This window comes from Sorex araneus, chromosome 6 (genome assembly GCF_027595985.1).
Source record: "Sorex araneus isolate mSorAra2 chromosome 6, mSorAra2.pri, whole genome shotgun sequence".
NCBI lineage: Eukaryota > Metazoa > Chordata > Mammalia > Eulipotyphla > Soricidae > Sorex > Sorex araneus.
Window position 1 is genome coordinate 104,748,633 of NC_073307.1, and position 72,089 is coordinate 104,820,721.

The 72,089-nt window shown below is 36.7% G+C and overlaps 5 protein-coding genes and 1 pseudogene across 7 annotated transcripts; 1 reads left to right on the forward strand and 5 right to left on the reverse strand.

The window, feature by feature from the left end:
* Positions 1-14,976: 14,976 nt before the first annotated feature.
* On the reverse strand, positions 14,977-15,930 carry LOC101541552 (olfactory receptor 52P1-like). Its single transcript, XM_004618345.2, has one exon. It carries the CDS (start codon positions 15,928-15,930, stop codon positions 14,977-14,979), a length of 954 nt encoding a protein of 317 aa, XP_004618402.2.
* Positions 15,931-21,409: 5,479 nt separating this feature from the next.
* On the forward strand, positions 21,410-21,455 carry LOC129406376 (U6atac minor spliceosomal RNA; annotated as a pseudogene).
* A 4,531-nt stretch (positions 21,456-25,986) lies between these two features.
* Positions 25,987-26,946, reverse strand: LOC101541814 (olfactory receptor 52A1-like). Its single transcript, XM_004618346.2, has one exon. The coding sequence runs from the start codon at positions 26,944-26,946 to the stop codon at positions 25,987-25,989; it is 960 nt and encodes a 319-aa protein (XP_004618403.2).
* Positions 26,947-35,311: 8,365 nt separating this feature from the next.
* On the reverse strand, positions 35,312-36,268 carry LOC101542077 (olfactory receptor 52A5-like). Its single transcript, XM_004618347.1, has one exon. It carries the CDS (start codon positions 36,266-36,268, stop codon positions 35,312-35,314), a length of 957 nt encoding a protein of 318 aa, XP_004618404.1.
* A 9,370-nt stretch (positions 36,269-45,638) lies between these two features.
* LOC101555584 (olfactory receptor 52A1) lies at positions 45,639-46,577 on the reverse strand. The gene has a single exon (XM_004618239.2). The coding sequence runs from the start codon at positions 46,575-46,577 to the stop codon at positions 45,639-45,641; it is 939 nt and encodes a 312-aa protein (XP_004618296.2).
* A 13,050-nt stretch (positions 46,578-59,627) lies between these two features.
* Positions 59,628-65,181, reverse strand: LOC101542350 (olfactory receptor 52Z1P-like). Of its 3 annotated transcripts, none has more exons than XM_055143386.1 (2): positions 65,173-65,181; positions 59,628-60,569 (listed from the first exon to the last, which is right to left on the reverse strand). In XM_055143386.1, the coding sequence occupies exons 1-2, from the start codon at positions 65,179-65,181 to the stop codon at positions 59,628-59,630; spliced, it is 951 nt and encodes a 316-aa protein (XP_054999361.1). The 3 variants fall into 3 exon arrangements, with proteins under 3 accessions (XP_054999361.1, XP_054999362.1, XP_004618405.2); XM_055143387.1 differs by lacking the exon at positions 65,173-65,181 and adding an exon at positions 63,130-63,145 and having other exon boundaries at positions 59,628-60,538; XM_004618348.2 differs by lacking the exon at positions 65,173-65,181 and adding an exon at positions 63,042-63,062.
* Positions 65,182-72,089: the final 6,908 nt, after the last annotated feature.

Sequence of the window (72,089 nt, forward strand, 5' to 3'; positions counted from 1 at the left end):
TGGGGATGGGCACTTTTGTTAATGGAATTTATAGCATCAATATCTTAAGGAAAGTCAGAAAAATCACAGGGAGAGAATTTAAAGGCAAGAGAAAGAACATAATTGAGCGCAATTATGGAATAAGTATTCACTTTCATATATTCCTGCTTTAGGAAAATAAAGTAGAGTCTGTAAAAATTACAACTAACAATACTTCCAAGAAGGTTTATTATATATTTTGAAATATATATGCATAAATTCCTATAAATCAATCTGTGACTTCAGAGTTCATATGTTATAGATGACTACTTTAGAATTATTACAGTCTCTATCATCATTTAGCATCTCTGATGAATATGTTTATATCTATGTTATAATCTTAGGACTTCAGGTAACATGTAGTTAAAGAAGCAAGGATATTGTATGATTAATAAAGAAATACCCAATATATTATGCTTTGAAATGATTTGAGAGAAGGATATGAATTAGTAGCATATAGAAGTGGCAAAAAGTGTAAACTAAGATAACACCAATCTCAATTTAAAGATTTCTGTGAGCACAGAGGAATTGAAAATTAGATGTGCATCTTAATAAATGGCTGTATAAATAGCAGTACTCCAATATTAAAATATATACATATATTTATATATCACCCAGCTCAGTCAACATCTTGATTTCAAATATGCAATACCATAAGTATAGAGTTTTGTCAAATAAAATAAAAAGAATAAAATTCGGTTTGATGAAGAGATAAATGACAAGAAATATTGGTAGTCTGTTATCAGTAACTAACACTGTGACAGGAAAGAATGCTTCATGTGTGAAATTATTCAATAGATAATTTTATACGTAACTGTTGGAATAAGAGATTATGGTCACCAAACATGGGAAAAAGGTAAATATAATAGTAGGTGAAGTTGGAGTTTTAAACAGTATTTTCATAAAATCATATAATTGATTTATCTATATCAATTATTTTACAAGATTATAAACTAAATTTTAGTTGTTTAATATTCTGTGAAGTAGATATTATACAAGGAATACAAATGGTTTATATGGAATCACAAAATAAATTCTGAATATTTTGTCAAATATTTATCAAGAATAAAGTTCTAGGATACAATAAATGTTCACCACTCTGGGAATCATCTTTTGTTTAGATCTTAAGTCATTCTCAGAAGAAAACTTCTTCATTTAGTATTGAGTCTTCTACCATGTGGTTATATACCAACTCTTTTCTGTTACAACGGATAGAAAATACTAAATAGATGTTCAGCAATTTTGTAAATTCAAAAATGAGCAGATGATGAGATGCTTCTCATCTTCTCACCTAAGAGATAAATAAGAATCAGTACATAATATTGATTAATGAAATGTGCCTAAATGAGCAAGATTTTGAAAAATATTTTTTATGCTTGTATATCCATGTCCCTGCATTTGTAGGGAGGAGGGAAGAAAGAAGAAAAATCATGAATAGGGGCTGGAGAGATAGCACAGCGGGTAGGGCGTTTGCCTTGCACACGGCCGACCCGGGTTCAAATCCCAGCATCCCATATGGTCCCCTGAGCACACCCAGGGGTAATTCCTGAGTGCAAAGCCAGGAGTAACCCCTGTGCATCGCCAGGTGTGACCCAAAAAGCAAAAAAAAAAAAAAAATCAGGAATAAAGTCAATTCAAAATGTCAATAAACAGTTATTGTCTATAATATATCCAGGAAACACAGGAGAAACAAACTGATAAAAGAATTGTTTACTACTGACCTGGCATTTATTAATACTCTGGATTATGCAGTAAGTACCTACGCAAATTCTTACAACAGAGAATAACGTCTTAAAGTGAACTAACTTTTTTTAACAGAAAATACCAGGGTCAGTTACACACAAGACAATCTAAATTTTACATACATTTACATTTTATGTATTATATACTGTATTATGTAATGAGAATGTATGTCATGAAATTCAACAATGTAGTAATTTTTACAGAAAAGTTCACCCACTAATAGCTTCTAGATAAATGTTCAGCATACAATGAAGTTAAATTAGAGAAATGACCAAAAATAATTATTTTTAAAAAGATATATTTTTATAATAGAACATGGTCAAATTTACATTAGAAAAATAATAACTGGATGCACAAGTCAATGCAATCAATTTAAGGGTCAATCCCTCAAGTGTGAAAATTTTAATTTTAAACACTTAGATTTTGTTTCCATTTCTTAAAATTAAGTTTCTTTCTTTTTATGCACACCCTTTCATAGAAAGTTATCTAAAAAGATAACGAATAAAAGATAGTGAAATTGACTGAATTCTATGTTAATATTGTGCCAAACTTCAATACGTAAAAGAGATTTAAATTAAAAAATAGCCCCCACGCCCTGTGCCCGCCCGCGGTAGCGGGACAGCTCGGAGCACCCCAGCCCCTCCGGGCAGGTCCCAGTCATTCGCCCACCGCGCCTGAGCGATCCCTCCCGTGTCCAAACAAGTTAGGGTCATGTCCTCTCGTTTGGGGTCGTGGCCTCAAAAGTGGGCGTGGCCTCTTTCAGGAGCACAGGCCGCTAACGCAGCCGCAGATTTTTTTTTTTACAATTCCATGCATTGTCCTTTGGCTACAACTGATAGAACCCATTCCTCCGAAGAACTCCCTGACTATCTTAGTTACTATGTGTTAATACTCAACTAATCTAGCCTATCCTAACTTCACGAAAACTGTCAATGAACATATCAACTTGCACAGAAAAGTCCTTTGGCAAAAAAGCATAGCCAAAAATCTTCAGTCAAGGTCCCTCCCAAGCTAATGAGAGCTCCAGATAGTAAACCCCATAACAACATGAAGAAACAGAGAAAATCCCCACCACTAGGAGAGAGCCAAGAAAATATCTCACTAACCTCAGCAGCGACCTCCCAGGAATACACCCTCCTCTCAGATAAAGAATTCAGAGAGGAAATTGTGAGGATGGTTCACGAACTCAAAGAAACTATGGAACGAACATCCAATAAATTAAGGGAGGATATAGATGTAGCATTGGAACGCTCCACCAAGATAATCCAGGAAGAAATGAGAGCAGAAATTTCAAAGCTACGAACAGAAGTCACACAACTAAAAGAATCAGTAGATGAAATGAAAAACTCCATAAGGAGCCCTCAATAGTAGAATGACTACAGCCGAAGACAGAATCAGTGAGCTTGAAGATGAGCTGCACAAAGCATATAGGCAACAACAAATAATGGCAAAAGACCTCAAAATGGCTCTGGAGCAAGTTAGAGTCCTAGGGGATAACCTCAGGAGAAACAACATAAGAATCATGGGAGTGCCGGAACCACACGGAACCAATCCCAATGAAAAAAACACCATTAAAGACATCATTGCTAAAAAATCCCCAGAGCTAGAGAATTCGGACATCCAGATACAAGGAGTCCGAAGGGTGCCAGCTAAAAGGGACCCAAATAGAAAATCCCCAAGGCATATCATAGTCAGAATGATGGATGCCGTGGATAGAGACACAATACTGCAAGCAGCAAGATTAAAGAAGGAGATCATATACAAAGGCGCACCCCTTAGATTCACAGCAGACCTAGCAGAAGAAACCCTCCAAGCCCGAAGACAATGGTGAGATATAGTGAAAAAACTTCATGAAATGAATGCCTCACCGAGAATACTCTACCCGGCTAAACTCTCAGTTAAACTTGAAGGAACCATACACTATTTCGTGGACAAGCAACAGCTCAGGAACTTCATAGACTCAAGACCAAACTTAAAAGAAGGACTCAAAGGGCTACTATAAGACAAGGAAAAAGACCTATAAGAACAACAAACCCTACAGAAAAATGGCACAAAATCCCACGACAATAATTTCTCTTAATGTTAACGGGCTAAATGCACCAATCAAGAGGCACAGAGTGGCAAAATGGATTCGGAAACTTAACCCAACTTTCTGCTGCCTACAAGAAACACATCTGAATAGCCAGAACAAACACAGACTAAAAATCAAAGGATAGAAAACAATCCTGCAAGCAAACAGCCCCCTCAAAAAAAAAAAAGCGGGGGTGGCCATACTAGTATCCGATAGCATTGATTTCAGGCTGAAAAAGATCAAAAGGGACAGCAAAGGTCATTTTATATTCATCAAGGGATATGTACAACAGGAAGAAATCACACTCCTAAATGTATACGCACCTAATGAACGACGAACTAAATACTTAAAAGAACTCCTAACAGAATTTAAGGAGTACATAACTAGAACCACGATAGTAGTTGGAGATTTCAACACTGCCTTATCACCTCTGGATAGATCGACAAGAACAACACTCAGCAAGGAAACGATGGCCCGGAACGAAGAAATGGAGGAGACAGGGCTAATAGACCTATACAGGGCTATACACCCCAAAAAGAAAGAATACACATTCTTTTCCAGCGCACACAGAACGTTTTCCAAAATACACCATGTTCTGGGCCACAAATTATACCTTAATAGAATTGGGAAGATAGAAATTGTATCAACTATCTTCTCAGACCATGATGCACTGAAGATGGAAGTTAATCACGCACAGACGCGGAGAACCAAATTAAACACTTGGAAATTAAACAACTCACTATTGAACAATGAGTGGGTCATGGAGGAAATCAAGGAAGAAATCAAGAGATACCTCGAAACAAATGAGAATGAAGACACAAGCTACCAGAACCTATGGGACGCAGCTAAAGCTGTGTTAAGGGGAAAATTTATAGCTATGCAAGCCTTCCTCAGAAAGGAAGAAAGGGCCTATATAGATAGCTTGACTTCGCAGCTCAAGATCTTAGAAGAGGACCAGCAAAAGGAACCCAAACCAGATCGAAGGAAAGAAATAATAAAACTTTGAGCAGAAATTAACGATATGGAAACCCGAAAAACAATCCGTAAGATCAATGAAACAAAGAGCTGGTTCTTCGAGAAAATAAATAAGATTGATAAACCGCTAGCAAGACTCACAAAGAAAGAAAGAGAGAAAACCCTAATAAACCGAATCAGAAATGAAAAGGGGGACATCACAACAGAAACCAAGGAGATTCAAAGGATCATCAGAGACTACTTTGAAAGTCTGTATGCCATGAAACAAGAGGACCTAAAAGAAATGGATGAATTCCTTGACTCCTACAATCTCCCAAGACTGAGCCAAGAAGACGTGAAATACCTGAATAGGCCCATAAATATCAAGGAAATCGAAATTGTAATCAAAAGTCTCCCCAAAAACAAAAGCCCAGGTCCAGACGGATTCACTGGCGAATTCTTCCAAACATTTAAAGAAGACTTGTTGTCAGTTCTCCTCAAGCTTTTCCAGGAAATCAAAAAGACAGGAACCCTTCCGAACAGTTTCTACGAGGCACATATCTCCCTAATACCAAAAGCAAACAAAGACACCACTAACAAAGAAAACTATAGACCAATATCCTTGATGAACACCCATGTGAAGATCCTCAACAAAATACTAGCAAATAGAATCCAACAACTCATCAAAAAGATCATACACCATGACCAAGTGGGATTCATCCCAGGGATGCAAGGATGGTTTAACATTCGGAAATCAATCAACATAATACATCACATCAACAAAAGTAAAGATAAAAACCATATGATCATATCCATAGATGCAGAAAAAGCATTTGACAAAATCCAACACCCATTCATGATAAAAACTCTCACCAAAATGGGTTTTGGAGGAACTTTTCTGAAGATAGTCAAAGCCATCTACCATGAACCTATGGCAAGCATTATCATCAATGGAGAAAAACTAAGGGCTTTTCCTCTAAGATCAGGGACAAGACAAGGATGTCCACTCTCACCACTTCTCTTTAATATAGTACTGGAAGTATTAGCAATAGCCATCAGGCAAGAAAAAGATATTAAGGGGATTCAGATTGGAAAGGAAGAAATCAAGCTCTCACGATTCGCAGACGATATGATACTATACCTAGAGAAACCTAAAAGCTCTAGTAAGAAAATCTTAGAAACAATTTACCTATACAGTAAAGCCGCAGGCTATAAAATCAATACCCAAAAATCCATGGCCTTTCTATATGCAAACAATGAGACACAGAAAAGGGACATGAAAAAAGTAATCCCGTTCACAATTGTGCCCCAGAAAATCAAATACCTTGGAATCAGCTTAACTAAAGAAGTAAAGGACCTCTACAAAGAAAACTATAAAACGCTACTCCATGAAATAAAAGAGGACATGAGGAAATGGAAACATATCCCCTGCTCATGGTTAGGGAGAATCAACATTGTCAAAATGGCAATACTCCCCAAAGCATTATACAGATTTAACGCAATCCCTATAGGGATACCCATGGCATTCTTCAAAGAAACGGAGCAAGCAATCCTGAAATTTATATGAACAATAAACGCCCACGGATAGCTAAAACAATTCTTGGGAAAAAGATGATGAGAGGCATCACCCTCCCCAACCTTAAACTCTACTACAAAGCGGTAACAATTAAAACAGCATGGTACTGGAACAAAAGCAGAACTGCAGACCAATGGAACAGGGTGGAATATGCCCACACACAATATCAAATGTATAATCATCTAATCTTTGATAAAGGTGCAAGAGATGTGAAGTGGAGCAAGGAAAGCCTCTTTAACAAATGGTGCTGGCACAACTGAACAATCACATGCAAAACAATGGGCTTAGAATTCAACCTGACACCATGCACAAAAGTCAGATCAAAATGGATTAAAGACCTCAACATCAGACCACAAACCATAAGGTACATTGAAGACAAGGTCGGCAAAACCCTCCAGGATATTGAAGATAAAGGTATCTTCAAAGATGACACGGAACTAAGCAATCTAGTAAAAACAGAGATCAACAAATGGGACTACATTAAACTAAAAAGCTTCTGCACCGCAAAAGATACAGCGACCAGAATACAAAGACTATCTACAGAATGGGAAAGGATATTTACACAATACCCATCGGATAAGGGGTTGAAAAGCACTGGTTGAACTCTACAAGAAGAAAACATCCAACCCCATCAAAAAATGGGGCGAAGAAATGAACAGAAACTTTACCAAGGAAGAGATACCAATGGCCAAAAGGCACATGAAAAAGTGCTCTACATCACTAATCGTCAGAGAGATGCAGATCAAAACAACCATGAGATACCACCTCACACCACAGAGGCTAGCACACATCCAAAAGAACAAAAGCAACCGCTGTTGGAGAGGATGTGGGGAGAAAGGGACCCTTCTACACTGCTGGTGGGAATGTCAGCTAGTTCAGCCCTTTTGGAAAACAATATGGATGATTCTCAAAAAACTAGAGGTTGAGCTCCCATTTGACCCAGCAATACCACTGCTGGGAATTTATCCCAGAAAAGCCAAAAAGTATAGTCGAAGTGACATCTGCACTTATATGTTCATCGCAGCACTGTTTACAATAGCCAGAATCTGGAAAAAACCCGAGTGTCCTAGAACAGATGACTGGTTGAAGAAACTCTGGTACATCTATACAATGGAATACTACGCAGCTGTTAGAAAGAATGAGGTCATGACGTTTGCATATAAGTGGATCAGCATGGAAAGTATTATGCTAAGTGAAATGAGTCAGAAAGAGAGACAGACATTGAATGATTGCACTCATCTGTGGACTATAGAATAATAGACTATAAGACTAACACCCAAGAATAGTAGAAATAAGTACCAGGAGGTTGGCTCCATGGCTTGGAGGCTGGTCTCTCATTCTGGGCAACTCAGAGAAGGGAACACCAAGTAAAATGTGGTTGGAGGTCATGTGGGGGAAAGATGATGCGGGCCGAATATAGACTAGAGACTGAACACAATGGCCACTCAACACCTTTATTGCAAACCACAACACCTAATCAGAGAGAGAGAGAACAAAAGGGAATACCCTGCCATAGTGGCAGTGTGGGGTGGTGGGAGACGGGACTGGGGAGGGGGGGAGGGATGTTGGGTTTACTGATGGTGGAGAATAGGCACTGGTGAAGGGATGGGTTATCAAACTTTGTAAGGGAGAAACATGAGCACAAAATGTATAAATCTGTAACTGTACCCTCACGTTGACTCACTAATTAAAACTAAACTATTAATTAAAAAAAATAAAGATTTAAAAAATAAATAAATAAATAAATAAAAAATAAATTATACAACTCCTTTATAAGGTGAATTGTGGAAGAGAGATATAGGTTTAAGGACTGAGCTCAAATTTTGCATACATATTTTAAAATTCTTTGCTGAATTATTACTAATTAAGCATAAATTAGAGATTGTTATTTCAAATTTATTCATCAAAATATATTGTAATGTCTTTTCCTCCCCCAAAACATATCACACAGCAAAGTTTATCTTTATTTGTATTTATTTATAATAGACTAATAGAATTCTATCTTTTAATGGTTTTCATTTATTTGTTTCAGGGGCCATACCGGACAATGCTCAGGGTTACCCCTAGCTCTGTCCTCTGGAATCACTCCTGGTTGTGCTATGGGGGACTATACAGGGTGCTGGAAATCCAAGCTGGGTCAGTCCCATGCAAGGCAAATGCACTACCCACTGTAGTAGACCCTTACAATAGACTTTTTGGCATAAAATTAATTCATTGTAGAGAAATTTTATTGGGCAAAATTAGCAAAGTGGAATGATTAATAGTAAACTTTGTTTAATGATAAAGTCTTACATATACATAAAATAATTGTACTTGCTACACTTTAATAAATAAAGCTCAATAAAATAAATAAGCAGCACTGTAGAACTGTCATCCTGTTGTTCTTCGATACGCTCAAAAAAGCACCAGGTATGTCTCCATTGTGATACTTGTTGTTACTGTTTTTGGCATATTGAACAATTATTCCAAATAAAATTTTATGCATATATATGTGCATTGTATACTATATGTCTAATATTATTAAGGCTTATAGTTCTCTTAAAAATGTTTTCCTCTGTAAATAATGTTTAAATAATTACCATACATGGTTTTATATGCAGGATATGTGCATTAGTGTTTAATTTGGACTTTATGTCCAAATGTGTTTTGCTATGAATATATGTTTGTACTTGGGTTAGGGAATGATGCATCTTGTAGAAATGAAGTTGGTGGGTTCCCACACATGGCTTACATAAAACAGGCAGAGAGGAGAGAAACGGTCACTTTCTTCTGATCTGCCTCTGTCACCCCAGACCAGCTGGGAAGGTTAAGACTGATAGTCTGGAAAGTCAATTAAATCCTAGGCCTTACCCAAAATTTATAGGTTCATGTCCTTCTTGGAGCAGGGAATTTCAGGAGTAGGTGAGCAGTGAAGTAAAACAGATTTTATTTGATGACTTAGAAGGAAAAGGATGAAGACAAAGAGAGAAAGAGTAAAATTCTTAATGTAGAACTTGGGCTTCTCCAGAGGTGGTGAGGACTCCTATACATATCCTGGCATTTGATGTGGAAGTATGAAAGTATACATCTCAAGAGAAAATGTGGGTTACACATATGGTCAGGCACCACATGTGTGTGGTCACGTGGTACAAGCAGCAGAAGGGCTCAAGCAGTATGTTGCCCGCATCTGCTCTCTTGAGGTGTGTACTTTGATGCTTCAGTATCTAATGCTGGGATGTGTACTGAGGCTCTCTTCACATTGGTGAAGCTTGTATTCTCCCATGAGCATGTTACTCTCACTTTCTCTCCTTCCTTCCCCTTCCTAACATCTTTCAAATAAAATCTGTTTTAATTCACTGCTCTTCTATTCCTGAAATTCCTCTCTGAGAGAAAGACACATCTGGAGAATGTGATTCTCTGTCTCTCTCTGCCTCATATAAGCCACCTGAGGGGGCCAACCGACTTCAGATACATGTATAAACATTTTAAATACAGTTGTTTTCCAGAAATAAAAACAGTTAAAATATAAAACTCCTTACATATATGTCTATAAATATCCCCACTGGTTTATTAATTGATTATAACCCATCTGTGCTATAGTTTTCAATGTCCACATAAATAACAGGGAATTTCTCAAGATACTAAATTTGTTTCATGGAGTAGTTAATTATAAAATACACTGATATTATACAAACTATAGGCATTATGCATATTGTTTAGAAATTTTTGTGTATAGGTGAAAGTGCAGATTCAAATATTATGTATGTGTCTTGCTTATGTAATGGGTAGAGTAATAAAATATCAAATGTTAAATTAAATCACTGCTGGCCATTACTCTAGCAGAATTTCTAAATAAATTACAAACAAAATTTTGACAGCATTTTTCTTCCTCACCTTGTCCAATAATAATAGCTAAGTTCCATATAAAGTGCTAATTATTCCTCTGTAAGTCAGAAAGTGACAGAGACAGTACAATGGGTAAGGCGTTTGTTTCGTACTAGGCCAACCCGGGTTCTATCCTCAACACTGCATATAGTTCCCACAGCCAGCCAGCAATGATTTCAGAGATCAGAGCTGAAAGTAAGCTCTGAACACAGTAGTATGTACTCTATTTTTCTTCCCCTGACCCCCCAAAAATGTAGATACTTCTACTATGAGATATTATGCATACTTGGACACATCAAACACATTTGTCAAGCATATAGAGTGAAAAAAATCATACCTAAAAACATATGCTGAATTTTAATAAAATACTCTTAAAAGATAACTTCTTTATACTTATTGCACAATTGACTTTGTGTGAGCCTTCTGTTAATAGGTCATTCCTATTGTTGAACAGTATACTTATTTATCAAGTACAAAAGAAGTAGTTTAGAACAATATATCTTATATCCCTTCAATGTGCTTATTCCTAAATAAGCGTAAGTATTCCAACTTTAAGTATGATATAGTAAAGTAGGCAGATAGGGAAGGTCCACTCCCCAGGCAATGGTAGTAAATTTCCTAGGAAGTAATAGCTCTGAAGGTGTGAAAGCCAACCTTACAGCAAATAGAAACTAAGGCCAGCTAAGACCCTCACCTTGCGGCAGCAGTGGACCCTGAGGAGATTGGTCACCTAGCCATGAAGGCAATTCCTCAAATACACTCGGACCTCTCCATTAATCTGAATAACTTTAGTGATTCAGCCTAGAGAAGACTTCAGAACTTTCCAGACCCAAACATCCTGAGAGAATACTTTATAAAAGCCACCTTGAACAAAGGAAGGGTGCACAAATACTGCCCAAGCCCAGGTGCTGCTTATGTCTACATGGCTGAGTCATGTAGTGCCTGAGCACTTGTGTTGTACACATCTCTCCTCTTAAGTTGTGTACTTTCATGCTTTTATGCCTAATGCTGCGATGTGTGTAGGGCCTCTCTCCTCCCTGTTAGAAACCCGGGTTCTTTCTTGAGCACTTTACTCTCCACTCTCTCCCAATTTCTCTTCCTCCTTCCCTTCAAACCCTCCAAAAAATCTGTTTTACGTCATTGCTTGTCTACTTCTGAAATTCTTTTCTGAGAGGTGAGACAACAACCCAGTAACCCAGGTGGCAGAGGCTGATCAGGAGAAAGTGACTATCTTTCTCCTCCCCACTTCACATAAGTCACCGTGGGGCCCACCAACATTAGACAACACTCATTATTTTTTACCTAGGATCAGCAATTTCTACCAGCAACTTTCTTCACCATTCAAAAACGAAACTATGGGGCTGGAAAGATAGTATAGTGGGTAAGGTGCTTGACCCCCATGTTGATGTCGGTGGGTGACTTATGTGAAGCGGGGAGGAGAAAAGACGGTCGCTTTCTTCCCAGCTGCCTCTGCTATCCGGGACCCAGGGTTACCGGGTTCTTGTCTCTCCTTGAAGAAAGGAATTTCAGGAGTTAACAAGCAGTGAAATAAAAAGAATTTATTTGGAGGGTTTTTAAGGTGTGGAGGGAGAGAGAGTGAGAGAGAGTAAGGCACTCAAGAAAGAACACGGGCTTCTCCAGGGGCGGAGAGAACCTCTACACACACCCTAGCATTAGAAATGAACGCGTGAAAGTACACATCTCAAGAGGGGAGATACGGGTGACACCTGTGTTCAGGTGCCACATATACTTGCCCACATGGGCACAAGCAGCTCATGGGCTCTGGAAGCAAACCCTTACTTTGTTCAAGGTGGCTTTTATAGGGCTTCTCCAACCTGCCCCGCGTGGGGCTTCTTCCTAGGTAAATGTCCATTGCCAAGGAGGTTACCAGGAAGGTTGGGAGTGGTGATGGTCTTCTTTGGACTGAATTATTCAGATTGAGGGAGAGATTTGAGGGAATTCGAGGAATTTCCTTCATGGGGAGGGGTCCAATCTCCTCAGGGTCCGCTGCACGACGTATTGTCTGTATCCACAAAGTGGATCAGCTTTGGAAATTTCCCCCAAGAACTTTTGCTGACCTGTTTAATTGTCCAGGGCCTTTCTCTCTCTACCTGCCTGTTTGATCTCCGGCATCCCATGTGATCCCAGAGCACTACCAGGAGTGATTCCTGTGTACAGAGATAGGAATAACCTCTGACCATTGCTAGGTATGGCCAAAAAGCAAACAAAAAATGAAAATACCTTCTCTTCGGTGCTTGTGAAGCATAAAATAAATAGAGTTCATTGAAATAAATTTAGAGAGATGAGATGGGAGAGAAAAAGAGATATATATTCTAGAGAGAACATGGGCTTCTCGAGAATGGGAAAAATTTGGAATAGCTTGGGGAGGTTATATATAATTCCTCCAAATGGTCTTGGCCTGGAGTTCCCTGCACACAGGAAACTTTTTGTCTTTGTCAGAGGGAATTCCTCATGTCACCTGATGGGATTTCATAATTCACAATCTCTTTTAAATTTCTTACAGCTTCTCCCTTTCTGAGTTTACCATTCCTGGGGGTCTGGGGGACAGAGGGGGCACAATTTCTCCATCTCTAAAGAGTTCAATATTTGCATCTCAAAAGGATTTCCTTTCATGCTTTTGGGCTACTTCAGGGTTAGGTAAGTCAAAATTTTTTTTCATTCTCAGAAGCTCATTATCAGCACCCCTTCAATGCCTGTAACATATAGCCCCAAGATTTTAGTCTCTATATAATTAAGAGATACAGGAGTGAATTTCCATCTTCTATATTCATCCATGGGCTGGAGCGATAGCACAGCAGGTAGGGTATTCGCCTTTCATGCGGCTGACCCATGTTCTATTCCTCCACCCCTCTCGAAGAGCCTGGCAAGCTACTGAGTGAATTGCGCCCTCATGGCAGAGCCTGGCAAGCTACCCATGACGTATTGGATATGCCAAACACAGTAACAATAAGTCTCACAATGAGAGAGGTTACTGCTGCCCGCTCAAACAAATCGATGAGCAACGGAATGACAGTGACAGTGATTTTCATCCATGTTGACAAAAGAATGCAGATCCTGACTCTGTAGCGGTGTGAAATCTCACATGTGATACCTGAGCACATGTGTCACCCACATCTCATCTCTTAAGATGTGTACTTTCATGCTTTCATGTCTAATGCTGGGATGTGTGTAGGGGCTCTCTCTGCCCTTGGAAAAGTCCGGGTTTTCCCTTGAGCACATTATTTTTCATTCTCTCCCACTTTCTCTCCCTCATTCCCTTCAAAACCTTCAAATAAAAATTGTTTAATTTCACTGCTCATCTACTCCTGAAATTCCTTTCTGTGAGGCGAGACAAGAACCCAGTAACCCTGGGTCCCCATGGCAGAGGTGGATGGGGAGAAAGTGACCGTGTTTCTCCTCCTCACTTCCCATGAGCCACCAGTGGGACCCACCAACGTCAATGCTATAATCTGAATAGCAAAAAAAAAGAAAAGTGTATTTTGAATAGACCCTTTAAAGATATGCTCGGAGTGGTTTCATGTGTTTATAAAGTATGTTTAGATATTGATATAAGAAATGTACTAGTAAATTATTTTCAGTTTTGAATGAGGTGGTCGTAGGTTTAGTGTTCACAAAAAGTTAAAGGAACTACATGTGGATAAGTACATTTTCAGATCCCAGTTTTACTCCGTCTGGCAAACCAAGTTATAATGTCTTCAGACTTCTTACATTGGACATTTCTTTAGTTAAAAAAAAAAAAAGAAAAAGCAATTAACCTATGGAGTTTTAACAAAGTGCTCCAACTAATTTATGAGTTTTAAGCAGTTTGGTAGATAATCTGACAATCTATCATGGTTTTTAAAAGATGGACAGGTTTAGGGGAATTAAAATTAAAATGTTTAGAAAAATATGTTCCCATAGTTATAATATGAAAATGAGATGTATTACTTCTATCTAGGTAGAGAATATTGATTCACATGGCGTACACATTCTGAAAGTCAGAATCTCTTTGTTGAAACTCTACATTGCTATTTTCTAGTAAGTTTCTTTATGCTATGAGTAGAGTCTTTTATCAGTAAGCTTCAAAATTGGTGCAACGACCTGTTTAATACATTTTTAATACTTACTAATGAAGTAAATACTTATATAGTGCCTAATACACAACCAAACATGAGCATACATTGATCAGTACTTAAATATGGAACCATGTATTACTGTTATGTAAAATAGTAAAAAATAATTACTCCTGTTGAGAACATAATTTTCACTTTTATTTTAAATAAATAAATATTTTAAACAAATAAGTATATTAAAAAATGTTTATAATTAATAAGCAATGAATAACTTGAAAGTGCAGTTTTTATTCAAGAGTTTTTAATCAGGCTAACAGCTCAAATTGCAAAATTAAAATCACAAATTGTATGGTCCTATGTATTAATAAATTTAAAATTGCTACACCAATGATGCTTTGATTTGTGAATGCTGCAAAATATTATAAACATATTTTATATGTCTAAATCATTTTAAAAGTATGTAAAATCTGTAGCTAATATTTACTGAAAGCCTGACATGAAAAAAGGGGAAATATTTAAAAATGAAAATAGAGGGGGAGGAATCCAAATATGAAATATCCCGACTAAAGGCATTGAGATCACAACTGAGTCGAGAAATAGCCTGCTCGAAATAAAGTCACAACTACTGTTAACGCACCATGACTTCTGGAAATAGCATAGGTTTGGATTTATGTGATTTAGTTTTTAGACTGTTTCTTGTTTGGGAAAATGAGACCAATCACTCGGTCACGAATCTGCTTAGTCTTCACACCATACACCAAGGGGTTCACTGTAGGAGGCACTAGAAGATACGAACTAGCAAAAAGTATATGGACACTTGCCGGCACCTTCTTACCAAAGCGATGGGTTAGAAAACTAAATAGCGCAGGTGTATAAGAGACAAGAATAGTGCAGACATGAGCAGCACAGGTGCCCAGGGCCTTAGAGCGAGCATTCTGAGAAGACAGTCGAAAGACAGCCTGGAGGATTTTGATATACGACATGGCTATGAGAGCTAGATCCAAGATCATCACTGAAAGAGCCACAGCAATTCCGTATGCTCTATTTATGAGTGTGTTGGCACTGGCCAACTTCACCACAGCCATGTGCTCACAATAGGCATGATTGATGATATCTTTAGAATAATATGGTAACCTTTTAATTAGAATAGGACAAGGCAAAACCATAAGTACAGCTCTGATTGCACCAACCAGACCCATCTTAATAACTACTGGCGTGGTCAAGATGGTCGCATATCGTAGTGGAATACAAATAGCCACATAACGGTCAAAGGCCATAGCTACCAAGAGAGCTGATTCGATTATGCAAAATGTGTGGATGAAATACATCTGTGCTAAGCAGATATCAAAGTCAAACCTATGAGCATCAAACCAGAAGATGCCAAGCATCTTGGGAGCTGTGGAAGAGACCAGAGCCATGTCATTCATTGCTAGCATGCAAAGGAAGAAATACATTGGCTGGTGGAGGCTTGGCTCTAGTTTGATAGTTATGATGATTACACTGTTTCCCAACAGGGCTAGGACAAACAGGAGGCAGACAGGGATGCCAATCCAGCAGTGAAAATCTTGTAAACCTGGAATACCAACTAGGAAGAAAGATGAGATGTAGTGATGTGTGATATTGTCTGCCATGTTAAAATTGCAAAGAACCCATATTCAGATGCAAAGTATCTGCTCAAATGCTCTGTGGAAGGAAATCAGAATAACAAAATTATTTGTTTATGGCCCTATTCATGGAGTGGGGGGGAAGGAGGTGTGTGTGTGTGGCGGGGGCGGGGGGGGGAGAGAATTAAGATACACCATTTGATAGCTTACCTGAGGGTTAAATATTTATAAATCACCAGTAAGCCAGTTCATCATTAATAGTTCAACATTTTTTCCTGCAAATAGGAAGATCAAATTAATTTTAGATATTTCTTTCTTTAGGATTTTATTTCATTGTATTCTGTAATTTTTAACTGCAATCATTCAATTGCAAATACAATAATCATTATTATTGTGTTAAACTAGTTTTGGAAGCTAGATCTTAGGGGGAAAATGTTCAATTATCTTTTCAATAAATTGAAAGTATAAAGGGAGACATGGGCATTAGCATGTACACTCATTATTGACAAGAATTTCAAAATGCAGTAATTATTTTATAATACCCTTGCCCACAAATAAGATAACTCAACAGTTAGTAATTCAGAACATTTCCTAACTCTAAGACGTAAGAACATAGTTTATAAAAATAAAAGATTCTGTATCTCTTATCAAAAGAAAATCTGTATCTTCTTAATAAGATTTTTAGAATAACATAGTTGTATAACAGAAAGAGTAGAATATTTTACTTCTTCATACTGTCAAATAATTTAGAGTTCTCTCAAAAAAAGAGGCATGTCAATTTTAAAGAGTTCCAGTGCACTCTGCAAATCCATGACTTCCAGTTAGAAACTCAGTCCTTACTCAGGTTGACATTCATTCACTAATGATACCAGAGAGAAAAAGGAAGTATGATTCAGCCCTTTTGTTCTCATCAACAAGACTATCTTCTTAAGACTTCTATGGCCGCATCCTTTAGTTTCAATAACTCATTTTTACCCTTATTTCTGCCATCCACTCTCTAATATCATAATTCTGGAATATGCATTTGATCACTGTGTAATTGTAACCCAAACATGAAAACTTGTAACTATCCCGCAGTGATTTAATAAAATTTAAAAAATTTAAAAAAATCTCTGTTATCTTCCAGAATCTTGTTTTCTGATCCTGAACCCTATAAAGTGAAAACTCACTATATAGTGAAATTTATTTTTATATTTATTACTTCCTTATTTTTTATCTAAGTAATAGCTCTTTGGGGAAAATATTCTGGCTCCGCATTCTACTATTAACTATTAAAAAATTGTCTCTAATATCATTAAATATTTCAGAAAAAAATACAAAGGAACAAAGGTTTATATAACTTAAGAGGCAAGAACTTAATAAACCCACAAATGTTAAATATTCAGATATTAAATACATTTAAGGTAATAAGTAAACTTTTATTTATTGATGAACAATACTTGTTTTCTACTGGGAAACATGGATTTGTTTTAAACAAGTAAAGTTTTATAACTGCTTCTGCAAAAATCAAACAGAAAACAGCCTAACCCCAAGGAAAAAATATTATACACACATTTACATAAAATTTAACTAGGACACATTATTTACTATTACAAATAAATATAATTGTTCCTGGCAATATATGCCAATATTTAAAACCATCTTTTATGTTTTAATAAATTTACTTAAAATAATATAGTTTTTTATACCAAGAAAAAAGTGAAGGAAATTACATAGAAAATACCTAAGTCCTGATCTGCTGTTAGACAGTTAAGACAAGTAAAACATCTCTGTTATCTTCTCCCAGGCTAATTTCTTTGAAATTTCTTTGAAAGAAATTTCGAAGAAATTTATTTTTTAAGATAATTTTTTTAACATTTCCTGCAGAAAATATTCTGTCATAATAGTGGGAATACTTGCCCCGTCTGCCCCGATATCCTTTTAGTACTTTTATTTCTTCTGACATCCAGAACTTTAATATTTGGATTTCTGTCAGTCAGCAACATCCAGTATCTGGATTCTGTCATTTCAGAATAGAGGACTATATAGGGACATCATGGCAGTCTTTAGCCTTTAGACTAAAATCATGGCAGTCTTTAATCTTTTTAAAATAATGTATTATATATTTAACTCTAAGGTTTTGTAACACCACAAAGAAAATTAAATAAAATTTTCCATTCTTATCTATCTGATTGTTATCTTTCTTGCAAACAACACCAATCACCCAGTTATTAAGTTCTGTCAGAATTAATCTGGCCACACCAATTTATAGATCTATTTCAAGCATTCATTTCTTTTATAGTCCTTACCGTATGCTTTCTGTGCGCTCATGTTAACGCCAATCTTCGTCAGACTGCAAGCAGTCAAAGAGTACAGCTAAATAATAGCAAATTCTTACTAGATTCCGAAGCCTCGATGTTTCTGTAGACCCTGAATATTCTTTTGGTCATATCTTGTTTTTAAGGTTCCTGACCCACAAAAAAAATCTATTTATCAACAATTAATTTCTACCATAGAACTGTTTCAACAGGCTTAGAATGTATTCTTTCAAAATTGTCCACTAGTATAAACTTCCAGTGTTTTTCCATAGAGTAAAATAGACCCAATACGATTATTATACATAATCTTATGGCAATGATTTTATTTAGTTCTTCATTTTCAGCAGCCAAATAATATTATTCAAATATACAACATAGCTCATGAGTATGCAGCATCATTTATGCATAAAAATTGTCCCTTATTTTTCTTTTCTCCTACTTTATCTTGAAATTCTATCTCATAACCCATAATATATGTTAGACAATATAAACGGTAAATATTCTTTCTAAAATCCTCAAATGATAATTTACCAGTATAGTATCTGGGCTAATATGTGTATATTAGAATAGATGGAAATTTTGACAGTAGAGCAACAGAACTCTGTGGTTAAATTAGTAGTTAAGGGTCACATTTTATGGCCTTTTTCAGTACTCAGGAGGCCTCTCTGGATCACTGAGTTTTCCTTAGAGACATGAAATCAAGGGAATGAGGACTAGGTCAGAAGTAAACACAGAAGAGCAATAGTGTCCCTCTGGAACAGCTTTAAAAACTTTGCAAATACTTCAGAACTTATATATGGATGGTACTCATACATTTTCTTCTGTGGAGAGGACTATCTCAGAATGTTCTGTCAAATGAGATCTTGGAACAAGAAACTAATCAAATATGTACTTTTCTGAATAATTTGTGAAAAGACTAACAAGAGCAAATTAGTTTAGTGTGGGCAAAATATCTGAAAATTTAGAGAAGAAAAGTGATAATTATAATTCTAGAATCACTGTATCACTGTTATCCTGCTACTCGTTGATTTGCTCTAGTGGGCACCAATAATGTCTTCATTGTGAGACTTGTTGTTCATCTATGTCTTGGCAAAAGAATAGGGGTGCATATTTTCCATATATGTAATCCCTTTAATGATTCATCCTTCTATGAATCACAAGCATTCACACATTTTTGTGTTCTCCAGAATTCTGAAATGTTCTTTAGAGTTCAAAATTGTTGTCCCCTTTAACTTATTTGATATCTGTGTGCAATAAGTTACCACATTTCTTTACTTCCCCACGTTCCTTTTGATTTTAATTTTTCATATTTTTTAACCTATTAAGTGGTTATAAATCATATCTAGTATTATTGTCCTTTTCTATCTTACTAAAGAGCTTTGAACATGTCTTCTATATTGTGGCATGCTTTTCCTCACTTTTCTCTTCTTATAATTTTATCTGCTCAGTATCCTACTTGAAGTTATGTATTTTTCTTGTGGACTTGTAAACATTTATATTTTCTTACCTAAATAATATCATACTGAAAAAACTTTCTTCCACATAATCTGTCATTGTTCTTTGGTATGTTTATTTCTATAGCCAGCCATTATTTGATTTAAAGTTAAAAATGTGTTCGAAATTTCCCTCCACACACTTGTTTCATGACTATCTTTCTGACTTACATTTTACTGTTTCTAATTTTATCCTTTTGATATTTTATTTAAGGTTTACCACTCTTTAGAGATCTACTTTTATTTTGTTATATTATTAAAATTAATTTGTTTTATTAGAGCCAAAATATGCATGTGAATATTTTTCACTAAACTGTTGTGTCAGCTTAAACATAATTAACTTTGTTTGTATGAATAATTTTTTTCTGGGATCAGAGTAATAATATAATGAGTAAGGTCCTTGCCTTGCATATGGTCAACCCAGGTTCAATCCCTAGTACTTAGGGCCCTCTGAGTACTCCCAGGAGTGATCTTAGTGCAGAACTGGAGTACTACTGAATGCCAACAGGTGGCGACATAAATGGTTCTGAAAAGTATCATGCTGAGCGAAGTTAATCAGAGGGGAGAGACAGACATAGAACGATCTCTCCATATGTGGGACACACAGAAACAAAGTAAGAGTATAACAAATGCCCCAAGGCAGCAGGAACTTAAAACTGGTTTTTATTAGGATGCATGCCAAAGAGAAAAAGGTGGAGGATAACTGGGAGGTTGGGGAACACTGAGACAATGATGGAGGAAAGCAGATAATCTGGTGGAGAGTGTGGTGCTGACATATTTTATGCATAACCCCCATCACTAACAGTATTATAAAAAAATCCACAGCACGTAAATAATATAAAAAATTAAAAAGAATACTTGTCAAAGTGGGAGTAGAGGGGGTGTTATGAGTGCAGGAGGATGCTAGTATTGGATAGTCCCCAAACTTTCCCTTTATGGTCACAGAAATCTGTATGGGTTTTGTATCGTGTATGCCTGAGAATAAGGTTTAAGAAGAAACTGAGGAGATCAGAAAGATAGTACAGCAGGTAAGGAACTATACATAGCTGACTTGGTTTCAACCCAAGGCATCTTGCATAGTCCGTTGAGTCTACGAGGAGTGATTCTTGAACAGAGATCTAGGAGTAAGCCCTGATTGGGGCTGGAGTGATAGCACAGCGGGTAGAGCATTTGCCTTGCTTGTGGCCAACCCTGGTTCAAATCCCAGCATCCCATATGGTCCCCTGAGCACCGCCAGGAGTAATTCCTGAGTGTAGAGCCAGGAGTAACCCTGTGCATTGCCAGTTGTGATCCAAAAAGAAAAAAAAACTCTTCATTTTACCTCTTTCTAAATATATGCATTGAAAACTATTTATTGATATAAATTCTACTGTTTGATCTATAAATATGTAAGGAAATTTTCTTGTTGGGAATTAGAGATTACATCTTAGTAAAGTATATATATATTTATCAAGATACCAATATTATCTGTTACCACTGTCATCCCATTGCTTATCTATTTGCTCGAGTGGGCATCAGTAATGTCTCCATTGTGAGACTTGTTACTGTTTTTGTCATATCAAATATGCCATGGGTAGCTTGTCAGGCTCTGTCGTGTGGGCGGAATACTCTCAGTAGCTTGCCAGGCTCTCTGAGAGGGATGGAGGAATCGAACCAGGGTCAGCTGCGTGCAAGGCAAACTCCCTACACGCTGTGTTATCGCTCCAGCCCATCTGTGTGTTGTGTGAAAGGAGAGAAGGTTAGCACTCCCCTTAACAAGGATCTGTTAACAATATGGTTAAATACATGGCAAGACAAACTAACATAGAGAAACTCATACTTCCACAGTTGATAATAAGCTGGGAAAATCTACCTCTTTAGAGTTGCCCAGGATTGAAATAACACAAATGTTCTTCAATAGGTAAATCACATCTGTGTTTTCAATAATTTGCTATTTTTAACTTATTATAAATATAATTATAAACTTTTTATACATATTTAAATACATTTCATGAGTTGTCACAAAAGAGATAAAACTGATTTAGGAACTTGATGCTACATTATTCTTGAGAATAGTTATTTTATAATCAGGTCACTATTTATGATTTCTTCAAAACTTGACTACTTCTTTATAACTAATTTATTTTTTAATTAGTGAATCACCATGAGGTACAGTTACAGATTTACACATGTTCATGCTTGTGAGTTTCCCTCATACAATGTTCGAGAACCCATCCCTCCACCATTGTCCATTCTCCACCAACAATGAACCCAGTGTCTCTCCCACCCCCCAATCCCATCACCCCCCACCCTACCCTGCCTCTATGGCAGGATATTCCATTTTATTCTCCCTCTCCTTTTGGGTGCTGTGGTTTTCAATAGGGGTATTAAGTGGCCATTGTGTTCAGTCTCTAGTCTACTTTCAGCACGCTTCTCCCTTCCCACGTGAGATCTCCAATCACATTTTACTTGTTGTTCCCTTCTCTATCTGAGCTGCCTTTTCCCCCAGCATGTGAGGCCAGCTTCCAAGCCATGGACCCAACCTCCTGGTACTTATTTCTATTATTCTTGGGTGTTAGTGTCCTACTCTGTTGTTTTATATTCCACAGATGAGTGCAATATTTCTATGTCTATTCCTCTCTTTCTGACTCATTTCACTTAGCATGATACTTTCCATGTTGATCCACTTATATGCCAAGTTCATAACTTCATCTTTTCTAACAGTTGCAAAGTATTCCGTTGTATAGATGTACCAAAGTTTCTTTTAACCAGTCATCTGTTCTTGGGCACTCGGGTTTTTTCCAGATTCTACTTATTGTAAACAGTGCTGCGATGAACATAGAAATGCAGATGTCATTTCTACTACAACTTTTTGCCTCTCCAGGATATATTCCCAGGAGTGGTATTGCTGGGTCACATGGGAGCTCAATTTCTGATTTTTTGAGAAGCATCCATATTGTTTTCCAAGGGTGTTGAACTCCCACCAGCAGTATAGATTTCTCCCCACATCTTCTCCAACATCATTTGCTTTTGTTTTTTTGGATGTGTGTTAGTCTCTGTGGTGTGAGGTGATAACTCATGGTTGCAAAACTTGACTTCTAATATACAAGTAAGGTTTATAAAAGAATCAAATAACAAATCTGCATTTCCTCTCAGTTCTTTACCAAAGTTTCACCTTATTTTAAATAGTCTCTAACTAAGATTAGGCTATAGAAACTTGATTTATATATTTGTCATTGAGTCACTTTTTACATTATCTCATATAAAATCTGTGTGTACTAATATGTTTCAAATGTATGTCATATTAAAAAATAATCAGAGGCCATAAAGATGATAGAGGTATAAAGATACTTGCATTGCATGAACCCAAACAAAGCTATCCCCAGCACCGTATACAGTCCCCTGAGCACTGCCAGGAGTAATACCTGAACGTGGAGTCAAAAGCAAGCCAGGAACAAAGCCAGATGTGAACCTCCTCAATAAAAGGTCATGCAACCTAGAGCATATAACTAATTTTAACTATTCATGTACTCAATAAATGGAATTGCCAAAAAGTTCAGATATTAAAAATACAAAAACCACAGGGTGGAGAGTTAGTACGAGGTTTAAGTCACTTCCCTTGCATGTGGCAAACCCCAGTTTGATTCCTGGTGCCACATATGGTCCTACAAATACTATCAGAAATAATCCCTGGGCACTCTAAGGTGCAGTCAAAAGCACTTCTTACCCTGAAAATCACATATACATACAGACCAAAACCTCACTAGCTCTAATAAGAAATGTAAATTAAACCATATTAATCGTAAGCACTGTCAAACTTCAATCAAAAGTTGAAACATCAAGTAAAGAAATATAAAGTTATTAATTATTAAATAACAAAACAGTAAGATTTATTATGTATAAAAATAAACATTGATATAGATACTAGTAATCACAAGTATGTGTCAACAAGATGTAAACACCAGAGTGGGTCATGAAAATCCTTAACTTTGTATTTTTATTTACTTTGGTTTAGAGTCAAACCCAGCAGTTCTCAGGGCTTATTCATGGCTCTGTGATCAAGATTCTCTCCTAACAGTGCTTGGGGGAACATATGTAGTAGAGGGAATTTGAACCCTGTGCAAGATATCCCTGCAATATCTCTTTGGCTGCAATATCTCTCTGGCTCAATCCCTGAAATATCTCTTTGGCTCAATCACTTGCATTTCTAAATGCACTTTATTGTGCTATAATTATATAATTAGACAAAATAAAAAGAAATAGCAATATTTCTTCTTGAGCACAAATTAATTAGAATTTTCAGTATTAAAATGATTATAATGACCAGAATAACCTCTACTGAGTCCTTTGGAGTTACCAAGCTCCATATTAGAAAATTGGATAAATATTGGGTAAAAGATAAATATATATACACTTTATTAAGCTGTCATCTCTAATTCCCAATGAGATATATTTCCTTCATACTTATATATCAAGCAGCAGAATTTGTAACAATAAATAGTTTCCAATGCATATATTTTGGAAAAGGCAAAATGAAGTTTTGAATCAAGCTCATTTGGACTCAAGAAGTTAAGTATTTAATAAACTTCATAGATTGTTTTCTAAGAAATTGGATTTTTTAATCAAATATACTTGAAAATATTTTAGTTTTTATTATAGGATTGCAAAATGAAATTTATTGGAAAATGTTGCCATTAATATATATGTAAATTATAATTATCTTTGTTTAATATTTAAAAGAAAAAGAGCTTGGAGAAAGACTCAGTATCTTGGATATTTAATCTATATTTCCCACAAGAATTGATCATAGTCAGGCAGTCTGGAACCACCAGTGAAGCAAAAACACAGCCACACGTGTACAACCTATCTAATAAGATTCCCTGCCTTGGGACTATCTTTCTAGGTTTCTTAGATTCTCTCATTTTAAATAGAAAAATCATTGACTTTTGAATTAGGAAAATAATTTCAGAATAACATTGCCTATAATATGTCTAAAACGTCCCTTCACATTAATAAAAAGCACACAGAATACCAGAGCATATCTTAAATTTTTCCTTAAGTGAAAAACTTAAGTGAAGAACAAGATTAATTTTAAAATTAGTAGTATCAGATGCCCTAAATTCCTAATTTTATTGGAACAAATATATTTTTATGTAATGAGAATCAACAATTCGATTATAAAACGAATGAGTTAATATACACAGACTTAAAAAAAAGAATTTATAGATATTTATTTCAGACAAGGACTGGAGCGATAGCACAGGGGGTAGGGCGTTTGCCTTGCACATGTCCAACCTGGGTTTGATTCCTCCATTCCTTTTGAAGAGCCCAGCAAGCTACCGGGTATCTCGCCCACACGGCAGAGTCTGGCAAGCTACTGAGAGTATTCCACCCACATGGCAGAGACTGGCAAGCTATCTGTGTCATATTCATATGCCAAAAACAGTAACAACAAGTCTCATAGTGGAGACGTTACTGGTACCCGCTCGAGCAAACAGATGAACAACAGGACAACAGTGCTACAGACAGTGCTATTTCAGACAAAGTTAACATTGAATTTGGTGAGAATGAGATATTCAAGGGATTATTTGATGAGATAAAGTACTGGAGAAATAATGCAGAGGAAGTTGCACTGAAAATGGTGTTCTAAGTACAAAATAAGTAACATACATTTTAAGTTCCTCTGTGATCCTTTAAGTTCCATTTGTAGATCATTTGTCAAATCACCTACCATATTTCACCAAATAATCATTGTGACCACATAATCATAACACCCTGTTTTTAAATGAAACCTGTGTGGTTTTAAATTAGTTTCAGCCTACATTTTGGGGGGTAAAAATTTTTAAAAGGATGGGCCAGAGAGAATTACAGGGTAAATCAACTGTTTTGTATGCAACTGACCCCCTTTGATTTCCTGAGTACTTGTAGGAATGATCACCTAGCAAAGAGCAGAAAGTAAGCCCTGAGCAGCACAGAGTATGACCCCAAACAAACAAACAAAAATGCACATAAGATATGTTATAATCATGCAGTGAGACGAAGTAAGTTTTGTCTCTGGTAATGAAGAAAGTCATAGATTTGACTCTTCCTAGAGTCAATTATTAGTCTTTTAACACATTGTCTAATCTTCTATTTCTTTCAATTTCATCTAATTTTCTTACATCTTCAGGGAAATAACAAATAATTTTTAACATACTTATTATACATTTATGATTTAAGATAAAAAAATAATAATACATGAACCATTGATTGTATTTCTAAATCATACTAGTTGAATAGATGAGGCACTAAATCCTTAGGAAACACATCTCCACTTAATGTCCAGTTTTTTCTTTGAAACAGAACATTTTTATCACTTTATCTCGGATGTGCTTGGTTTTTACCCCATAAACAAAGGGGTTGAGAAAAGGGGGAACCAATAAGTAAAGATTGGACAAGGTGATATGGACATATGATGGGATATGAGATCCAGATCTGTGAGTAAAAAATGAGAAAAAAGCAAGGAGATAGAATTGGAAAAAGACACATATGTGGGGAATACATGTATTAAAGGCTTTAAGGCGTGCCTCTTTCTGGGGCAAATGGAAAACAGTTACAAATATTTGTATATAAGATAGGGTTATCAAAATGAAGTCCAGACCACCAACAGTAAAAGCTCCAAGAAGACCATAAAACTTATTGATGTAAACATCTTCAGCGGCAAGCTTCACAAGGGCCATATGTTCACAGTATGTGTGAGAAATTAACTTGCTCCGGTAAAGTTTCAGGCGACACTTTATAAGCAATAGGCATGGGATTACAAGAATAGCTGGTCTTAATGTCATCGCAACTCCAATATTAGTAACTAACTGTCGAGTAAATATGGTAGCATGTCTCAGAGGATAGCAGATTGCTATATAGCGGTCCAGAGCCATGGCCAGAAGAACTCCTGATTCAATACCCTGAAATGTATGGATAAGCCACATCTGAAAAAGGCAAATATCAAAGTAGATATCTGGTAAATGAAACCAAAAAATTCCAAGCATCTTAGGGACAATGCTCGTGCTCAGTGCTATGTCTGTTGCTCCCAACATGGCCAGAAACATATACATCGGCTCATGAAGGCTGGGTTCAGATTTGATAATGATCAAAAGTAGAGAATTTCCCATCAAAGCAATCATGTACATAACACAGAATGGAATCCCAATCCAGCACTGTACAGATTCCAAGCCAGGGATCCCAATGAAGGTTAGCACAGAAGGCATGAAGAACGCAGTTCCATTTATAATAGTCATGGTTGGTCAGAGGTCAAGGGGACAAAGTCTATCAGACAGATGCTCAATAATTATGTAGTATATTTTCATCAAATTACAAAATATCAAATGATAGAAATAGAAGATTAACTATTCTCTATTTGTTATTTTTTTAAAAGTAAATGAAACAGTATCAATATGGAGATTCACAGAGAGTTTCACAAATACATGTTGCAGAAAAGTCATCCACCTATACTCAATGATATCCACAATGTGAAAACTGAGTATTTGAATGCCAGGTCTATGGCGGATGTAACATGATTTGGTTGCATGTTGGTATTCTTCCTTCTCCATGCCATCTCTTTCTTCTATTAATCTGCATGTGAAAATACAGGATGGGGTGGGAGTGGAACAATATTTTGAGAAAGTAAAAACAAAACTATTATATTCTAAATCTTTTTTTCCTCTCTTCTCAACATTCCTTCTCCTCTTTTTCTTCTATTATTTTTTGGTGCCTGGAATTAAATCCAGGGCCACACATATATAAGCCAAAGGCTTTATGTCCAAACTCTAATTCCTGCTCTATTTTCCATTCTTTCTATAATAGTAGGGCTATTGCTATAGAAGATATAAATAATTCTTTAATAATTTATTGACTGAAGCTCCTTTTGTATTGTGTATTTACCAATATAAATTATTGCATTATAAATTCACTAATAGAAATTGTTTTCTTAATCTAGAGTTTCCTTTCCATCAATAAATATTCAATTATGACATTGACAAAGAACTCAAATTTTATATTACATAATGACAATTGCATAGATTTGCATTTTCCCATGGAAATATGATCCCTAAAGCATCTTATATGTAACTCTTTTATTAAGGAAGCAGGCGAAGTTCCACACACAGTCCCTTTCCCACACAATATAGAATAGTACAGTTTAAAAACATAAGTTAAGAAGTAAAGAGGAAAACATTGCATACTTTAAGAAAAAGGAAATTAAATGGTTTTACTATTAGAGCAATGAGAAAGATAGTAAAGTTATTAGAGTTAAGTGAGTGGAATTGAAAGTTTAGGCTTCCGAAGAATGACATTTCTGACAGTGATAATATGTGGATAGAAATTATGTCTACTTACTGATGGAGGGATGTAGAGCTTAGGGGTTTTATCCTTAACAAAACATGAGGCAAGATAAATATGAGAGAGTTGGTCTCTTTGAGAGTTGTCCACATAATTCCGTGGAGGATAACTGACAAATACAGAGGTACATTCAGGTGGTGGTACCTTGGGGTGCACCAAAGACAGAAAGAGAAGACCCCAAAAGAAGCTTCTCATTGCAATGCAAAGGATGTTGCTAGGAACAGTTGATACTTTTGAGAAACTGAATTCCAGCAACAAAATGTAGTTCAGTTGTAAGTCTGATGAGATAATGCATCAACAATTAGTTTTTTTAAAATTAAGAACAGATATGTTGTTTATTTGATTTATTCTCTATATCTAAATTAAGTGAATCCGCTTTTAAATGCTATCTTAAGCATTTCAAGACATTTCTTCATGACTCAAGTTATCACCTCAAAATATTCTTCTTCATTCTCAATGGCCCCAACAATGCTAATTTGTATTAATAAATGTTATATATGAATTGTTTTGGAATCCGTTTTACCAAATCATCTCCCCCAAACAGAAGTTTTCAGTGTAGTTTTCTGGCAACTGACCACAAGTATATGCATATGTTTTCTTTCTATCTAATCTGTACAATCTCCCATTTTCAGGAAGACCATCTGATACTGAATCGTAACTTTTTCCTGTAACCTTTTGAGATGCATACGTTTTTCTATGTAATAGTACAAATTTCAATCACTCATTATCCTCTTTCCTTCAAGTGAAACATCTGCAAATCTATTCATCGTAGGTTCCTGCTAATTTTCCTTACTTTCCCAGTATTTCTAAGCAGATTCTCTAATCTAGCATTACTGTCCCTGAATTAGATCTCTTAGAACCGCAAGAGTGGATTCTATCAATGTCCAAGCATATTTATATTCTTTACCTTCAACTTTTGGATCTTTTAGTTCACATTAATGAAATGGAATTGTGGTTTTGCTTCAGTATATATAATTTCATCTCTTTATGCATTCTGAACCATCTACTTACTCAGTATCTGGAAGTAGAAATCAGAAGGAACCAGTACAGAAGACAGTTGCTCTTTCTTTGCTGTTCCCAGCTGTGGAAGATTTGTTTTCTAACATATTTCCCTTGGTGTTTTAAGTTCAACAGTAGGTTCCTTAGAAATCCCAAGAGATATTTTGTACTCTTTAGGGAAAAGTATTAGATATGGATAGAACCAGCTGAACAGTCATTATCTCTTAATTACTCAGTTCTGGGAATATTATTCATCTCTTAACTCAGTAGAGGACAACATTAAAACACTTTTCTAGGGAAACTATGCTGTTGATTTTTCCACAGTCCCATTGATTGGGTTTTTCTTGTTCTCATAATCTGAGAGGGAAATAGAACTCAAAATTCAGGTAAACATGTTATTGAACTCTATCAACAGAAAAAAATACTGAGCTTTATCTCATTATTTTTAGGAAAGAAAATTTGAGTAAAAATGGAAAATTATGTGTCTGTTAATAAGAAAAAAATTATTGTTTAGGTAACATGTAGAGTATTGTTAATGTTTATGATTTTGATGTACAAAGTAACTGCAATTTCACCATCACCAAAATGCCCAATACCCTACACTATTGTCCTCATTACTCTTCTAGTTTGACTCTTCCTTTCCACCAACCCTTCTTCCAAGTTCTGTTTAGTATTGCAAACCTGAGTTCAAGAATCTGTCATTCCTTAATGCTATCTATCCCAATGTCTTGTTTCTCTATATAACACAGATAAGGAAGAAGGAAGATCATCAGTATATCTCTTCCCACTGACCTTAATTTTTCTTAACAACATGCCCTCCAGATGCATCCAAATTGTTGCAAAACCCAGGGTTTTATATTTTCTTTTTTCTTTTTTTTTTTGCTTTTTAGGTCACACCCGGTGATGCACAGGGGTTACTCCTGGCTTTACACTCGGGAATTACTCCCAGCGGTGCTCAGGGGACCATATGGGATGCTGGGAATCGAACCCGGGTCGGCCGCGTGCAAGGCAAACGCCCTACCCGCTGTGCTATTGCTCCAGCCCCAAGGGGTTTTATATTTTCATATAATTGCATAATACTCCATGGTTTATAATTAACATAATGTCCTTATCTATTCATCTCTTGGCAATACCTGGTCAATCTCACTGGCAGTTCAATGCAAGGATCTAAAGATGCTGCTTGGGCATCACTGTCCGTGGGGAACACCAGTGCCACCATGATGTTGGCTGGGGCCTCCAGGACTATATTTGACTTGCTCAGGATGCTCTTAGATGCTAGTGATTGAATCCAGATAGGGACATGGAAGGCTTGATTCCCAAGCTTTAAACTTTATTCTTAAATGGTTTTTTAAAAGTGTTCCATATTTTTATGAATATAACTCTTTTGAGGATGGTGATGTCTTTTTTCAAACATTTATTATGCATCATTAGCTTCCTAAAGTATTGAAATTGTTTATCCAGTAAAATGTATTTTTTTTCTATTCTTGGGCTGGAGCTATAGCACAGCAGGTAGGTCATCTGCCTTGTTGCAGCTGACCCAGGTTCAATTCCTCCGTCCCTCTCGGAGAGCCCAGCAAGCTACTGAGAGTATCCCATTCTCATGGCAGAGGCTGGCAAGCCACTAGTGGTGTATTCTATATGCCAAAAACAGTAACAAGAACTCTCACAACGAAGACATTACTGGTGCCTGCTCCTAAGCAAATCGATGAACAATGGGATGATAGTGCTACAGTGCTTTCTATTCTTAAGATTTTATTATATTCTTTAAATAATCTGGGTTAACATGTCATGAAAAATACAACATTATAACTCAAAATTAATTCTTCATGTTTTATTTAAAAAATTCTCTTCCTGCAGAGTGATATAACAGTAAGTAGGACTCTTGCCTTGCATGTGACCAACCAGGGTTCAATCCCCATCACCCTATTTGATGCCCCTAGCCCACCAGAAGTGATACCTCAATGCAGAGACAGGAGTCATCACTGAGCATCACCAGGTGTGGCACAAAACAAAACACACCCAAGTTATGCTCAACCTCTAGTTTTTTAATAATATGACAATTTACGTTTTTTTTTGTGTTGAAATATTGAATCGGGTTATTTCTTCATTGGAAAATTATGTTTCCAAAATTCAGGAAAACATATATGTCCTGCATACACAGAAATTTATGTTATTTTCTTGTTTTCTCATTTTTTTATTTTATTGGGAGGGTTCACATGTATGGGTGCTTCTGCATTAATTCTAGTATAGATCAGTGGGGTTGCTCCCAGTAGTGCTTAGTGCAACATGTAGTTTAGGGAATTGAACCCTGAATTTCCATAAACAAAGCATTTGCTCCAGCCTTTTTGGCGATCCCCTATACTTTAGTTACCCTTAAAAATACTTTTGCTGAGGCCAGAGGGATAGTACAGTGGGTGGGTCACCTTGAATGTGTTCACCTAGGATTCACTACCTGGCACCTCGTATTGTCTCTTTAGTGTCACCTGAGTACTGCCAAGAGTGATCCTTGAGTGTAGCAGAGCCAAGAGTAAATCTTAATATTCACCAAGTACAGCCCAAAAATGAAAATTAAATATTGATTCTAATTCTTAGAGGCATATGTAATCCTATTTAATAAATTACATTATTTATGTTGTTTTGAACCATATTCAGTGACACTTAGCTCTGTGCTCACAAATCACTCCTGGCAGTGCTTAGGGGACCATGTGTGGTCCTACTGAATGAATCTGTCTCAGTCACATGGAAGACAATGGTATTACTCACAATACTATCTCTCTGGCCTATTTGATGAATTATTGGTAAAAATATGAGTTTCATTGTTAATGATGGAGCATCCATAAGAAAGCAAATTTATATGGGCAGATGAAAAGAAAAGAACAGAATGAACAAAATCTGAATTCCTGGTTTAAGGACATCAGTTTTTTATTTCCTCATTGTGTGGACTGTCAATACTTCACTTTGGGTTTATGTAGCCACATCATCATTCATTCAAATCTTTGTTTACTCTCTTTGTTTACTGTAGTAAGATTGGAATTAATGACGTCAAAAGCAGAAAATCTTAGCACTTTCAGAGATGTAGCTTTTAAATTGCATTAGCTAGACATCAGCAGAAAAATGTTTAAATTGCGCATTATTCAGGTTTTAAACAGTCTCAGGGAGAGGCCAATGTTATAAACATATGTGCAAAGAATATGGCAGTGAAATTCTTAATTCAATTAAATTTACTGATTTATTCAACCAATTCTGGAACTTAAAATATCACATTTATTAAAATATAAATTGAGAAAATCACAAGGAAATTCAAGATTTCAAAAACACATTTTAATACCACATCAAATTTTATTTCTCCAAAGGTGTATCCATGAATGTGTTTAAATTATCTTTTATTAATTTCAGTGCATTTATTCCCATGATAATTCTTCTGTTTCAGTTTCTTTGATTTATATATTATTTTGTGTTAACATTATTAATAATTTACATTATTTTATTTTCATCACTATTTAGAGAAATTATCAAGAAAAATTTCCTCCTTGGGGCTGGAGCAATAGCACAGTGGGTAGGGCGTTTGCCTTGCACGCAGCCAACCCAGGTTCGATTCCCAGCATCTCATATGGTCCCCTGAACACTGCCAAAAGTAATTCCTGACTACAAAAGTCAGGAGTAAACCCTGTGCATCGCCAGGTGTGACCCAAAAAGCAAAAAAAAAAAAAAAAAAGAAAGAAAAGAAAAGTTTCTTCTGCCGGTTCCTTTTCCAGCAGAGGAACTCAGAGCTCCTGCAGCCAAAGACTTCCAGAGGACTACCAGAGCCTAGCCACAACCATGCTCAAGGCCCCTCTCCACATGTTCGGACGAGCCTCATGCATGAAGGAACCAGCAGAGGAACCCAGGTGTGTGGGACCCGGGGCTGAGACCTCGGAGCCTGCTCGTGTTGGCACTGGGCCTCTTCTGCCCAGATTCCCTATTTTCCAGTAGCTAAGCAGTCAGTCACACCCAGGGACAGCCCCTGGTGCCTTGTAATCTTATCAATGGCCAACATACAGAGACTTAAAGCCAATGGGGCTGGAGAGATAGCACAGCGGGTAGGGTAGGGCGTTTGCCTTGCACACGGCCGACCCGGGTTCAAATCCCAGCATCCCATATGGTCCCCTGAGCACCGCCATGGGAAATTCCTGAGTGCAGAGCCAGGAGTAACCCCTGTGCATCGCCAGGTGTGACCCAAAAAAAAAAAAAAAGCCAAGCTCCCAGAAGCATCTTATAGCCTAGTTCTTCCTCTGGGACAACCTGGCAAGCTACGGAGAGTTTCTTGCACACATGGGAGAGCCTCAAAAACTCCCCATGGCGTATTCATATGCCAAAACCAGTAACAATGATGGGTCCCATTCCCCTGACCTGTAAGAGCCTCCAATGCGGCACCATTGGAAAGGACAAGTAAAGAGACGCTTCTAAAATCTTAGGGCTAGGACGATTACTGAGACCACTAGACGTTATTGAGGCCACTAGAGAAATTCAACAATCAACGGGATGATGATGATGATGATGATGATGATGATGATGATAATGATAATGATGATGATGATCAAGAAATGGAAAGCAACATTGAATTTGTCAAAATATAGATTCACAAGTATTACTAAAGAAAAGAGATAGTCAAAATCATAGCTATAAAATGAATCAGGGCTTAGAATTTGACGGGTGACATATTCCTTAGAGATTATGTAGAAGTAAATATCAGTTTCTGTCATTTTCATTTGTATGTAGATTTTAGAGTTGCTGTGGTTAATTTAAAACAAAATAAAAAAAGAACTGGAACAATCTGAAATCTCAAGATAAGCAATTTATTCTTATGTAAGGACAAAATCATATTTTCAAATTATTTGTGAATTTTGACACATTATTTACTTATTATCACTTATGTTAGGTTATAGCTCTAAACATTTTAGGTTTAACATTGGTTTGTCCTTTTTTTTCTATCCTTTCTCCTCTGTGCAAGGAGCTTACCTTTAAAGAGTAACAGCCATCACAATGTTCCCAAAGCACTCCCATTGCCAATTCTACAGTACTCATCTATAACTTCTCCTTTGTACTCTACTTCCTTACCTGTTAATTGATCATTTCTCCTAATCAGAACCTGTGACTTACAAAGTCAATTTCTTCAGAGATCTCTGGATTTTGTATCTGTAAGTGAAATATTGATTTTCTCTTTCCCTCTTATGTCCTTTGCATAGTTTATCTCAGAGCAATGTTCTTTTTGTACAGACACAGGTAGACAGTAAATACTATGCTTTTAGAACTTGGGAGTTCATTGGCTACAATATTTACCCCTGGGTATAGATCATGTAAGTCTCTGTTACCCTTAGTTCCTAGCATCCCCAAAGCAGAGTCCCAACAAAGGGATTGGATGGACCCAGAGCAAGCTGTAAGCTACCCTACCATCAAAAGAAGAAGGCCAAGTGCCATAAAGCTTATAATAAGTTAAGAGTACAATCATGGACAAATTCTGTCATGACCCAAAAAGAAGTAACTGGAATAGGACCCTTCTGAGGTTAGGAAGGATTAATCTGGCCTGAGGACTGTAGTCTGGGATCTAAAATGAGATGTCCTCAGGAAAGCCATCCTATAAGCTTTTATCCTTTACCGTGCCCATACAAAATGACTAGAGATATTCAGAAGTACATTTAAGGTGACCATTTAAATGTATATGGACTAAGGAAAAAAGAAATTCGCACTTCGATGAAATTCTGCCATTACACAGATCTCCTACCAGGATGAGATCTTTGCTTAGACGAGCTTCCCTGGAAGGAAGGGCTCTACATATAGTGATTGTGCTATCACACCTGTGTGTAATTGGTACCCCCAACCATTGGTGATTGTTCCATATAATTAGGCTGTGAGAAAGGGGGAGAAGGAGACAGGAGTATGAAACATGGAGAGACTAGCATGAGAAACAGTAGGATATAAGAATGAGGGGCAGGGAAAAACTGGAATGGGGCACACAGTGAAATGAGAATAGGCCTGGAGGGAGAATTAGAATAAACAGCAACTGAACACTATGAACAAGCTTAGCAGTCCTTTTTACTTCATACGTCTGTGACAGTGGCAGGCCAGGTTGGGGAAGCAACTCTTGGCCACCGAATGCACATGAAGAGAACCCACCACACAAAACTTGTGAACACACATAATATATATTTAATTATTTTCAAATTCAGGTAAGCAATTTACAAAATTCATGCAGCTACTCTAAAACCAACTATTTAGCAGCAAAAGAAGCTACTTCTGATCAAGATTTCTCGCAGAAAGCAATTTTACAACATGATCCCGAATTTGTTTGGTCTTCACTCCATAGACAATAGGGTTAAGAGAAGGTGGGGCTAACAGGTAAAGGTTTGACAAGAGAATGTGAACATATGGTGGTATGTGAGAACCAAACCTATGAGTGAAGAAAGAAAAGAAGGCTAGGAGGTAGAATTGGAGGAATACACATATGTGGGCAATGCATGTATTAAAGGCCTTCAATCTTGCCTCTCTCTGAGGCAGCTGGAAGACTGTGATAAAGATGAGAACATAAGACAAGGTAATAAAGATTATGTCAAACCCTAAGATGGCGAAGGCTACAAAGAGACCATATATCTTGTTGATTCGGATATCTTCAACTGCCAACTTCACAAGGGCCATATGCTCACAGTAAGAATGGGAGATGACTGTAGTTCGGTAGAGCTTAAGTCGGCATTTGATAAGCATGATGGATGGTATTGTAAGAAAGGCAGCCCTCAGTATCACTCCAACTCCAATTTGAATCAAAAGTTGTTGGGAGAACACAGTGGCATGTCTCAAGGGGTAACAGATGGCTATATAACGATCCAGGGCCATTGCCAGTAAGACACCTGATTCAACGGCCTGGAATGAATGAATAAGCCACATTTGTAGCAGACAGGCATCAAAAGAAATCTTGGATAAGTGAAACCAGAAAATGCCTAACATTTTAGGAAGAATACAGGTGCTAAGTGCAATGTCTGTGGCCCCCAACAGGGCCAAAAAAACATACATGGGTTTATGGAGGCTCCTTTCATACCTGATTATAGCTAAAAGTGCAGAATTCCCAGTCACAGCAATGAGATACATGACACAGAATGGAATCCCAATCCAGTGCTGAATTGACTCCAGGCCTGGGATCCCGATGAGAGTTAGGACTGAAGGCATGAAGACAGAGACATTTGAGATGATCATAATGTTTTGATCAGTAATAGCAAGGAATGGTCTTTTGTTTCATCTTCTGCTTCATCAAGACTTTGTGAGTTAAAAACAAAAAAAAATCAGCTTTAGCAAAATATACTTCAATAAGATAAGTGCAAAATATTTTATGTTTCTCACTCTATTTTGTCTCTTATTTTCCTTTTCTCATAACTATTAATAGGTCAAATATAATTTCCAATATATCTGTATGATCCGAATTCTATTAACCAAATTAAATATACTAGAAGCTTAAGTCTATCCTGTGACTATAGAATCTAATTTATATCTTCAGTTTGTACTTATTAATCATCAATAGTGTCTGTGAACAGACAGTTGGAATTTGCAGGTGGTTATAAGCAGAATAAACGTTTTACATTCATCTGCACACATAAAGTAGCACAGTGCTGGTAGAACTCTCAGCAGGATAGAAATCACAAGACAGGTTAGAGCAGAACATTCTTGTATTTAGTGTTGGAGTTAACTTGATAATTCATATTATTTTCCTCATAGCCCATTCTTCCTGGAACTGAACTTCAGAACCCTTAATCTAACTTTTCAGACCTGCATTTTTTACAAGACTCATCCATGCCTCTGGTACTTTTCTTGCCCTGTGAGAAAATTAATTAATTAATTAAAAAATGTTGAGTATTGCCTTAACACAGTATTTCCTTCTATGTGCATGTGGCTCCATTTAGTTTGAATACACAATCCATTTCTTCTCCATTTCTTTCCTCAGCAAAGATCATTATTATGTCTCAGTTTGAAGAGTTTTTACATGACACTGGTGTGTCAATGTAGATAATATTCTCTTTAGCTTTAGTCTTGCACATAATCTAGTCATGAAAAATTATGCTTAAAGTTACTTGTTTTTAATATAACTAGATACATCCTCCTCAGGATTCTGCAATTCCTTGATTATGTCACAAAATTTCTACCATTTCCATTGTCTCTTACAAGTGGCTTTTGTATTATTTCCATGGGAAGGAATTATTTACTTGCTGATGGCCCAAAACGGTCATTCATCTCTTGCTCCTGAATACATCAATATTCTACTCTATGAAAAATATCATTATATTCATCACATTTTAAAACTTTTCTAGAATTAATTAAGCAAAATGTAAGACATGAAATCAGAGAAATTACTAAGCTTCTAAAAATAAAAATCATAACCACATAACCTCCTTAGTTTTTATCTTTGATTTCTTTTGGTTTTGTTGTTTTGGGCTCCATAGATCAGTGTGTAGGGATATTCCTGACTTTAAAACTCAGAAGAATATTGGCAGTGCTCAGGAACCACATGGGGTGTTAAGTAAAAATTCCAATAGGCCAGTGAAAGGTAAGGCTTTACCAGATTTACTATTGTGATGGCCCCATCCATAATTCTTTAAATGATTGACTTCTTAGGTATTTGTTTCTTGGATATGGCTAGTTATGTATAATCTTCCTAAATACAATGGAAGAATTATTTATTGTTTATGTTTCTATCAGATGATTCCATTTTGAGCATGTATTTCTTTCCTGAAACCCATTATTTAGGAACTCTTTTATTTAGCTGGTATAGAGTATACCAAACTAGATCTTTTTCACATCAAAATATTCCTCTCCTATGCACAAATTAAAATTCCTGTCTTAATAATTTTAATCAAATAATCATTAATTAAATTCCCACATGAACCAATTATTTTAAAGAAATTGTATAACAAAGATATACACATTTATCTGAGTTTTATATATATATCTAATATATTGACTTTTTGATATCAAAAAAGCATCAGTTATTTATTTTATACCGTATGATTTGAAATATAAGTAATTTTGAGCGCATTAATTTCATGTCCTAGTCTTATTTCTGCATGTTATTTGTAGTACTATATCTGATTATTTTAATAAGACTCAAGATTTTTCCAATACATTTATTTTTTGTTTCAAATTATATAATTGCATTAATACATAAAAATAAACTATTTATGACCTCTGACATATTATAATTAGTTAGCCAAACATTGTGTGTGTGCTTGTGTTTGTGTGAGAGAGTGAGAGAGAGAGAGAGAGAGAGAGAGAGAAAGGGAGAGAGAGAGAACCAAAGTGGATTGTGTAAGTTCTATTTAAAATTTATATAAAATTTTAATTTTCACTTATTCTGATTTTTAAAAAGAAAGTACTTTACAACTTCATAGTTTATCATATAGATAAAAGATGTTTAATGGTGTTACATTTATGATATGGGCTCAGAAGGCAATATCATGCCATCTATAAATTTCTTACAATGTTTTATTTCTACAATAGTTGTACTGTGTTAACAGAATATAAAATTGGAAGTTTAATCGTGTTACATGAGTAATATTTTACCCTGTGAATCCTTGGATAAAAATAAAGTTCTAATTAAATAGAAATTGTAAAAAATCAGAATCAATGGACCAATGAGAACAGTAAGATAGGAATAAAAAAGATAATCATATATCCAGTCTAAAAGACAACATATGATGTGATTAAAGCAGCTACTCTCCCAATAGTCTTACATTTCTACTTCATAATAGTCACTGTATCACTGTATCACTGTCATCCCATTGATCTGCGATTTGCTCACCGGATGCCAGTTACTTTTCCCTTCATCCTAGCCCTGAGATTTTAGAAGCCTCTCTTTACTCATTCTTCCTAGCAGTGCTGCATTGGAGGCTCTTTCAGGGTAAGGGGAATGAGACCAATCATTGTTACTGTATTTGGCATATCGAATAATAATATTATGATTCATAATATTTGCAAGATTTTTTAAAGCTCTGTCTCAGTCTCAGTCATATTAGATAAAATAAATTTTGTGTTTTGCAAAAATTCTGTATATTTTTAGACCTTCTGCTTTGTTTTGTTGTTCAATTTTTTATTCAATTTTAGGGAAAATGATTTACAACAGTGTGAATAGTAAGGTTTCAGTCATAAAACATTCCAGCACCACACAATTCACTAGAGTGTCCTCCTGCCTCCACCATTTTCCCAGAGTCCCTCTGCATCCTATCCCCTGTCTCCTCCCCTGCTGTAGTTAGCTTCCTACTGAGACCAGTTCTTAGTTTTCTTTGCCTCTGGACACTTGCTTTTTTTTGCTTATGTTTCTTTATATCAGATATATGTGTATATATAAAAGATGATTCTGTATCTGTCTCTCTTCTAGCTTCACTCACAATGCTACTTCCCAGATCCATTCATAAAGACATGGCAAATTGTATTATTTATCTTCTCTTCTAGCCTAATAGTTAGTATTTCATTGCATACATGTACCATAGTTTCTTTGTCCTAGGAGGTTTAGAAGCATACCTAATTTATACATATTACATGTTAGTGGTTCTCTTTTGTCATGACAACAGAAGAACCTCTCAGTCATTGCCAAAAGTTTCTTGAATGTGTGAGAAGAATCATGTAAATCCTCGTGTATAACCATGGCAACGTTTTACACTGGGGGGAAAAAGTAAATTGAGTATGCACTAGAGGCTCTGGATCTTTAATCAAAATTCAAAGGAAAATAGACTATTGAATGGAATTTTATTTAGTATGTATTTGTCAGATAAGGAAGAAAAACATTCCAAATGAAATAGTTTACACAAAATGGCTTCATCATAAAATATATGCTATAGCAATTTAGGTCAATATATTGATTTTAATGGAATCAATAAATACATTGGTCTCAAAATCAATAAATACATTCATTTTAGTGGAAGGTGTACTTTGATTTTTTTGTGCTTTCTTTGTGGGTGGGGGAGATGGGGACACATCAACCTTGGTCAGGGCTTACAACTGGCTCTGCATTCAGGCATCACTCGTGGCTGCTCAGGGGATCATACAGGCATGGCAGTCACCCTTCGCTCTGTATTATTACTCTGGTTCTCAAAGGGAAGTGTATTAAATGTGCAATTGATATTTTAAAGAAGGTCAATCTAAATGGTCAAGTGAAACACTTTTTAGCTTTTGAAAATACAATCTGCTACCAATATGATTAATGCCTTCAAGAAATTAAACCTTTAATTTAGAAGGTTATTTTGGAGGATCTAAAGAAGATAATATGAACTTCAGGGGAAATGTCAAAGAAAAACAAGGAAGCAGAATCTGAGACATTGTTTTAGAGGCTAAAGGTATGAGTAATAGCACCTAATCACGAAAGACAAAATGAAAGCAACTTTGTATATATGGATATGTGTATGACTAGGAGACTCAAGAAAAATACTCTAACACGAATCCCTGAGTTGAATTACAAATTTAACAACAGCAGCCACAACAAAACCAACAAAATTCCAGTAGGAGTATTATGGTAAGAAAAAAAAATTTAGAACAGAGAGGACATAAAGGTCATGGGGAGAGTTAGGGTATGGTTATTATATGCAGTAATTATAGACCAATATTATAAACTTAAACAAAATTGTAACCATATTACTTAAACTACAATAAGAATTTAACTATACAAAAATAAACTTTCTAAATAAATGTGTAAAACAGAAAAAGAAGATAGGAGCTGAATAGATAGCACAGCGGGTAGGGAGTTTGCCTTGCACACAGCCGACCCAAGTTCGATTCCCAGCATCCCATATGGTCCCCTGAACACTGCCGGGAGTAATTCCTGAGTGCATGAGCCAGGAGTAACCCCTGTGCATCACTAGGTGTGACCCAAAGAGAAAAAAAAAAAAGAAAAAGAAGATAAATTTTTAGATCAAACATTCATGGTCCTGTTTATAATATAAAACTTGAACTAGGAGTGTTACTTACAACATGAATTCAGGCCAAGGTGACTTTTTAGAATCTGAAAGATTTAATGAGGGTAGGAATCTAAATCAACAGTTCCTGCTACTTCCTCAGGAGTCTCTGCCCTTTATGAGGTGTCTTTCACCCATCTCTCTTTACCTCAAGATTTGAATGTGAAAGGCCTTCCTCTTCTCTTTAATAAAAATAAATGTGTTTTGGACCATACCAGGCACTGCTCAGGGTTTACACCTGCCTCTTCACTCAAAAAATACTACACGTGATGTTTGGGGGACCATAGGAGATGTCAGAGATGAAAATGGAATCTGCAGCTTCCAAAGAAAACACTCTACCTATTGTCCTACTGCTCTGGCTCAAAGAACTGCTTATGAGATATCATAGCATAGTGCAGGGCAGTATCAACTGTCAGATGTCTTCATATTGAGTCACAAGCTACCTCTTTTTTGTTTTAAATCTCACAGTTGCTCTAAATCAATTTTTGAGTGACATAAATGGGATATTATTCATTATCTTTAATGCACATAATCTGAAGTCAGTCAAAAGAGTTTAAACCCACACTTGTGTTTGTTTGTTTTTTCAAAGATTTTCTTTTTTTTAATAAGCAAAAGTTATTTAAGAATATGTGAATCATTTAAAAATGAATGATGCATACCAAATAATTTATTATAACTGTGTTATAATTACATTGGCACCTTTCATTTCTTACTTCTGCTATTGTAATGTGTCTGTTACATAACAAATAATTTTTTAGATGGAATTACTTTCTTTATTTTAGAAATGAAATCGAGATGGTTATCCTGCTCATGGATATGGAAAACAGTAAGAGGTGAATATCTGGTAAACAGTTAAACCCACACTTAGCTTGTGTGCTCTTTAACCAGGTCTTGATCTTCTAAATGTCTCTATTTCTTTGATGCTAAAACATTGTCAGTGCAAAGAAACATGAGGTGACTAAAGTTTGGTAATGTAACCATGTGAAATACATTTTTTAAAGGTTTCCTGATGAGAAATACCAGTTATTTTTCTATAGAGTCGTATCCTTATCTTCCTATGAAAAAAAATTGTAATAAAATATAAGAATCTAACTTAGATAAAATATTTTCTCAGAATAACTTGCAGGGCATCATTTCCTCTGAATCTTTTCCATTCTGAAGGAGGATGATTTCCTTACCATTGAATAAATTAGTTTCCCATGCATTTATTATTTCAGGTCTTTCATAAGCTTTCCTCCTATTTTTTTCTTTTTGACAAGCTCACTTTCACTTTGTTGCACAGTGTGCCTTGAAATGCACTTATTATTTTTTATTTTATAAATATAAATATTTTAGTTTAGGCTACATGTTTGTAATAGTGTTATTCTTTTTAATGACAAAGCCACAACACCTCCCCATCACTAAGGTGCCCAAAATCTGCCACCAATGTCAAATGTTCTGATATTGATCCTCCTGGCATCCTATTGGGAACACATCATATCCATTTTGTTTAAAACTAACCATTCATTTCCCACATCCATCACAGAATCTGAAAGGCACATACTTACTTAGAATCATCTGGTAAGCAGGTGTCAATAATTGTGGAAACCAGGATAGTGAAAATTGCTTTGCTATTTCAGACAGTGATTGGACAGTGTTTTATACTAGAGAAAGCACCCAAGGGATTGGTCTTTGCCAATTCTTAAATGAGCTATTAGTTTCACCTGGGACAAGGGCTTAGTGGAGACACAACAATATGGTTCAAATATAGGAGATTAATTGTCTAATAGTAAATTTACATCTGAAAAATTCTAAGAGTGTTCTCTCTATAAGTCAGAAACCGAATAAAAAAAAAGAGAAAAGAGAAGATCTATAAACACATATTATGTATTAATGTTAATTGTTACAAAAATAATTTATGAATAAAGATCAATAAAACAGTTAAGAAAAATATACTAAGCGTGCTGTTAAAAAATTGATGGGGATATTTTTGTATTCTAATTCCAGTTGGAGATAAATTCAAGAGACTCCAGGTGGCAAACACAGGTATATTGTTTGGAGTGCCCAGGGGCACACGTGCTCATGTTCCAATGATAACAGGTCATTTGTACATAGCCAGCAGTAACTGTGCCCAGGTCTGAGTGTGGCTGACTGTGTACAGTGTTTGAGTTTGGTAATGTTCAGTGAGTTTGCTGCAGTTTCATGAGTGTGTCTGGTAGCCCTGGAACCCAAACTTGGGAAGATTTGAGCAGAGGTTGGTGCCTCAGTCTCGACTGTTGACAGAGCTGCAGAACTGGAAGTGTGCAAGGTTTAGCTGTCCATGGACAGGAAAGAGAGTGCAGCATGGGGTGTTATCCCACTGGCTGTTAATGGTGGGATCTGTAGAGAGACAAGCTCAGTAGAGTCAGATGCAGACAGAGGTCATTTATGTTCACCTGCCAGGAGTAAGTGTAGGAATGGTCTCTCCATGCCCAGTGTGCTCAGCCATATGCCAATGGTAGATAGACAGCATCTAGGTGTTATTTCTCTCACTATGTTGAGATCTAGTATGGCATCCACTAGCACTGGTATCAACAAGCCTGTGAGATAAGATAGAGCTTTCCAAGTTTCCCTATGTACACCTGTATGTTCTAGCGGTGTACAGTGATCCTGCATGCTCTTCCCAGTGTAAAACTCCTTGTATTGCTTAGCTCTTCCCTATATTAACCTCCATGATGGTGCTTGTTTCCTGGAGAAGATATTTCTATGAGTTATATCTTATAGAATGTAGAATCTTATAGCTTACACAGTGTGCCATAAACTGCACTTATTAATTTTTTATTTTATAAATGTAAATATTATAGTTTAGGTTATATGTTCGCAATTGTGTTATTCTTTTTGGATTTAATGAAAGTTAATCCAAATTATCATTAAATTTGGATTTAATTTTGGTCTCTTGCTGTGGATGTTTTATTATTTGGTTTTAGGGTAAGTTTAGTGTGGAGCATGGCGCCAGGCACTGGAGCAGATAAGACTCAACCTTGCAAAGCAGTCCTGAATTGAGGCCCCTTGCAAGGGAGTGGGCTGGAGCCATAGCACAGCAGGTAGGGTGTTTGCCTTGTACGCAGCCAACCTGAGTTTGATTCCTCCACCCCTCTCAGAGAGCCTGGCAAGGTACCAAGGCTATCCCGCCCACAAGGCAGAGCCTGGCAAAATACCCGTGGCATATTTTATATGCTAAACACAGTAATAACAAGTCTCAAAATGGAGATGTTACTGGTGTCTACTCGAGCAAATTCATGAACAACGGGATGACAGTGACAGTGCTACAGTGGAAGGGAGTATCTGGCAAAGTTGGAAAGGACAAGGGGTCAGCACCAGGTGTCTGGCCTTGAGCCTCACTCGACCACCTAGTCACATGTGCCCAAGACACAGAAACTGTCATGTACCTTTAGCAGGTCTCCCTAATCACAACATTTAACCTTGACGGGGATTGGACCAGCGTAAAGCAGAATAGGAAAGGTAATGGGCTAATAGTGCAAAGTTTATGTGATTGAACCTTCCTGTAAGCCGAGACCCTCTATGAAATACGTGTGTATTTGGCAATGAAGTGAACAGCCATTGGCTATTCCTGGAAGGTGTTGCTCCACGTGCCCACCTTCCTTTGCCCCAGATCTGCCTGGGCCCTACACAACAAGTTCTGGCATCTTGGGGAAAAACTATTCCCCAACAGGTTAGGAAGAGTAATATGTTTTTCTATTGATCTGCTATGATTGCAAGACTTTATAAATATGGATTCTTCACATGAGACTGACACCCAAGGACAGTATAGATACAAGGGCCAGGGGGATTGGCCCATAGCTGGAAGCCTGCTTCATGAGCGGAGGGGAGAATGCAGATGGAATAGAGAAGAGATCACTAAGAAAATGATGGCTGGAGGAATCAGTTGGGATGTGAGATGAATGCCAAAAGTAGATAATGGACCAAACATGATGACCTCTCAGTTGTCTGTGTTGCAAGCTATAATGCCCAAAAGTAGAGAAAGAGCATGGGAAATGTTGTCTGCCATAGAGGCAGGGGTAGTGTAAAAAAAGGGGGGGTATACCTGGGATATTGGTGGTGGGGAATGTGCACTGGTGGAGGGATGGGTGTTTGATCATTGTGGGATTGTGACCCAAACATGAAAGCTTGTAACTATCTCGCAGTGATTCAATAAAATGTTTTAAAAAATTAAAAATAAAAATAAATAAATAAATAATAAATAAATATGGATTCTTCCTCAGAAATGGCCATTAAGAAAGAGTCTTAAGTGAAGAAGGACTCACAAAAGGAGGAAAAATATACATTCAACATTTTGTCCCTTCTACATTTATTATTCTCATTATCTAAGTATGATCATAAATACATTGATTGGCAATCATGTGGAATAAGATTATGAAAAACTAGACATTTATTTTAGGAAATATTGCAAAGAAAATCCAGCTTTTATGTTAAAATGTAAAACTGGAAAATTTTATAAAACAAATTTTATAAACCAAGCACCTGAATTAACATGTAATGTTTTACTTATGTTAAATGCTATAATTGCACAAATAATAAATGTAAAATATATATATGATCATGATAAATGCTACAATTTCAAAAAAAGAAATCTAACTTATGAATGAAAGGTTTTATGAACATAATAGTTTTACCACATTAACTCGAATCTGCTTCGTCTTTGCACCATAGACAAGTGGATTGAGAAAAGGAGGAACCACCAAGTAAATGCTGGAGAAGAGAATGTGTATATAGGGAGGAATATGAGAACCAAACCTATGTGTGAAAAAGGAAAAGAAGGCAAGGAGGTAGAACTGGAAGAAGACACAGATGTGAGCAATGCATGTGTTGAAAGCTTTCAATCTAGCCTCCTTCTGGGGCAAACGAAATACTGTAATAAATATTTGCATATAGGACAATGTGATGAACGTGAGGTCAAATCCTGCAACAGTGAATGCGACAAACAACCCATAAATTTTGTTGATTTTAACATCTTCTGCAGCCAGTTTCACAATGGCCATGTGCTCACAGTAGGAGTGAGAAATTACCGTTGTGTGATAAAATCTAAGCCTACACTTTATCAAAATTAGACATGGGACTACAAGAATGGCACCTCTAAGTGTTACGACAATCCCAATTTGGGTGATCAACTGGTGGGTGAAGATGGAAGCATGTCTTAGTGGATAACAGATAGCCACATAACGGTCCAGGGCCATTGCCAACAATATGCCTGACTCTATACCCTGAAATGTGTGAATACACCCCATCTGAAGCAAGCACAAATCAAAATAAATCTCTGGTACGTGAAACCAAAATATTCCAAGCATCTTGGGCACAATGCTGGTTGCAAGTGCAATATCTGTGATTCCTAGCATGCTTAGGAAAATATACATGGGCTCGTGGAGGTTCCGTTCTAATTTGATAATGATCAAAAGCAAGGAGTTTCCAATTATAGCAATGAGATACATGGCAAAGAATGGAATTCCAATCCAACATTGCATATATTCTAGGCCTGGGATCCCAATTAGAGTCAACACAGATGGCAAGAAAATTGTGATGTTAGAAATGGTCATAGTATCTGTATCTTTTGATGCAAACAAAATTCTTGCAGCCAGTGCTACTTCTTTTCTATATCCTGTTTTAACTTGAAGTCACCATATTTATTCTTTTATATTTTGATAAAACTCTTAAATAACATTGTATTAAAAGTGAAAGGATGGATTCATAAGGAAGGATTATTGTCTTCCAGAAGAGCATCCACTGCAAGGTACCATAGTATGATGCTAAGAAGAGCACTGTTGAGTCTGTTGCATAGAATCATCTAAAGAAATGAAGAAATAAATTACTGACCTATTTCCTTTTCATGCCTGTAAAAAAAATAGACTTATTATTTTTCAGAATTTGATGAATCTCTCTATATCCTACTTTGAATCTACTCTCCTATTTTCTATTATTTTCAATTATTTCCTTTAGTAATGGTTGTTTTAAATCAGTGAAGCATATGCATGTATATTATAAATATCTATATAATATCATTATAAGTTTGATACCTCATCAAAATAGTGTAAAATGTACTAAAAGTAATTTGAAATTTATGCTCTATTAGAAATACTTAGTCAAATTTTCATGCTATTTTTCACATTTCTGGTAGTACTGTAATTACGTAAACTTCTAACAGCTCATATCTTTTACAGTAGTAATTAGATTGAAATAGTCCATATTACGTTACATGTGTGTTTATGCTTACATGTCCATGTAACATACATTCAAATAAAGAATCACTAGATCATCTTTTATGGAGGTGGAGGGGTTATACCTGTTTGTACTCAGGAATAACTCTTGGCAGTGCTCAGTTCAACATATGTGGTCCCAAGGATGAACATGGGTTAGCTGCATGAAATGCAAGCATCCTACTCATTGTACTATCTCTCTGGCTAAGGGGAAGAATATTTTTTTTCTTTTTTTTTTTAAGGTAAAGATATTTAAAGGGCAAGTGAGTCACCAGCAACAAATATAGGGAGAAAGGGCTTTTTTCAATACTGTTGCATACAGTAAGCAGGCAATTGTTAACAGTTGTAATAGAGATTATTTTCTGTACTTACTATGTCTGTGCATGGAACTTTGCTAGTGGGAGTGAGGATCATTATGCTAATGTAGAAAGTTAAAATCCTTAAGGTCAGAACAATAATACTAAGGGTAAAGAGCTTTCTTTTCATGTGGTAGAGTCAGTTTCCATTCCCGGCCCCCATATGGTTTCTCAAATTCCACCAGAGCATAGAGACAGGAGTAAGCCCTGTGTGCCAGGTGTAACGACAACAAAAATTTAAAACTGTGAAATTATTTAACATTGTAAACATAATAATCCACTGAAGGCCCCCCGAACACACACACACACACACACACACACACACACATTAGTAAACTAATTAGGCTTTCATAGTATGAAATGTAACAACTTAGGTTCATGAATTCTCAGTAAAACTACATAAACATGATTGTCTCGCTTCTTCGATTCTGGTAGAAGTAGTTAAGGAGAGTAAAAAATATTTGAGGAAATAGACTCCTGAATATAAGCCAAAAGTAGGGTCAGAGATAAAATACGCTGTCAGAACTGAAATACCTGAAGAGATTCTGGTAGGGGTCGCCAATTAAGAGAATGTAGTGGCTTCTCAGTTCCCTGATGAATTTTCTGAAACTCTGGTTCTTTTTCTGAATGTAAAAGTTCTCTCTCATCTAAGTCATTACTCTGTAATAGAGCCTATTTTGAAACAGTTATTTGTAAGGCACAATTACAGAAGTGTTTAGTCAGGTCAAAAAAAAGAAGGATTTTTAATTGTTTGCCCAATAAACATTACACCAACAAGTTCCGGATCACCTAATATCAATAAATTTTTTACCAAAATGCTAAGCCCAAAGTGAAGAAATAAGTAGTAGGGGTCATTTAAGACAGTAAGACACATATATTTGACATAGTTTGTCAAGCAATGATAATCCTATGTTGTGTTGTAATGCTTAATTCTATGATACTTCAATTCACTTACTGCTGCTGCTTTTTTGTAGGGGAAGATTTTTCTTCATGGAGCATAACTAATAGTAGAATAGATACACATTGTGTAAAAAATAGATACATACTGTGAACAAAACAAATAACATGAACATTTACCTATAGGGACATGAAATATCAAGTGGAACTACTTCTGTGAGTACAAGATTCTAGTTGGATAGAGTAAATAATATTGGACATTCTAGTAATAAAAAAAATATTGGTACAACCATGAGAATAGTGAGAATTACTCACCAATTATTGTTGGGAGCCATATCTGCTGTAACCATTTTCCAGAAGAATATTATCAGTACTTCATACAACCATCACAATTGCTGTGACTCCTGAACAGAGAAATTCTTTTCTCCTCTTGAGAAGCAAGCTTTATTCTTTTGATATTTTATGTTGTGTGAAGCCTTTCTTTGAATCTTCTGAGTCAGTGTCATGAATCAAATCCACTGGAAGACTGGGCAATCTAAAAATTTGTGGATATCTCTGAGATATCCTTATATAAGTTTTCCTTTTGACTCAAATATTTATGCTCTCGCTCTTCTATATGTCTGTAATCATTTTCATGTGTCCATCCTCCGATAAAATTCATATCAAAGGTCTGTATTATACTAGCCACATCACATATTTATTTACCTCAAGTTGGGGAGGAGAGCTTCTAATCATCAATTTTAATAGTCCCTAAAGAGTTTGTAGGAAGAGAGAACTTATAAACATGGGTGGAAACTTTCCACTCAGACAAATCATTAGAACCCAGAAGATTTTAATTAAGCTCCTTGACTTCATCCATACTTAATGTTACTGAAATCATTAATATAGCTTCCAGAAACTTTCCTCACTTTTTTCTTCATAGGAAAAACACAGATATGATAATATATAACATTTTTTTTATTTATAAAGCTGTATCTTTTCTAACGAAATGCAAACATGAAAGTTCATAAGTTTGTAACTGTACCCCACGGTGATTCACTAATATATTTTTTTAAAAAGCTGTATCTTTCTGTTGTCATTATTAATTTTTATTATTTTCTATATCTATTAAATTGAATGCACACATACAACTCAAATCAACGTTTGAATTCTCAATGTCCTTTTTGGATAGATGATTCTCGCTGCAGTACAAGAAATCTTATTGTGGGTTTTTAATTGTATTTTCCTAACAACAATAACAATAAGCTTTATTTTCCTGACCTTATAGCCCTATGTGTGCCTTTTCCATATTTTTCCCTTCCTTTTCCCTCTATGTATGATAACTATCCAGAGTCTCTGCCAATAATTTTTGGATGATGTTTGTTCTTTCCATGTTGAACTGCATGAGTTCTTTACTTCAGAAGCTATCTTATTATCAGACAGGTAATATGGACATATCTTCTCATCTGTCACTGTCACTGGCATCCCTTTGCTCATCGATTTGTTCGAGCGGGCACCAGTAGTGTCTCTCATTGAGAAACTTATTGTTACTGTTTTTGGCATATCCAATACGCTTGCCAGGCTCTGCCACTCGAACTCGATACTCTCGGTAGCTTGCTGGGCTCTCCAAGAGGGATGGAGGAATCGAACTTGGGTCGGCCTCGTGAAAGGTGAACGCCCAACCTCTGTGCTATCGCTCCATCCTCATCTTCTCATATTTAGCAGAATTTAAATTTTTTATGGTAGTGCTTTTTACTCTACAGAATTTTTTAGGTTATATTATGGGGTCAGATTTTGTTCATTGAAATAGCACTGTTGAATATTGTTGTGTGACTATACTTTAAAAAAAAAATTTTATTGAATCACCATGTGAAAAGTTACAAAGATTTCAGGCTTAAATCTCAATCATACAATGTTCAAACACCCATCCCTTTACTAGTGCCCATGTTCTACCACCAATAACCCATTATACCTTCCACCCCCTCTACCCCCCACATGTGTAGCTGATAATTTTCACTTTACTTTCTCTTTACTTTGACTATATTCAATATTTCAACATAAAACTCACTATTATTATTTGGAATTTTCCCCCAAAATCGAACCTGCTGAAAAGGTAGCATTTGATAATTTGTTTTCCCTTGCTGAGAATGAAGAGATATGAGGTTTTGGATTTCTGTATTTTAGTAATTAAGTCCAGGGAGATTTCTGCCAAAAATTGCATCTTTGCAAGCTCATACCTCTATCTAGTGGGCCTTATAAGATGGAGGTCCCCACACCGCCCTCTGCACCCCCCACCCCAAGGAAGGAAAAGCCGAGAGAGAAAGCCCTTTCCCCTTTGGGGCGGCATGGGACTGTGGCTTAGTTCACAGTCTGGAGGCATTTCTGCAAGAAGCTTCTGGTGCCAAAAGTAGTTAGATGGCCTCTGGGATCATAGGCATTCAGCAACGGAGGGGCTGCACATGTGTGGCAGCTGGGATCACCATGTGACTATACTTGTGATAGCACAGTGGGTAGGGCTTTGCTTTGCACACGGCCGACCTTGGTTCAATTCTTTCATCCCTATCGGAGAGCCCCGCAAGCTACCGAGAGTATTCCACCCACACAGCAGAGCCTGTCAAGCTTCCATGGTATATTTGATATGCCAAAAACAGTAACAACAAGTCTCACAATGGAGATGTTACTGGTACCCACTCAAGCAAATCAATGAACAATGAGATGAAAGTGTTACTATACTTGTGGGCTATTTTGTTTTTAAAGCATATCAAGACGTTGACTAAATGTATTATGCCAATGGACCAATATCAATCTTTAAAATAATGTTCTGTTGGAACAGTATTTCTTACCCTCTTAAGAAAATTGTTTTAATAAATTATATAAGATAATTTATTACATGTAATACCAGTAATTCAGGCTGCATTTATGAAAGATTTATGGAATAAAACTAAAAAGAGCCAAGTCTCATTTCTGTCTTATCCTTTCCGATTAGTAATAACCTTCTTCAAAGCTTTTAAAATAATCTTCCATCATCCTCATTATTTTTATCTTTTTGCCCCAAAGTTTTCTCCAGATTTCCATTCAACATTATTATATAAAACAAACATAACAGATAATAATTATTTTTTCATGCTGCAAACTTATTTTAAGAAAATAATTACTTGCAGTGTAATATGTAAATCCTAAGCTTATGTTCTGACAAATGTTCCAAAATTCTCTCAAGATACAGATTTACCGTTAGTCAATTAAGTTTCTTTGTTATGGCATTTCTGAATCAAAGTCTACTACTTTCCATCGTTCAGAACTCAATTTTTTCTTTTATTTTATCCATAAGTTAATTTTATCTGTTCTACTTAAGTTGAATCATAAAAATATGGTTTGTTCAATTTATCTTAGTAATCAGAATGTTGTAATATGTATAAATGTGATGGTGTCTAGTCATGTTTTTCTTATTAATATCTGATTAGAACATTTCTTATTTTAGCTTTTTATTATAAAGTTAGAAATTGTATAAATTAAGTTCAGCTATTTATCAATAAATGTGGTATGAACAAATATATATATGCATATATGTGCATGTTGCAATCCCATGTTCTGTTTAATGCTTAGTAATTTGTACCAAAAGTTACTTTTGTTGAAATAAACATTGTTGAAAAGATGGTTTTTTGAACTGGATAGATAGCTCAAAAATCTGGAACACAAGCTTGTCATTCATTGGGCCCTGACTTCCACCCTGAGAACTACATGATTCTTAGACTAGTACCACTGGATATAGCATTGGTGGACTCTGAATACTACGAAGTGTGTGTCCTTAGTGACTTCAAGACCACAGGGCTCAGGAAACCCTACATTGCATAGCTTTCTTGTCTTTAAGTCAAGAACTATTTTCTCTCAACAATATTCTATATATTTTAATATAGAATTCTTGCAAATTGATATGTATGAAGGAATTAAATTCTTAACAGCAATAGTGAGAAAAGAGATTATTATAATAGTCATTTCGTATTCTTGAAGATTTTTTTATATATCAAACTTGACAAGTAACAATTTTTAAAAATTAAATCACCTTGAGGCCAGGCAGTCTGGTGAGCAACGTGGCCGGAGAAATGCTCCGGACCCGAATCCGGGCCAACAACACCAGGGATCCAGACGGAGGAGGTACAGCTGGCACACCTTCTCCGGATGGAGCCCTGGTGACACTGAGCAGCAACTAACACGGCTCTGGGTTGCGGGACTGGAACACATCCGAGCCGCGGGGGGGACACTGGAGTAGGGCAGCGCCTGCCCGAACTCCAAATGGTCCCGGCAGCCGGAAGTCCAGCCCTCGACCCACCCTCGGCACCATCTTCCCACCTTCAACAGAGAAGAGGCCAGGCAGTCTGGTGAGCAACGTGGCCGGAGAAATGCTCCGGACCCGAATCCGGGCCAACAACTCCAGGGATCCAGACAAAGGAGGTACAGCTGGCACACCTTCTCTGGATGGAACCCTGGCGACACTGAGCAGCAACTAACATGGCTCCGGGTTGCGGGACTGGAACACATCCGAGCCGCGCGGCTGGATGTGTTTTTTTCTAAAAACTGAAAACATACAATCTTTTAATGACAAACCAATTATCAAATGCTTCCTTAGTAGGGCTGTCTTCCTTGGGGGGAAACTCCAACAACAATAGTGAGTATTGTTTTGCAATATGGAATGTAATCAAGGTAGAGAGAAAATGAAGTGAAATTCATCAGTTATACAGTTGGGGGGGGCTGTGGCGGGGGGTATACTGGGGATTTTGGTGGTGGAATATGGGCACTGGTGAAGGGATGGTGTTTGAATATTGTATAACTGAGACATAAACCTGAAAACTTTGTAACTTTCCACATGGTGATATAATAAAAATTAAAAAAAAATAAAATAAAAACAAAAATAAAAAAAATAAAAATTAAATCACCTTAACATGTACAGTTACAAAGTTGTTCATGATTGGGTTTCAGTCATAAGATGCTCCAATATCCATCCCTTCCCCAGTGTAAATTTCTCATCATTAATGTCCTCAGTTTCCCTCCCACTAGCCCCCAGCCTTGGCAGGCACTTTTTTTCTCTTTCTCTTTTCTTTCTCTCTTTCTCTCTCCTATCTCTCTTCTCTCTTCTCTCTTCTTATCTCTTCTCTCTTCCTCTCTTTCCTTTTCTCTCTTCTCTCTCTCTATTTCTCTCTCTCTCTCTCTCTCTCTCTCTCCTTTAGGCATTATGGTTTGTGCTATGAGTGCTAAAAGGTTATCAAGGTTATCATGTTTGTCCCTTTACCTACTTTCAGCACTCAGTTCTTGTCCAGAGTGATCATTTCCAACAATCCTTGTTTCAGTAGTCCCTTCTCCATCCTAACTGCCTCCACCCCCACCTCTTGAGGCAAGCTTCCGAGCATGGAACAATCATCCTGACACTTGTTTCTACTGACCTTGGGTATTAGTTTTCTATTGTGTTTTTCAAATGAATGCAATTGCTCAATGTGTGTCCCTCTCTGATTCATTTCACTCAGCATGATACCTTCCATGTCCATCCATTTATAAGTGAATTTCATGACTTCCTTTTCACGGTAGCTGCATAATATTCCATTGTATAGATGCGCCATAATTTCTTTCTCCAGACTTCAGGCTAAGGGATTTAAGTTGTTTCCAGATTCTGGCTATTATGAATTGTGCTGCAATGAGCATAGAAGTGCAGAGGGCACTTGCTTTGCATGTTGTTGGATAACACTGGGTTGTACTTGTTGCTCCCACAGACATTTATTAAGGTTTATTGAGTCACTCCCACAATAGTGCAACTTAGACACATCCAATTCCATCAGACACTAATACTTTTTTCTTTCCTTTATATCATTTGTATGGTTTATTTAGCAATATCCTTTTTGTATAGACACAGGAAGACAATTGATGCTATGCTATGTAACATGGGAGTTAATTGACTCCAAAATAATATTTGCTCAATTTTTATTTGACATAAGCCTCAGTTGCCCTTATTTCCTAGCTCTCCAAAAGCAGGATCCCAACGAAGGACTGATGAACCCTAAGGCAAACTGTGAGCTACCCTGGCATCGAAATGGGCCAGGCCAAGTGCCACAATACTTAACTATAAGTTAAGAGCATGGTCATGGGCAAATTCTGTCATGACCCAAAAAAAGAGGTAACTATGCAGTTACTATTTAGGACCCTGCTGAGGTTAGAAAAGACTAACCTGACTGTGATTAGGAATATATAGTGACATGGACCCAGGAAGAACCAAACCTTAAGCTTAATATATCTCTTAATGTGCTCATACAAAATGACATTGCTAGAAATATTATAAGAAATAAATTTGTTATGACTATTTAAGTGGATTTCTAGCTGAGGAGAAAGCAATACACCCCGTATGGAATTCCACACTTGGGTGCATCTCCTAGCAATCTTGAGTAATGTCCTTAGATGAGATATTGTCTTTGAGAAAGAGTGGCCTTTGCCTCTCTTTGTTGGTTTGTTCATGTTCATCCCCATCTTTGTATCATCATGCTACATGATTCCTATGTAACTGTCCTGTAAGTGGTTGCTAGGGGAAACTAAAAACTGAGACCAGAGAGAGACTAGAGAGGACGCACAAAGACTGGAGACTATGGAGTAAGACTTGTGGGGGAGACCAGAGGCTGAAGAAAAGAGACTAGAAATAAGACTGGAGAGAGACAGTCAGTCAAGAGACAGATAAGGAGAGACTAGAGATAGAACTGTAAGAAGCAAAGACTAGAATTGTAGAGAAACAACAGAGTCAGACTGGACTGGTCGTAAGACGTGCAGGAGAGTTGCTGAAGAGAGAATTGTTGAAGATGCTGAGGACGAGACTCTAGAACTAGACTCTGGGAAGGAGATAAAGACTAGATGCTGATGCCTAGACGTTGGGGACAGAAGGTTGATGACAAGACCTTGAAGGGTAGGAGGAGAACTGAGACTTTGGAGACTTTGACATTTGTGAGGAAGTTTGGATGACGGAACTCTGATGATTGGGACTACGGCCAAAATGACAACTACAACTATGCCATAAAAGGAGAGATCAGATAATACCAGGGACGCGCCCATTGCCCGTCCTTCTCCCATCATCCAGAAGAGCCTAGGGAGGTGGATCTCGGCCACAGAATGCTACCGCTGCATCCTACCCATCCATTGTGTTACTAAGTTCAATAATCAAGATATGGAAACTATTGAAATGATAGAGGCATAGATAAAGAAACTGTCATGTACATATACATGTGATTCTTACCTCAGTGTGGTGAGAAAAGATTATATCTTTCAGTCCACTGCAACTTGATTGAAATGGGATGGTATCATATTAAACAAATTTAGTCAGAGAGAGAAAGGGATAGACAATATTAAATGATGAAAACCAAACATTGCCTTTGATTACAAAACTAAGGTTATGTAGTACTGGATGGAGATAGTTGAGGGGAAGGATAAGGAGGACTTCAAGTGACATGAGGACAGTGGGGGAGAGACTTGGGTACTTTGGGTGTCAAACTTGGACTTAGGTAGTAAAGGTGTAGTAACATTTTACATCAAAACTATAAAACATATCACCTAAACTGCAATAAAAATTAAGCATTGGAAAACAATCCAAGAGTCAAGTAACCTTTCACTGATATTCTTCTTATAAAATATAGTAATGGTCTGTTGGACTTTTCCAAAGAAGTGGGAAGTAAAATTCTTGATTTTATGTTTAATGTTTATTCATAGATGTCAAACTCAAGAAGAAAAAATAGGTCGTGGGTTTTTACAACTGAACAACAAGAAGAAATAGAGTGCTTTATAAAAAAAGGTATATAGCTGCAGCAAAATAGCAAATATATTTACATTTTCATTGAATGTTTGTTTTAAATATAATTATCTTTCATCTAACAAACTGTCAAAAGTGAAAATGTTAGTCACCATAATTAGTGTTGGATCCTGTCAAATGCTTTCTTTGCATCCTTAGAAATTTTTATGTGTTTGTTGGCCTTTCTTTTCTTATAGCAGTTATCTATTCAAGATTCAGTCTCAGGAAGATGTAGGATTCTAAAAATTGACCTATTCTTATAGATTCTTCAAATCAACGTCATATAGCTATGCACAAGAATCTCACCTGGTCATTTATCTTTTTTCTTTCTTTTTTTTTTTTTTTTGACACACCAAATGATGCTCAGGGGTTACTCATGGATCTGCATTCAGGAATCACTCCTGGTGATGATTGGCAAGCCATTAAATGTCAGAGATCCAATACTGAGAGGTGGCATGCAAGGCAAGAGTCTTACCCTCTGTACTATCTCTCCAGATCCCATCCTTTATATTCCTAAGTCATCTATTTCTAAGTCATCTGTTTCTCTTCTTACATTAGTCATCTGATGTATCTGGACTTTCTTTATATTTTTGTAACTCTAGTCAGGAGTTGTACATAGTGTAGCACTGTAGCACTGTCATCCCCTTATTCATCGATTTGCTTGATCGGGCACCAGTAATGTCTCCATTGTGAGACTTGTTACTCTTTTTGGCATATCGAATACGCCACAGGGAGCTTGCCAGGTCTGCCATAGGGGCGGGATACTCTCGGTAGCTTGCCGGGCTCTCTGAGAGGGATGAAGGAATCAAACCCGGTTGATGGGGTTTGATTTGCAAGGCAAATGCTCTATCCACTGTGCTATTATTCCAGCCCATGCTATGGCTCCAGCTCATACATATTGTAGAGTCTTTAAAAAGAAAAACTCAGCAACAACAACAACAACAACAACAAAAAATTATAATCTTTGTGACCCAGCACATGGTCCAAGAACAGTAGAGATAAAAACTAGGAGGATTACTCCACAGCTTAGAAGCTGGCCTCACAAGCTGGGGCAAAAGGCAGCTCAGATAAAAAAGCTCAAATAAAAAGTCAGCTCACCAAGTGAAGGGTGGTAGGAGGGCCTGTTCAGGATGGCAGATGCGGGCTGAAATTAGACCATAGACTAAACATGATGGCCACTTAATACCTCTACTGCAAACTACAACACCCAAAAGGAGAGAGAGCAAAAGGGAATGCCCTGCCACAGAGACAGGGTGGTATGGGGGAAGGACAGTGTGGGGGTGGGGAGTGGGAGGGATGCTGGGACTATTGGTGGTAGAAAATGGGCACAGGTGGAGAGATGGGGCACTTGATCATTGTATAATTGAAACGCAAGCATGAACATCTGTAAGTCTATAACTGTACCTCAGGGTAATTCACTAATATTTTTTTTAATAAAAAGGAAATAAAACTACAATCTTTGGCTTTATTTCCCTTTCTCTTTAATGTTTTTTGAGATGTGCGATTAGGTCATTAATTTTCATTGTTCTTGTTTCCAAGTAAATCTTCAGCAAAATGGGGATTGAAGGAGAAAAAAAACACCTATAACTATCATAATTCTTAGTGTGTAAGCATTGAAAACTTTTCCTCTTAATTCTGGAAACATATAAGGATCTACACTGTTACCATTATAGCTCAACAAAGTTTTAGAAGCCTTTACCACAGAAATTAGATAAGGAAGAGAAATCAAATCGATTCAGATTGAGAAAGAAGTCAAGCTATCACTATTTGCAGATAACATGGTATTATATATAGAAAAATCCCCAAGACTCCAATAAAGTATCCTAGAAATAATAAACTTAGAGTAAAGAACAGGCTTCAAAATCAATATACAGAAATCTGCCATATTCTTATGCATTAACAATGATGTAGATGGGAGAAAAAATAACTATCCCATAGTCATCATGAAAAAAATTTTTAAATTCTAATATCAGGGAAATAATTTATCAACGAATGTGTTGAATTTATCAGTGAATATTTTGAATCACACCTAACATAGATATATGTTGTGAAACTGACAAAATCAAGACAACACACTTATTACTTCAAATCTGTACAAATTTTTCCTTTTTAAAATTGTAACAATACCTATGAACTCTTTTATCAGCAAGTATCAAGGACACAATATATTTAATAATTACTGTTTTTGAGAATTATAAGCAAGTTTCAAGGACACAATATATATTCAATAATTATTATTTGTGAAGTTCTTAATTGAATTCTGTTGACCTTTCTATACATTGTAATTTAATGATAAAATTGTCTTCTCATAAATTCCAACTTCTTTATCTGTGCCTAACTTAATTTATTATTAATAATTCTATGGCTTAGGGTTTATCCCTTTGGCAAATAACTTGAAAATAAATTAATGAACAAAATACAGTTGTATCATTTTTCCCCAACCCCTAATTATGTTTAACTTATATTACAGAAAAAAATCTTGATTATTACACATTCTGCAACTGCAGTCTTGTCATCCTGAATTTCTATACATTTATCACATATTTTGATACCTTTTTACTAGTAATATTTTTGTCAGTGACTTAATCATATCTGAGATAAAAAAGAAAGAGCAGAAACCCAGTGGGAGAGATACTTTCTTAAGAATGTGTAACAGTTTTACATCAGGCATTGGTAAAAAGTTAATATTTATTTCTCATCTATAAATTTTAAAACAAATTATATTTACATAACTCTTTTAAAATTTTTATTTATTTATTACAAAGTTATTCATGATGATTTGTTACAAACATTCAATATTTCAACACCAATCCCACCACCATCGCACTGTCCAACCACCATATTTCCAGTTTTTCCAGCCACCCAGTAAGCAGCCCCCATAGCTGGCCCATCATATTGCTTGTTATAGATAATTTGCTAAAAGAATGATCAAAAAATGCTTTCTTAGAAGAAAGTAAGTGAAGATTGTTGTATCGCACCATGGAGTCATGAAGCCCACGCATAAGAGATTACTAAACTTTTGTTACAGGTTAAACCTTCTGTTTATAGTTTGTTAATCGAGATTGGATGACTTCTATATTACATAGCATCCACTGGCTTGCCAGTGTGGTAGAATTTGAGATGACACTTGGCCGCAGATGGGGGATTGAGAATATTCCTTATTTAAATTTGTTTTGTTCAAACTACAAGATTTAGGAGAATAAAATGGATATTTGAGAAGCTGTCCATTTTATAAATGTGTTTGTAGGATGTGCATGCATTTTGTGTATTCCTAATGATCACTGAACTACAATATTAAATAGAATTTGTGTGTGCTTTATTCAGATACAATATTTAGTGTTATGTATTATTTTAGCAACATTTACTGAAGGGAGAGAAAAGCAAAACCACTCTCTCTTGAATCTGTTTGGTTTTCACCCCATAAATGATGGGGTTTAGCATAGGGGGCACTACCACATAGAGGTTGGCTACTAGGATATGAACATGGTGAGGAATTGCTTTACCCCCAAAACGATGGGCAAAAAACGAAAATAATGCTGGACCATAGAACATAAGTATGACACAGAAATGGGAGCCACATGTATTAAGGGCCTTGAACCTGGCAGACCAAGAAGGTATCTTAAACACTGTGCAAAGAATCAGTGAGTATGAAGTAAGGATGAATACCATATCCAGCCCTATAGTCAGTAAAGCTACAGTCAGGCCATAAATTATGTTCACTTTAATGTTATCACAGGCCAGTCTGGCAATACCCATGTGTTCACAGTAGGAATGGGAAATAATGTTTTTGCCACAGTATCTAAGTCGGTATACGAGGAAGATGAATGGAAAGCAGGCAGTGAAGCTCCTGACCACAGCAGCTATGCCTATCTTGCCAATGACTGAGGAGGTTAAGATAGTGGTATATCGCAGTGGATAGCAGATGGCCACATAGCGGTCAAAAGCCATTGCCAACAGAATAGCAGATTCCACTGCAAAGATGAAATGTATGAAGAACATCTGGGTCACACAGCTACCAAAGGATATACTCACAGAATGGAACCAGAAGATGGCCAGAATCTTAGGGACTGTGGTGGTAGAAAGCAGGATATCTGCTAAAGCCAGCATGGAAAGGAAGAGATACATGGGCTCATGGAGACTTCGCTCGGTCACAATCAGGAAGATCAAGAAGACATTGCCTACAACAGCCACAATGTACATAGAACAGATAGGGATAGCGATCCAGACATGTATATCTTCTAGTCCCGGGATTCCAGTCAGAACATACCATGTGTCCTGAGGATTGGTGTGATTCTGAAGGGGAGGAGCCATCTGTGACCAGATATCCTGAACCGAGTTTCTTTAATGAAAGAACACGGGGCTAGCCAAGGATGCAGCAGTGCTGCCTTAGGTTCACTGATGTCTGAATGGAAGATTTCTTTCAATAGATTCTTCTTAGTGAACAGAAAATAAAATAGATTAAGTAGCTTCAAATTGCACTGGTTCTATCCATGGAAGAATTAAATCTATATGAAAATTAACAATATGGAATAAGTGCTTAATATTTTTCATTGTGTCTTACATGTATTAACTTAATTACTCTTCACAAAAGCTGCCACAGACTTTCAATCTTATGGCCCAGGTCACACTTTATTCACAATCAAGTGAGGTAAATTTTAAATTTATAATTCTAACCACTATCAACTAATACCTTTAAAGTAAAACTAGGTACGGAAATAAACTCATGAGTACCAACTTCTTTATCTGGGCTAACTCAACTTATTATTAATAATTCTATGGCTCAGGGCTTATTCTTTGGAGTGCAGGGGGACCATACGCAGTGTAGGGGATAAACCCAGGCAGCTTCATGTAAATTCATGCACCTTTACCTACTTATCTCTCACAACCTAGCGAGCCTTCCTTAAAAATACTGGAATATGTGTTTAACACATGTGAACACAAGTCATAGATCGGCATAGCACAAAAAATATATCAAGTAAGACATAGGAAATAGGTTAAAAACATTAAAAATAGACTTAAGCTATTTGTGTGGTGTGTGTACAGAGTGCATATGTACATATGTGAACTTATAAAGAGGCATTTATGTTCTTTGTATGTTATATTTAAACAAATAATACAGAGATGCTACAATTCTTCATAAAGGGCAGTTAAAGTCATAGCCAGTACATTATAAGTCAAGGTTCATAGCCAGTACATTATAAGTCAAGGTTGAGATAAATACAGCCTGTTTTAGGTATCAGGAAAAATGAGCAAACTCTCAGCCTTCTGACATCTCTCTAGAGTGTTATTTTTTTTACAGGTAGTCAGTAAGCACAACTCTGTTTACTTACGTTTTCTAACTTCTTGCATTCTGGAGATGTTTAATAGCTTGATCAATTAAAAAAAAGCAAAAGTAAGAAGATGCACAGGATACAGGAAGATGAGCAGAAAATCTCAACTACCTATTTATATCTTTTGACAGGCCTCTCTAGGGAACACTTTTTTTCTGTACCCCTGGGATTGAATTTCATTCCACTAATGGAAAGAGATGGCCTAGTCTGGTTCTTGGTAAATAGTCCTCAGGGAGAAGCATTCCTTCTCTTCCTCCATGATTTGACCCTTTTTTTCTGTGAATAATGTTCTCAAGTGAGTTAATACTCACTTTCAGATGCCTAATTGTACAAGTGAACATTTAACTTTTCTTTGCATGTCAGGAACTCATTCTACTGCAGTGATATTCTGTTAGGATATATCTGAAAATCCATTGAATTATTCATGAATATACTTTGTCAATTCATATAAAAGGATGAACATTTTTTTGAGTCTCCCATCCATTTTATTTGGTATTTATAGATCAACTGTAAAATCCCTTGTTCATTTGGAGTGAAAATAGCTTATCCTATTCCAGAGGATGTTTTATTTTTAGTTTTCTTGACAGTTTATTTCAATGAGTAGATGATTCAGTTAGCTGTGGTCCCATTGCCTTCTTTTTGCTTTTGTTTCCTTCACTGTTATTACTGAGTTCCCAGATATGTGCCTAAGGTCAGTGTCATGGAAAGTATTTCCAATGTTTTTCCATGTATTTTATGTTTTCAGATCTTCTCTCTGTTACATTCATTATAATTCACTTTTTTGTCTACAATATTACCTACGTATCTAGCTTAATTTTTTTTTTCTTTTTCATGTGATCTTTAGGTAGTTAATTTGGAAACCAATCAACTCTATGTGGAATATGTACTTATCCTGGAGCTAAAGCTCCTGGAAATTGAGAGAATAATTATTTTACTTTATTTATAGTTACAAAGTTACTCAGTGATTTTAAAAGCATTTCAACAAGTTTGAAATTTTCTCCAATATATTATTAAGCCAATAATCAGGTTAAACAGTAGACATAGAATTGTAAGCCACCTTTATGAGGTTTTGTCCACATAGAATTGTAAGCCACCTTTATGAGGATCTTTATCTGATAAATAGCACAAATGTATAATATCTTACTTTTTCTAAATTAATGTAATTAAGTAACTTCTTTTGAGGATGGATAAGACAGCACTTTGATTAAGGCTTAAGATGTTCCATAGCTTCCTAATATAGCATTGTCTCTGTGCTATACACTGATAAACTTTGATAGTCCTCAAAGTGACTACTCATACTCAAAGAAAGATAATTTGATCCCTTATTTGTAGCTTTTTGCTATTTAATGTATTTGAGTGTACTTCTTTAATACAAGAATAACACATCCCATTATAACTAATCTAGCAACATAAATATCACTGTAGCACTGTATACCAATGCGGTCCTGTTGTTCATCTATTTGCTCGAGAAGGCACCAGTAATGTCTCCATTGTGAGACTTGTATGTAGTATGTACTGGAGCAATAGCACAGTGGGTAGGGCATTTGCCTTGCACTTGGCCAACCCAAGTTCAATTATTCTGTCCCTCTCGGAGAGCCCGACAAGCTACCAAGAGTATCTCGCCCTCATGGCAAAGCCTGGCAAGCTATCCGTGGCAAATTCAATATGCCAAAATCAGCAACATAAATATATAAATCAAATGTCAGTTACCTTTGTTAATTATTTTCTTCCTCCTGCAATGTTTAATGTGGTCAGGATTACTAAATAGGTATATGTATATAGTATATTGTATAACAATGTTATAAAAAGATGAATTGCAAAGATTCAACTTATTCAGTCACTTTAAGTATGACTATTTTTCTAGAAAAATGCAAATGCACAAATCTCTACAGCAATATTTTAGGAAAAAAGACAAATTCATAATGAATAAAAGTTGATTCAAAGGATATTTCATTATTTTCTTAATTGAAATAATATGCAACGACAAGCAAGTACATATTTAACGACATACTAGAAGGAAAGAATAAATGAAGAAATCAAAGAAAAATATTCAAGTGCTGAGAAAGGAAGAAATAGAGGAGTTAAATTAGAAGAAAATAGAGATTGTCTGCACCAAAATTTAACAAAGATATAGATCAATCAACAAAATGTTTCATTCTCATCTGGTGACAAAATAGTGTAAGTATATGAGAAAATACTTGCCAAACCTATGACATGGTAATTATAATTCAAGATGTACATAAATGCAGCTTATGTGCAAAAAAACATGTAGAGTAATGCTTCTGACTTCAACATGCATAAAAATCTTAAATTATCAAAAATCAAAATATTCTGAATTTAATGGAATAGTTAAATTATAGTATAGTAATAGTATGGTATATTACATAGCAATGAAATCACTCAACTATTTCACCTGCAACAAAACAAATGAACTGTCACATAGCATTGTGTAAGTCACCGGAGTCAATGATCCACACCATGTTATTTACACCTAGAAATATGTACTGTGTGACTGTAATTCAGATCTCATTGAGGAGTACTTAGTCAGATTCACAGAAGTGATGAATGATATTGAAGTTGTCACAGCACATTTTAGCCTATAATCCAAAACTGAAACTGTGGAAAAAATCAAGAAAGGTAATAATTTGATTTGATTTGGGTTTTTCAAAAGAATTCGGGTTCTAGTGCAAAAAGGATATTAGAATTAGAAAAATGCGAGACAACAGGAAGGCACTGGAGTGCAGAAACTAGAAACTACAAAATCCCATCTTTAGTTTCAAGCTTGAGTATGGATCGTGCATTATTCCTGTACATGCACAAAGAAGACTAAGACAGAAGGAATAACTTAATAAAATATCTGCAGTCAAGTTTTAAACCTATTCTATATGATGCAATATTGAGTGATTCAATTGGTATATTAAACATAGAAGTAGCTGGATCTCAATTCCAGAAAGAAAACAACAGGATCAAGAAACAATAAAACAAGGCACAGATCATTTGATCCAAAAAAATTTAATATTTTTTTCTTTCTCTTTATTTTGAGTGATCTAATGCACAACCTTGTACCAATTGCCTATGTCCCAGTGTCATCCCATTACCAAAAACCCCTCTACTTGTTTCTCAGTACCTACTACCCAAAACTTTAGTAGCAGCCATTGTTTTCATTTGTTGTCTTTGAGTTAGTTTTGTGGGTTTGTGCCAGTTATCTTTCTTAAGCTATTTATACTTTACCTGTGTGAAACAATCAGGTAACTCTTAATTTATTTACTTACTTAATTCAGCATAGTCACAGCAGGTTTAAAAATATGGATATTATTTTTAATAATAAACACAACAACATAATACCTTACAAATATTTTAACATAATTGTAACAATGTTTGGGAAGTTGCAATACTATTTCTATTTACTATTAAAAAGAAGTAAAACATTAGTAAATGTTTTATAGAGGTGGGCTATTGATTTTTGTATTTAATACCCTAATTTTTTGTATCTTAATACCAAAAACTGAGATTTTCCTCTTATTTTCATTGAAGTACAGGAGTTTGAATTTATTGTCAGAAGAGACTGTGTTCATTGTCAGCTAGGTTTTTACAGACAATTCTAGGGTTTTATTGTTATGCCAATCACTATCCTTTGTTACACTCACCATATAAAGAAAGTGACTATCATCTGTTGTAAAAAACTAAAGCTCACCTAGGGGCGAGTGCACTCACAGGCTCTCCTAGCGGCTCTGTCTCACCATCCGCGTTCGGTGCCCTGGAACCGCAGTGTGTGGACTGGATCGGGACGGCTGGTGGTCAAGGAAAGGCGAAGGAAGACTGCTGGGAATATATCCCAGAGAGGCAAAAAAGTACAATCGAAACAACATCTGCACATGTATGTTCATCGCAGCACTGTTTACAATAGCCAGAATCTGGAAAAAACCCGAATGCCCCAAAACGGATGACTGGTTGAGGAAACTTTGGTACATCTATACAATGGAATACTATGCAGCTGTTAGAAAAAAGGAAGTCAAGAATTTTGTAGTTAAGTGGATGGGCATGAAAAGTTTCATGCTGAGTGAAATGAGTCAGAAAGAGAGAGACAGACATAGAAAGACTGCACTCATCTATGGTATATAGAATATCAGAGTGGGAGACTAATACCCAAGAACCGTAGAAATAAGTACCAGGAGGTTGACCCCATGGCTTCGCGGCTGGCCTCACGTTCCGGGGAAAGGGCAACTCAGAGAAGCGATCACCAACTACATTGTAGTTGAAGGCCATGTGGGGGAAGGGAGTTGCGGGCTGAATGAGGGCTAGAGACTGAGCACAGCGGCCACTCAACACCTTTATTGCAAACCACAACAACTAATTAGAGAGAGAGAACAGAAGGGAATGCCCTGCCACAGTGGCAGGGTGGGGTGGGGGGGAGATGGGAGTGGGGAGGGTGGGAGGGACGCCGGGTTTACGGGTGGTGGAGAATGGGCACTGGTGAAGGGATGGGTTCCCGAACTTTGTATGAGGGAAGTATAAGCACAAAAGTGTATAAATCTGTAACTGTACCCTCACGGTGATTCTCTAATTAAAAATAAATAAATTATAAAAAGGAAAAAAAAATTAAAAAAAAATAAAAAAAAATAAAAAAAAATAAAAAGAACGAGGACCAAGCTGGTTGCTGATTAGTTACCGTTTATTCAATCTTCCATCTTTCTCATCTCCCGCACTCCCGGCTCCGGCCTCTCTCTGCATCTACTCCCGCTTCTCCCTGGCTTCTCTCTCTCCTCCTACTTGTCTCTCCTACCTTGCCCTCTAGGCTACAACCAGCCTGGTAGCAAAATCAACATAAGAAAGCCCTTCCTGAGGGCAGGGCACTCCAAAGCCCTTCCTCACTCTTAAGGTTTTTTTTTTTTTCTTTAGTCCAGGAACTTATTAACATCTTAATACTAGTTATTTTTGTATGGACATAGCAAGGGATACATTGAGGCTTGCAAGGCAGCTCTCTTGGCAACATCTTGCCACAGGCTCAGACCACAGAACTCAGGCCAGATTAATCATTCCTCACCCTAGCAGGGTCCAAATCTAGTATCACTGTTTGGATCATGACAGCATTTGTCCATGATCAAGCTCTTAACTTATAGTTAAGCATTAGGCACTTTGGCCAGGCCCATCTCAATGCCAGGGTAGCACACAACTCACCGCTTGCCCTGGGTCCTTCTTGTCCCACATCAGGACCATGCTTTGGGGGTGCTAGGAAGTAAGGGCAGCTGAGGCTTAGGTCAAGAGAACAGATGCCCTGGAGGAAAATATCATGTAGAGTCAAATGACTCCCATGTTACAAAAGCATAACATTTGTTAAGTCTTCCTGTATCCATACAAAAAGGACTTGCTCTGAATAAACTATGCAAAGGAGTCAAGGAGAAGAGAAAAACATTATTTACAAGTCAACAAAACACTAAGAAAGAAGCTACAAATAAACAAAGAGGAATAGGAGCACTGTAACGGGAGTAACCCAATAAACCTAAACTACGTGAGGCTATGTTATCCTACAATCTGTGACCTTTCTACTCTATTTCTCAATGTTCCAAATCTTGCTGAACAGTTTATAGCAATAATACCACACTTGAATGCTTCTTTATTTAGTGTTCCTTACCTTAGATTAATCAGGTTAACTTCAATATACAATTTTATCCCTGCTTTGTCAGTTCTATACTCAAGTATGGATAAATTTATCCAAAATTCTTAAGTGATATATCATTCTTTGGTTTGGGTAAAGGGAACTCTCAAATTGTGCTCAAAAGAACTGGAAGCACCTTCCAGGATTTTTTGGCTAAAAAAGCCAGAAGTTCAGTGTGAGGGCAAGAGGCTGCAACAATGGTCAGGCACTGAAGTCTCTGAAATTACACAGGCCACCTCAGAGGGTCACCTGCTCAAACCCTCAAGAGCTTGGCCCAACCCAGCTATGCTAAGAAACCATCTCATGCAGGAGAACAAACCAGTGTCAGCCACAGGCAAGCATGCACCTTAACACCCATATTCTATCTCTTTCCAGGGCAAATCATGCTTAGATGTTAAAAACAAAAGAAAACAAGGAACAACAACAAAAAAAGGGTTTCTTTTGCATATAATAATGTTTATTTTTCCCTGTTATATGTAAATTTACTTAATATTTTATTCAAGCACTGTGATTTACAGTAATATCCACAATGGAGCTTCAGGTAAACAATGGTTCTATTCCACACCAACCACCAGTGCCAGTGTGTTGCACCAAAACTCCTTCATACAACCTTAAACAAAACCCTGTGTAAACATTTTAATCAGCTTAATTTTTATAGGTAAGGTCACATACTGAAGGACTGGAGCTATAGTACAGTGGATAGGGCGTTTGCTTTGTATGCAGCCAACCTGGGTTTGATTCCTCCATCCCTCTTGAGAGCCCGGCAAGGTAGTGAGAGTATCCCGCCAGCATGGCGGAGCCTGGCAAGCTACCCCTGGTGTATTAGATATGCCAAAAACAATAACAATTCTCACATGGAGACATTACTGGTGCCCCTCGAGCAAATCGATGAACAATGGGACGACAGTGCTACAGTGCAGTGCTAAGCTCACATATTTACAATAGTGTCAACACTTCTGGTTCTGATGTAGTTATTCCATCTCAACTCCAGCAAAGTGCCTGAGACCATCCACCAGTGACCTTCTGTTATTTCCAGCCCACCTCATCGTCCATCCACCCACTCACTACCTACCCTCCCACTTACTTGACATTTTAGTTCTGAAGTCCAGGGCTAAGGGTTGGCTTTCACTGGAAACTTTCTCTTTCCTTCACTTGTCTTATTTTTGTTTTTAAATAAGATATTTCTAGAAACTTCTCTAATTTCACGTTACTTGGGCTGGAGTGATAGCACAGCAGTTGGTTGTTCGCCTTTCATGCGGCCGACCCGAGTTCGCTTCCTCCACCCCACTTGAAGAGCCCAGCAAGCTACTGAGAGCATCGAGCCTGCTCGGCAGAGCCTGGCAAGCTACCCGTGTGTATTGGATATGCCAAAAAACAGTAACAATAAGCCTCTCAATGAGAGACATTACTGGTGCCCGCTCGAACAAATCAATGAGCAAGGGGATGACAGTGACAGTGATTCTCTATTATTTTGGTTTGAGGGCCACACCTGACTTTGCTCAGAGCTTACTCCTTAATCTGCTCAGGCATCTCTCCTTTTGGGCTTTGGGGGACCATATGTCCTACGGGAAAATCACAGCTTGATAAGGGATTGGTCACGTGTGAAGCAAATCTTTTACCCAATGTTGTAACTCTGCTCACATGTCATTTACTTTAAGGGGCTAGCCTCTTATCTCTTATTTGCCCCATGCATACTGATTCCTGGATATATCATATGCACGTAATACCCATATATCATATCATGTACGTTACTTTTTATTTATTCAACAATTTTATCACTGTATCACTGTTATCCTGTTGCTCATTGATTTGTTCAAGCGGATGCTAGTAACATTTCCATTTATCCCTCTCGCATTCAGTGTCAGGAGAATGAGGCCCATTATTGTTACTGTTTTTGGCATATCGAATATGTCACGGGTTGCTTCCCAGGCTCTACTGTGTGAGATTCTGCATCACTCTCTTCCGAGAGCTTTGTTTTATGGTCTCTGGATCTTGGTCGTTGATGAGATTACATGGTGCCGGGGGCAGTTTGTGGGTGTGACTGCCAAGCTACTGGAAAACTGGGGATCTAGGTGGAGTAGTTCCAGTCCTGATCCGAACAGTCTTGGAGATCTCAGCCACTGGTCCCGCATACCTGGGTTCTTTTGTTGGTTCCTTCTTGGGTGAGGCTTGTCCGAGCATGTGGAGAGTAGCCTTGAGCATGGCTGTGGCTGGGTTCTGGAGGTTTTTGTCTGCCGGGGTGCTGCTTGGGGCAGGAAGGGATACTCAACCCGCCAACCTCTGAGGGAGCCCCGGTGAAGACAGCCTGGCATGGGGGCAGGAGATTCTGCCAACTATTTTATAGAAGTAAAAATATGTTTTTAGGGCTGGAGATATATAACTGCAGTTAATCACCTGTACCTTGCATTCAGGTGACCCTCATTTTATTTCCAGCACCTTATGGTCCCCCTCACACCACTGAGTGCTGTCCTGTAGACCCATGAGCTCTGCTGGGTAGTCCAGGTACTCCCTGGCACTGTAGAGCACAAGCAAAAGCCATATCTTCATGACCCACATTGAACCCATCTCAGTTGATTGAGAATCACTGAATGAGGTACACAGACCTCTTAATCTCAGTTTGGGAAGCCTCCTGCCCTGAAAAAAATATGCCCTAAGTCAAAGACACAGTTTTTGCAGTTCATACTGAACTGAAAGCAGTCAAGGTCTGGAGAGATAGAGGTGAAGGTACTTGAAGCCTTAGAATTAAAAAGATGTAGTTTTTAGTTTCTTTTAAGCAGTCAACATTGTTTGAACTGCCAGCACAACAAATGGTGCCCTGAAAACTTCTTGTTATGGCCCCAGAAAAACTAAGAAAAACAACTTGTAGCTAGCAAGTTGGTACAGCTAAAAAGTCTCTTGCCCTGCACAAAGCCAAGCTGCATTAGATCCATGGTATTTCATTTGCCAGGATATGATCCCCAGTGCAAGCATTGTCCAGAGTAATTCCTAAAGGGCTGGAGTGATAGCACAGCAGGTAGGGCATTTGTTTGCCTTGCACACGGCCGACCTGGGTTCGATTCCCAGAATCCCATATGGTGCCCTGAGCACTTCCAAGAGTAATTCCTGAATGCTTGAGCCAGGAATAACCCTTGTGCATCACCGCTTTTGACCCAAAAAGCAAAAGCAAAACCAAAAACAAAACAAAACAAAACAAAAGAGTAATTCCTGAGCACAGACCTAGGGGTAAGTCCTGAACACAGCTGGGTTTGAGTATCAATAAATGACTCCAAATTTTGGGTTCTATTAATTAGCAACACTCTTGTATCTTTTAAAAGCACCACTACTCTATTCTAAAGGTGTGGTGGAATTCATGGCTATATCCTCCCCTTGTTTGCCAATAGATAGTTTCACCAGTCAATGTTGCAAAGATTTACAAAAAGATAAGTTTACAAAAGGTTATATGTTTACAAATAAATATTATTTAAACTTTAAAATAAATGAAATGGATGAACTTTGAAAATTTGATCTTGGGTGAAATAATCCAACAATAATAGATTTATTATATTATTAACTTAGATTAAATGTCAAAAATGAATACATAAGGTTTTAAAGTAGATTGTAGTATATGATGGGACTGAAAGTAGTTGTTAATTAGGTATATAAATGCTGGTTTTGTTGAAAAATGTTTTTGAAGTTAGTCTATATAAGTTGTGGAAAATTTTCAATATTGTTGGTATCAAGTATACAATTAAGAATGGCAACACAAGGCCAGAGAGATAGTAAATGGTTAAAAGTCAGTAAATGTAACCAACCTCAGTTCTATCACTAGAATTACATGATCCTCCAGCACAACTCTGGGTGCGTCCCTGGTGTTCCCTGTGGATAAATAGTTCAGGTAATAGCTATCAGAATAACTCAGATATTAGAATAGCTCGGTTAATTCCAGGAATTGCAGAATATAAACAGCACCAAGAGGCCAGAGCAATAATATAGCAGGTAAAGCACTTGACTTACATGTGGCCGACCCGGGTTTCATCCCCAGTATTCCATGTCATCTCCTGAGCACTGCTAGTAGTGACTCATGAGCAAAGATCTTATAGCAAATCCTGAGCACCACTGGGTGTGGCCTCAAAATGAGAACAAATAAATAAAATAAAATAAAATAAAATAAAATAAAATAAAGAATATAAATAGCACATCATCTTCCTCCTGGACAGCCAGACTGGTTGATTAAGCGTTATTGTGAGAGGCTCTAAGATCTTCTGATGATTACTTTGGAAGAACCCTCTGCCACCAAAATCATAGTAACATCAAAATTTTATTATATATGTATGTTTTCAAACTTTAGATAAAACATGTAAAATAGAGCAAACTTTTATTAGTATTTTGAATGGTAAAATAAACAATTTTTAATTAAACTTATCCATTTATTTTAGGTACATAAATTTGGAATGATATCATGTTCTCTCTTATTTACCCAATAAATATTGCAGCTTGAAAACATTTGACTTTCTGTCCAGTTTAATTAAGCTGTAATTAATAATAAAAGTATACAACTCTTTAACCTTGATTAGTTACTATAACCAATATTTTTCATTATAGATATTTGACAAATATAACCTGACATAGGGATACTTTGTGACATTGTCACAAAATCAAGACAATCAGCATATATATCCTTTCACATATATACCATGTTTTCCTTTTTTACAGTAAATATATCAAAATCAGCCAGTTTCAAGGACACAGTAAAAATCTTGATTTTTGTGAAACACTTGTTGGATTTACTGGATTTGCTATATTTTATAGTTTAATGGTCATATCACATATTCAGCAAAAATTTTAATT

Coding starts and splice junctions, on each gene's coding strand:
- LOC101541552 (XM_004618345.2), bottom strand. CDS start 15,930: ATGGCAGACAATATCACACATCACTACATCTCATCTTTCTTCCTAGTT.
- LOC101541814 (XM_004618346.2), bottom strand. CDS start 26,946: ATGACTATTATAAATGGAACTGCGTTCTTCATGCCTTCTGTGCTAACC.
- LOC101542077 (XM_004618347.1), bottom strand. CDS start 36,268: ATGATCATCTCAAATGTCTCTGTCTTCATGCCTTCAGTCCTAACTCTC.
- LOC101555584 (XM_004618239.2), bottom strand. CDS start 46,577: ATGACCATTTCTAACATCACAATTTTCTTGCCATCTGTGTTGACTCTA.
- LOC101542350 (XM_004618348.2), bottom strand. CDS start 63,062: ATGAACAACAGGACCGCATTG. Junction 60,570..63,041: donor TGAACAACAGGACCGCATTG/GTATACAGTGCT, acceptor CCTCCCCTTCAG/AATCACACCAATCCTCAGGA.